Source organism: Vicia villosa, linkage group LG7 (genome assembly GCF_029867415.1).
Source record: "Vicia villosa cultivar HV-30 ecotype Madison, WI linkage group LG7, Vvil1.0, whole genome shotgun sequence".
Taxonomy (NCBI): domain Eukaryota; kingdom Viridiplantae; phylum Streptophyta; class Magnoliopsida; order Fabales; family Fabaceae; genus Vicia; species Vicia villosa.
The window spans coordinates 114,700,960-114,773,048 of NC_081186.1; the positions used below are offsets into that span (position 1 = coordinate 114,700,960).

General features: G+C 34.1%; 4 protein-coding genes across 5 annotated transcripts; 3 read left to right on the forward strand and 1 right to left on the reverse strand.

The window, feature by feature from the left end:
- Window positions 1-7,008: 7,008 nt before the first annotated feature.
- LOC131616645 (AT-hook motif nuclear-localized protein 9-like) lies at window positions 7,009-10,851 on the forward strand. 2 transcript variants are annotated; one of them, XM_058888024.1, is made up of 6 exons: window positions 7,009-7,324; window positions 8,365-8,875; window positions 9,320-9,387; window positions 9,521-9,652; window positions 10,026-10,187; window positions 10,365-10,851. In XM_058888024.1, exons 2-6 carry the CDS (start codon window positions 8,422-8,424, stop codon window positions 10,608-10,610), a joined length of 1,062 nt encoding a protein of 353 aa, XP_058744007.1. In that variant the 5' UTR covers window positions 7,009-7,324; window positions 8,365-8,421; the 3' UTR covers window positions 10,611-10,851. The 2 variants fall into 2 exon arrangements, with proteins under 2 accessions (XP_058744007.1, XP_058744008.1); XM_058888025.1 differs by lacking the exon at window positions 7,009-7,324 and adding an exon at window positions 7,374-7,522.
- Window positions 10,852-20,708: 9,857 nt separating this feature from the next.
- On the forward strand, window positions 20,709-21,248 carry LOC131618334 (kiwellin-1-like). The gene has a single exon (XM_058889577.1). The coding sequence runs from the start codon at window positions 20,709-20,711 to the stop codon at window positions 21,246-21,248; it is 540 nt and encodes a 179-aa protein (XP_058745560.1).
- A 21,007-nt stretch (window positions 21,249-42,255) lies between these two features.
- LOC131620025 (NDR1/HIN1-like protein 10) lies at window positions 42,256-42,735 on the forward strand. Its single transcript, XM_058891050.1, has one exon. It carries the CDS (start codon window positions 42,256-42,258, stop codon window positions 42,733-42,735), a length of 480 nt encoding a protein of 159 aa, XP_058747033.1.
- A 23,552-nt stretch (window positions 42,736-66,287) lies between these two features.
- Window positions 66,288-70,423, reverse strand: LOC131616646 (FT-interacting protein 3-like). The gene is made up of 2 exons (XM_058888026.1): window positions 70,249-70,423; window positions 66,288-69,653 (listed from the first exon to the last, which is right to left on the reverse strand). Exon 2 carries the CDS (start codon window positions 69,599-69,601, stop codon window positions 66,581-66,583), a length of 3,021 nt encoding a protein of 1,006 aa, XP_058744009.1. The 5' UTR covers window positions 69,602-69,653; window positions 70,249-70,423; the 3' UTR covers window positions 66,288-66,580.
- Window positions 70,424-72,089: the final 1,666 nt, after the last annotated feature.

Genomic DNA, 72,089 nt, shown 5'->3' on the forward strand with positions numbered 1-72,089 from the left:
AGGATGTTGCATTGGATATGTGGTAAGACTATACAAGATAAATTTAGAAATGAAAAAATTAGGGAGAGTGTTGGGGTAGCAGTGATAGTATAAAAAATGATGGAAAATAAACTTCGGTGGTTTGAGCATATAAAAAGGAGATATGTAAATTATGTGATAAGGAGACTAGATCATATTAAGATGATTCAAACAGTTAGAAGTATATGAAGACATAGAAAAACTATTAAAGAAGTTGAATCTTTCTATTAAATTAGTCGATCTCACTTAGTGAAATAAGACTTGGTTGTTGTTGTTGTAGTATAATTTGCTATAAAAATTGGATGTTTATTGTGTTTCCAAATATAGTTTATCATATTTATATATTATTGTAGTTTATAAACAATGAGTGGTTAAATTCCTTTGAGGGAGGGTTTGGCCTCCCATTGTTCTCCCTAACTCAAGAGATTAGTTTTTGAACTTGCACGCCGAGGATACTTAATTTCTACTAAAAATATTAAAGGATTTGAATCTTTTACGTAAGAGGTCAAGGGTTTTGATTCCTAACTTTTGTCTATAAATAAAACTTGGTTAGGAGAGAGAATCCACCTTATGTGTCCCATGTTTTTTTAAGGAGACTAGTTATTGTCAAACGATAATCGAAACTTTGTTTATATAACATAGCAATCCAATATTTTTTATCATGCTTGCTGTTATTGGCAAAATTTCAATTTATTTGAAGAGGATCATAAGTCAATATAAAATCAAAATTCTCAAAGAAACACAGAGGAATTCAACGATTATGGTGAAATCAACAAAGAAAATAACTTTCAAGACCCATTTGTGCAACATAACGAGTCTTAATCCAATTCTTATTAATATAAGTAGTGAAGATCATGGATCTTTCAAACACGTGTTATTTGAAGACTTAAACTCAACGAAATACCAGCTGATAAAGAACAAACTTTTAGCATGTGTCGGCTTTTAAAACACTGTCTGTTGGGGTTGATTGAAAATATACATGTTGAAGAAGTCTCATATTGCTTAGTTTTGTGAAGGAAGATGGAATGCTATATATAGGATTCAAGTTCTTCGAAGTCCCACATCACTTTATTTTGTGAATGAAAAGGGAGACTAAGGCTATATATAGGATTCAAGTTCTTCGTTACAAGATGTACCAGTCAAAAACACTTTAAGCTTGTATTTCACTTTTTAAATTTTCTCTTATACTCTTGTTTTAGAGTGTTGTGAGTCATAATTAAATATTTTCTTTGGAGAGTGTGAGTGTATTGGGGTCAAGGGGTGGTTGAGGGTAGTCTATGTGTTTTAACAATTTTCATATAGTGTTATTCTTTAGTTGTCATTTGACAACGGTCGTAGTTTTTTCTATGTGATATGTTTTTCCTAACACTATCGGTTGAGATTAGCTCAGCAAAATAATTGTCACAATCGTAGCATATCGCTAAAGTGGTAGTTACTTAGCTTCCTTCCTTTATAAATTAGAGTTCTTCAAAATAATAAATAGTTAGATATTTTATTTCTAAAGCATATTTCTAGTCAAAAATGAACTCAAATTCCACAACTTTAGTTATACATTTCATCTTCTTTTAAATTACTTTACATTTCTTGTAATTTTAATTCAATGTACTTTATATTTTATTCAAATATCTCTTTCAAAATATTGTTTTTTCAATTCCTTTACTTTTATCACACTTTACATTTCAAGACAATTATAACTTCTCACCATTTACGTTTTAGTCTTTCATTTTATACCTTTCTACTTTCATTATATTTTAATTTAAACTTTATTTTATTTAAAGCCATTTCATTTCTCGATAAATCAACCTTAAATTCTTTTTGGTCAATGTCGACCATAAAACTTGAATTCAACTCGAATATATTTTTAAAATCAACCAGCAAACTCGCGAGTCTACACATTAACATGTTTGTATTTTCACAATCGTAATGATTATAAACTTTTTTGTATTTTCGTTTTGATTGACTTTTTCAAATAAAAATACCCATAAACAGATTGACATGCTGAGTGGAAAGAGTTTCAAACAACTCATTTGTTTTCAAATTGTGCTTTTGGTAGTTATTATGAGTTTGCATGTTCTAAGAAGAGGAAAAAACTATCTAACTGAATCTCAACCTTGTAATAATTATGACCAATAATAATAATAATAATAAGTGAAATACTCCAAGGGCTAGAATTTCTATCACAATAATAGTTACATTTGCTAGAAATCTAATGTGACAATACAAATAACTTCTCCATTGTAGTTCATGGCCGGTAACAATCAGGTAATGGCGTAAGATAACTTCTCCTTTGTATTTGTGCTCTAGAACAAGGTAAAGTTTAATAATAGTAAATTTGTAACAAAATCCCAAGGATCGGTGAACCCAAACTCATTCATATTTTTTTGAGTAAAGGACGAATAAGGATCATGAAGGTTACAATTTTATTGTCTTGGCCTATAACCAATACAATGTCATCAAATTGTATGTGGCAATAATGTTAAACAATCGCCACCGTTTCGGTATGGAAATGTGTATACATTGCAGAGAAATGGACTAGATTTTTCAATCCTATCGAGCAACGAAATTCCATCAAAATAAAGAAACTAACAAAGTTCATCACAAATTCAAAAATTGATCGAACAATCCCTCAGTAAGTTTGATTTCAACGCGGGATACGCTAACCAACCATTTTTCACATCCATGCTTCCAAAATGAGTACAACAAATTGAGAGTCATAAGGGTTAAAATATCATAAATTATCGAAATTCACCGAATATATCATAGAATTAACCATTGAGCATATTTCTAGATACATCATCTAAATGGGCAATATCACAATAAGTGAATAGTTTAAGATGAGGCTTTTTCCAAATTCTATGAACAAAATGGATTCTCGTGGATTTTCATACTCCTATCTAATTTGATTCAAACTTGGATACAATTAGAAAAAAGATTCCACAATTATTTTCTCATAGGCGGTTTAAAAGTATGTTAGATGAAGTTATTTAATGTCAAATGACAAAACAATGAATTCGTCAATGACTACTTGGTCCAATTTTGATAATTAAAAAGAAAGTGTTTCATACCCATATCTGAGATGAAATTAGTGAAGATGATTACTTATGTCATAGACTTTTGAGCATTTGAATGGACAATGATTACGAAGATTCCAAGACATACATTTTTGACATCTGTTCAAAGGTCACAAAAACTTATGACGACTTCATTCATTAAAAATATAATAGGGATGTCCATCATGTAACAAGTACTTTAACTAAAGGTTTTTTCTTTACCCACCTCCCTATGGGGGTCACCCCCAGCGAAAACCCCACTTTACCCCTGCTTCGGAAATGCATTTCTGAAGTATTTTTTTTCTAAATTTTCCCAGACTTCGGAAGTGCACTTCCGAAAACACCAAATGGGGGGTGTTTTTGGAGATGCACTTCCGAAAACACCTTTTTTCAGATTTTAGTGTAATTCGGAAGTGCATTTCTGAATTATGCAGAAGTCTCTTTTTTTATGGTTTTCTAATAGTCCCGTACGAAAGATATATTGGACGTATAATATACACAAAACGGAAAAGCCGAACAAAACAAACGACATATCAACGTAAAATACAAATATAATAAATAAAATTCAAATAATATATATAGACCGAGTCGAGTCATAGTGGGCGAAATATATAATCCGAATACAAAAAGAAAATAAACCCGAACCCCTACTGGGTATGCCTAACCCTCTCTCCCTGGGACCTCCTCTGCCGCCTGTATGCCGCCGCACGACCCGCATCAGTGACGATCCTCTCCATCACGGCGACTGCCTCTGGACCGCCCAGATCAACGATACCTCGATCCAACGCGTCCCGCCCAAACATCTCTATCCGCTGGCAGATCGGCAGGAGATCAATAGCGTGGTCATCCTCGGCCTGCTGGTTCTCCAGGATCTCCTCGTGTGCTGGCCTAGGAGCGCTGGGAGCGTCGGGTCTCATCAGAGGATGTGACACCAGATAGAACCATGTGACATACCCTTCCACACTGTGCCAGTCTTGGGTGACCCGAATGCGATGATACTCCTCTAGGACCACATGACGCTTCCAATCTGCATATATGTCAGTGAGCTACACTCGGGTCACTGTGTCGGGAGCAGCCTCAAAAGGTGACTTGGGTATCAGCTGCACAAATCCAAACTGTCGCATGCACCGCTCAGGGAGATACTGCACCATGGTGTTGGTCCCGCATGCCAACCAGCTAGAATATAACGATATGCTGTCAAAGGGGACAACATCAGTGTAGTCGCTGAATGGCCTCCAACTGACGTCATCGTGCATCGTGCGGTCGAGGTACCCACGGTATGGTCCCACTGCATTGTTCCCCCTTTGGAGAACGTATCGGGCGGCCCTAGGCATCTCGTCCTCGTACTCAGGATCAACGCGGAAGCCGTGGATGCGGGGGAAGTAGGAGATGATCCAGCTCTGAAACACAAACACGATAATGTATTAAAATTAAATACGAAACATAAATAAATGTGAAACAATTAAAATGAAACGTACCGTCAGTAGTGTGCAGGATCCGGTCAACTGCCTGGTCCTCCAGTTGGAGGCCTCATTCAGCTTCTGGTATAGGTATACCGGAGTAGCTGACCCCCAGTTCCACTGGTGAACGGTAGTCACGTCCATGAAGTAGCGGAGGTAGGTCACGTCGACATATCTTGCACTCTTGTCCACAAAGATTGCGGCGCCTACCACAAACATGAACCAACACTGGAGAGCGCAGCCATGGTGATACGTCATAAATAGACCGTCATCCGCCTCCTCGGATTCGGCCGCCGCCACCAGGTGGTGCTCGAAATATGCTTTCAATGTGATGAACCGGATATGAGGCTCATTTGTCGTCTCGCACTCATAGTCAGCCATATCTGGCTCCATACCCAAATAGACCGCCATCCACTCACTGGCTTCGATCCTCTGGATTCGGGAATGGTCCAACAGCATCCCCCTAATCGGCAAGTGGAGAAGACACTGCACATCGTGCAAGGTGATCGTCATCTCCCCAACCGGTAAGTGGAAAGAAGACGTCTCCCTGTGCCACCTCTCCACAAAGGCCCCCTGCATGCCGTGGCTGATGGTGGCATACCCCGTCATGCACAGACCACTAAGCCCTGAAGCTCTCTCCGTGTCGTTAAACCACTGCGCCTATGGTTTAAAGAGACCGAAAACCTTCCGGGCGTGGTTCACTTGTTTCAAAGTCTGTCTCTCCTGTTACAACAAAAACAAATAAAAAACACTATTAATTAGACCGTTAAGAAAATGTTGAATAAACAGCTAATTTAAAAACGGTTAAATAATAAAGTCGGGCAAATTATAAAAAATACCTCTCCCCAGATACGCCGAGCGACGTGCTCGTGGTAGGTAATCAGCAAGGTCGTGTCACTGGGCCCTCCTGGGTAGCCCTCCTCCTGCTCCTCCTCCTCCCGGTGTGGAGGGTCAACATCCGGTATCTCCTCCGTCTCGTGGTATGTAACTGCCTCCTCCTCCTCCTCCTCTCGCTGGCGGGAAGAAGATACCTGAGCCAGACGACTCCTCGAACCAGATGCAGAAGTACCCTCGTCCATCTGCACGGGAACTCGCGCACGTCCCCGTCCCTGCATCGACGCCAGCTGCGCCGCCCGCTCGCGTCTAGCCGACGTATTCTGGGTCTCTCTACCCTGTCTGATGCGTGCTGAGTTTCCTGCCATGTTCCTGAAAAACAATTGAAATAAATAAGAATGCGAAACAATTGAAAAAAAAAATTCTAGACCACTTCGGAAGTTCATTTCCAAAACTGGGAATGGAGGTGTTTTCGGAAATGAACTTCCGAAACACCCCTACGAAGCAGTTTTCTGCAACTTCCATGGCAGACCCCAAAATCCAACTTCAAAACTAATTTTAATCTATCTAAACAACCTAAATAGCAGTACCAACCTACCCCAATATAATTTTCGCAAGTTCTAAACACCCTAATAGAGATATGAATCATGGATCTAAGAATTGAAAAAATTGATAAACTTACCACTAATAGAGATTGAGATGATTTAGGTTGAGATTGGGTCGCCTTTGGCAATCTCTGACTAGTTCACACACTTGCTTTTGCAGAAATTTTGAAGGGAGGAAGTTTGGAAGAAGATTTAGGGTGAAATGAATGGGGGAGGGGGGCTGTTTTGCTTAATCTGCAAACCGCGCAATATTTCAGAAACGCACTTCCGAAATGCTGTTTTCGGAAATGCATTTCCAAAATAAGACAAATTTTGAAAAAAAAAGGCGCTTTCGGAGATGCATCTCCGAAATCACCATTTTTTTGCATTTCGGAAATACATTTCCGAAATAAGGGATATTTTGGGTTTTTCACCAGAGGTGATCAAGAGAGTAAGGAGGTGGGTAAAGAAATAATCTTAACTAAAAAGTTTTCCAGAATAATTAACACCATTCAGAAAGATCAAATTTGAATCTTTTGTTCTAGTTATTTTTAAAGACTGGGAAAAAGACAAAGGTAGTCATTTGCGGCCGAAGAAAAGAAAAGCTTAGCGACTATATTGGTTAGGTATATAAGGTTAACCACTAGAGAAATTGTCAATAAATAGATAAAAAACTTATTAAAGAGCAAGTTGTCTAACACATGCAAGTACATGTATGTTAGAGAGATTTATCTATTGAAAAAAAAAATATTTTTCTTTATAAAATAATGTAATGTTGTAAATAGTTTTTTTTTCTTTCATTATTACTAAAATTTAGGATAATTCACATGTTTCTTAAAAAAATAGTGTGTACATGTTATCCAAAATCCCAGTTGAAAGTTGCAAACAAAAAAGAACAAATGCTTTTGTGATGAAACTTTTGTTTGTTTGTGAAATGCCATTGAGCAATCCAAGGCATCTTTTCATCATCACAATCATCATTCATAATTAATCAAACTAGGAGAGAGAAATCTCAATGAAAGAAAAAAAATAATTACTTATGCAATCTGAAAATGACTTATCCAACTGACACACACACTAAGAAAGAGAAAAACAGACACAAACATTGCATAGTTCAAACACTATTCAATACTCATGTTTTTTGTTTTTCCTTTTTTCACATTCTCTAGTTAATGTTGTTGTTCTCACTCACTCACCTTCTTCTCTTTCTCTCTCTATGCTCTTCTGTCACCCACCACTACTCTCTTTAATTCCCTTTGAAACCGTTGAACGTTTTTCAACTTTCACCACATCTTCATGAAAGATATACACCACTTGATCACAATCACAATTCACAATATACACTTTTGAGTTTTCATTCTCTCTCTTCATATATTATGTTAGTACTCTCTCTCTCTCTCTCTCTTTCTCTCTCTATGCTTTAATATGCTTTTAAGTTAAATTCATTCTTCAAAATTATAGCTTTTTGTATGATTTTTCTTAAAGTTGTTATTTTTAGTGACATTTGGTTATTTTTACTTGAATTACAACTGGGTTTCTTATATTGACTTCAAGTAGTTTAGATTTCTTCTAAAAGGTAAAAAAAAAAGTGCTTTTTTTTAGTGTTTGGCTTTTTGATTTTCTGGGTGTGTTTTTTGCATCAAAGGGTGTGCTTAAATTAGGTTACTTTAGAATTTGCTTAATGTTAAAGTTTTGTGATTGGTTGGTGTGACTATGAAAGTGGACCTTAGTCTTTATCTTCAATGTGAAGCTTTTTTTGATGTTCATGTTTGTTTATAGTTTGGTAAGATGTAATCTAGCTTCTATTTTTGTTCTTATTCTAATTGATCTTGTAGATATATCCATTGATCTAGCTTATGCTTTTTAGTTCTCTTCTGCATGTTTGGTTTGTTTTTGAGGTTTTGGTGTTTTTATTGTTCTTATTTTTCAATTTTGCTTGCTCTAGACTTTTAGGGTTATGTTTGTTAAACATTCATCTGCATAATTCAGTAGAGTATAACCAAGTGGTTGAATTCGCGTGGTTAATGAGTTTAAGATAAGGTCGGATCGACCGGAGTATCCGTGTTCGGTTCCTGACTGAAACGATTATCTGTTAGCAGCTTTATTTGTTGGAATGAATAATTTATGGTGATCTTATCTAATTCTTGCTTTTTATATGATTTAATTTTGACTGATGTTAACCGATGTTCTAAAAATGTTTTTAAATAATCGAAAAAAGTCGACTTTTATGGAAAATTGCGCGTTCAGTGCATTGGAAAATTGCGTGTTCGTTAGACATTGCACTTAGGACACTAGTTAGTTAGACTTTAATATTAAGCTTTTTTGACTTGTTAGTGAATGTACAATGTATTTCGTCGGTTACGCGTTTTTCTGACTCGTCATTGTCTTTTATTTGTTGTTGGTTTTATATGAGAACAGCTATAGGTGCTAAAGTTTTTCTGGTTAAAGATTCTGAAAAGACTTGAATTTAAATGCATGGATCGAGGCGACCAAATGGCGGCATTATCGGGTTCTGCGTCGTACTATATGCCGAGAGGAATACCTGGTTCTGGAAACCAGCACGAGTTGCTTAGTTCGGCCGGTATTCGTCAACTATCGAATGCCAACAATTCACCGTTTCAATCAAGTATTGGTGGTGGCGGTGGTGGTGGAGGTACTATTGGATCTACAATGCCGATGGATTCTTCTGGAATTTCATCCCAAAGTATCAATGTAGGCGGTCCTTCCGGGGGAGCAGCTTCAACTGGTGAGCCTGGCAAAAGGAAGCGGGGTAGACCGAGAAAATACGGGGCTGATGGAAGTGTTTCGTTGGCATTGACTCCAACAACACCAGCAAGTCAGCCTGGATCTGGATCTGGATCGCAAGGTCAGAAACGCGGTCGAGGCCGCCCGCCAGGGTCAGGAAAGAAACAACAGCTGGCTTCTGTTGGTAAGTTTCGATTCCACTTTTTAATATGTCAAGTTTGATATAATTAAACTTAACTTGAGATTTTTCTTGTTTCATAATTTCATATCCGTGTTTTTCGGATAGTATATGTATATTTTGAGTTATGGTTTGTCGATTCAAAATTTGACTGATCACAAGATAGATGGTTGGAATTCAAATTGCCTGCGGTCAGAACATCGATGACCGTTGGATCGAGATCTGATGATCTAGATTTCCGGCTCAATATCTTTGTTTTTTCTTCAAAATCAAAATAAATTGAGTTATCAATGAATTTTATATTCTTCCATGTATGTATGTTGATGCGAATCTTATAATTTTCTTTCCGTTATAAAGTTTTCTGATTACACGATATAATAAATTTTATCATTTAGACTATTGTTTCCGTCATTTTGAACATTGAAGTAAACTTTGTATGATTTTTGGCAGGAGGTTTGATCTCTAGTTCAGCTGGGAACGGATTCGCGCCTCATGTCATCAACATTGCGATCGGAGAAGTACGCCACATTTTTTATAGCAATCTGTATCAATCTCTCGGTTTTGCCATTATAAATGTCTAAAATTTATTTTTTGTTTCAAATGCTATATTTGAGCAATTCTTTTGAAAAATGACGATTTTCTTCTCTTTAGGACATCGCAACGAAAATTCTGGCATTTTCTCAGCAGGGACCTAGAGCAATATTTGTTATGTCTGCCAACGGTGCTGTCTCTACCGTGACGCTTTGCCAGCCTTCGACATCTGGGGGATCCGTCACATATGAGGTTCGGAACTTTCTCATTGTTACATACATCTATGTTTGATAAACTTATAGGTTCATAAAATTGAGTTTGACATGTTTGAGTTATGTCGTTTGAAATTGATTTTGCCTGAAGAATTGATTCTATCTCGAAGTTAGGATTTATAGCTTTTGACTGTCATTGTCAAAATGATTTTTACGCTCAAATATATATTTTAAACTCATTTATACATCAACGTATTCCGGCTTAATTCCCTTTTAACTAAAATCAATTCATTCAAAATTAGTTTTTGTCACCACTGAACCAAACACGCACAAACTCGTTTTAGCATGTTAATTTTTTTTTTTTTTTATGTTTATTCATGGATTATGATTAATAATTTGTGGAGCCTCAATAGGGGCGTTTTGAGATACTAAGCCTGACAGGCTCTTACTTGGTTGCTGATAACAACGGCTTGCGAAATCGAACTGGTTCATTAAGTGTTACTCTTGCAAGTCCTGACGGTCGTGTCATTGGTGGAGGCGTCGGTGGTCTTCTCATCGCCGCAAGTCCAGTTCAGGTACTTCCACTTTTACCGCTGTTAGTCCAACATTGAAAATCCTCTTCCACACATCAAAATCAACAACTTTAGTTTCTGTTTCTTCGCGAAGAAGTTTCATTTTTTCACTTATAATTACAATCTGTCACATTATTTCTGTCGACAGTATAAAACTAGTTTTGGTCATGATGACTACAGGTGATAGTCGGAAGCTTTATGTGGGGCGGACAAAAGCCAAAGAACAAGAAGAACGAAGATTCGGAAAATCAAGAAGTTGGCATCGAGCAAGACCATCATCACCATCACGGAGTTCATAATCCGGTTGCAGTGAACAGCATTTCACCAAACCAGAACCTGACTCCGAGTTCTCTGAATTCTTGGCCTGCATCGCGTCCATTGGATATGCGTAACTCCCATATGGACATTGATTTGATGCGCGGGTGATAATCTATTTTTATTAGCATACACACCAACCAGTGCTTGGTAAATATTTAAGATTTTCATGGTCACTCATCTAGTTTTCATGCAGTAGTGATGACAGTGGCAACTAGAGTAGAAAAAGCTTTCTGACTTATGGATTTTGATTATTGTGACCTGTGATCGATTGATTGACTTTAGGGGGGTGCATGCACTCATTTTTTTGTTGTGATGAATTTTAATTTGAAGATTTCGGTTTTCTTGATTATTGTTTATGTGAAGAAGATCGATAGCGAGTTAGTTAAGATGCTGTGGTTTAAGTGTGTATCATTAGTAATGTGATACGATGACGTGGCTTTAATCGATGGATTAGCGAAAGGGACTAATCGTCGTGCGGGTTTAATCAAAGGATTAATGGAAGGGACTAATCATCCGCAGTTAGTGTAGTTTTCTAACATACACCAATATTAAAAAAGTTAGTGTAGTTTTCTATTTGAACAAAACAAATAAAAGTATGATTGTGCACAGAACAAAACAATCACGAGTTTAGTTCATTTGTGGGATGAAACTTGAAAATCTTGGATAATACTTTGTGTATATGTTTTGAGAGAATATAATGGTGTTGGGAGAATTTGTAATGCAAATAACAAAAGAAATAAAGTAAATGCGTTTAATTTCACAAAAGCAAGTAATGAAGTAAACGATAAAAAGTAATCGAAATGCTTAAATTAAAAGAGGAACACAAGTTTATACATTTCTCACAAATCCGTTATTTCAATGAATCAGACGTATGAGTTCTAAAAAGAATAAAATGAAATGTGAACCCTGATTACAGAGTCAAAATCTACTTTGTTTCCACGTCTCTTTGGCTCTCAAACTGTTTCAAATTGCCACTTCTGTCGAAAAACGTCTTTAAGTTTTCCACTCGCATCTGTCAAAAATATGACTTTGTGACATGGTGTCGAAAATATGACTTGGTTACATGCATTCAACATTCCTATACACCTTATATCCCATATTTATGTAGAAATGTCAAGCAAAATATCTCAGACTAAAAAGGTTTGTGAATTGAAAAAATGCTATTAAGTCATACATATGTTAACTTAAACAATTTGCAAGCCTCATGGATGTAATTTTCTTGAAATATGTTTTGAAAGGTATAGAAATTTTGGGGACGAAGTGAACAATGTTTTAAAATCTCACACAACTATTGTTGTTTGACCGGATATAGTCGAACCTTAGTGTGTGGCTTTTGTTTTCTGTTTTGGTAGAAATTGAGTATCCTCTATGCGCAACTGAAGGGACTAATTCCTCGAGTCGGGTACGACCGCAATGGGTGGAAAAACTCTCCTTAAGGGAATTTGACATTGCTGTGTGTCCAAGACCAGAATTGAACCCAAGACCTCTAGTTAAGTTAGGCCGCGAGGCTTTTGTTAAATATAATTTTATTGGTATCTAAGATTTTACTTTAATTAAAGAAAATAAAATCAAATTTTTGACAAGCTATCAGTTTTGCTTGCTTAAGCGTGTAGACTATACCATCATCCATGTTCTTTCATCTACTCCTCTTACATGCTCATTTGGCGTTTGTTTTATAACAAGTTAATGATCCGAATAGTTTTTTCATAGGTTGCTTATGAATTTATCGTTATCAATAGAGAGGTTTCCTTAGTTTAATCACACAAAACTTTATGAGCACCTTTGACCTTTTCTGTGAAAGTTAAACTAAACCCCCCATTTAACAACTATAATTGCATTAATAGAAACAAGAATTACACAAATATACCATATATTTAGAGTGATTAAGCACCCCCAGAGTTAGATAGAAAATACACCTTCTCCCTGAGAATATACTTATCCCTCTTTGTCATTATAAAAAAGTTTGATATAATCAAAGCACATAGATCCCATGTAAAAAGAGCGAGTTACCTTATAGTTATGGACAGAAAAAGTCTAGAGTAAGAAGTATGAAATAGGATCTAAGATTTTATTTCTCTCTACGGAAGGTAGCATCTAATTTTGAAAACAAACGATATGTAAGCTTTAAAGAACTTCTCCCCTTTGATTCTTTCTTGAACAAACCTTAAAAGTCTTTGAAGATTTATACACTGAGAGAAAACTTTGTTGTCTATTTCTTTCTCAGATTTTCTTGTCTTAGAAAATCTTTTGGACAACTTATTTTTATTCTCATTGGGCCTTATATGAATTTTGAACTCTAGTCATGTTGTATTTGACACCCCTTTGCTCCAAAATAACTTGAAACTCAACAATAGGTTAGTAGAAATTTAAATTTAATTGACTAAACGATTAATAAATTAATACTAGAGAATCAATTAGAGTTTTCCGATTTTTCAATCTCTATTAAGTGTATTACCTCAAAATCTCAAGGTAACTTTATAAACTTTCTCTTTCGAGGAGACGAAAACCCATAGTTGATTTTCTTTCTCTACGAATCATTTGATAAGAGAGATGGTTCAACAATTTAGGACTGATAAATCCATTACAAATTTATCATCTTAACCTTTTAATAGGTTACGTGATCATAGCCATTGAATGATATCATCAAAGTCAACACTTTTATTACGTATGTTGAAGGGTATCATCAACATAAAGAGCATCCAGACAAACACAATATCAAAAGGTTTTCCTATCTTTTAATTTTGATAAGTATCATATCATAAACTTCCTTTAAAGGAGTGTTGAGATGTATTTCTCATATAAATATCTCCATTTAACATTTTGAATAAGATGATCCTTAAAGGTCATCCATTCTTTAGTTAGACAATGATTCTTTTAAGTTGATCTCTTTAACCAAAATCTCTTCATTTAGACTTTTAACATTCTTCTTTTCTTTGATTGTCATCTTTCAATGATGTTTTCTAAGGGATATTTGCAAAAGTAACAACCTGTACTTCTACCTACTAGGGATTAGTTCATCAAAGGTAATATGTATGTGTTCTTCCATAGTCATGGTAAAAAGGAGGTTTTAAAAAGATTTCATATTCAGATTTTTATTAACCATGCATATAGAGGAATTTAAACATATCATATATTTGATCATTAAATATACCATTTCTTTCAACAATATGCATAAAAACTAACGTCTTACAAAACTTTATTAAAATCGTTAATTTTGATTCTTCTCTTTAACATATTAAATAATTTTTTATTGATGTTAAATTTAATAGACTTGATCTATATGATAATATCTTTCAATCCAACGAAGAATTTTGTTATACGAATATGCAATAAAGAGTTATTGGATGTGTTAAGTTTTTGGAGACCATGTATAGGTTAGTCACAATTTAATCACGAAAAAAATAAATAGAGGCCCTACTTAATCACGATTTAATATGTCAAACATTTTATGAGGCCCTATTTACCTACAGTTTAACCGTGAGAAACTTGAGGCTCCGTGCGGTAGCCTGCCTTGCACGCCCTCAAAGAGGATCCTGATGTTATGTTATTAAGTTTGATACCTTGATGTCATTTGATCATATATATATATATATATATATATATATATATATATATATATATATATATATATATATATATATATATATGATCCATTGATACCGGGTGTAAGTCTAAAAGACTTACACCAAATCTTAACCGTTAATAGATTTCGATTAAACGGTCTTATAAATAGCCTATTCTTAAGGAGAAAGAATAGACTATATATATTTTTTATTTCATTTAAAATGACCGTTTGATGAATTCGGTTAACGGTTGAGATTTGGTGTAAGTCTTTTAGACTTATACCTGGTGTGAATCCTGCTATATATATATATACACACACACACATAGGGACATGACACCAAGGTGTCAAACTTAGTAACATTACACATTTGATAACTCTTTACCGCATATCCATATAACAAAATTCACTGTTAGATTGAAAGCTAACATCATATATATCATGTCCATAAAATTTAACATTAATCGAATATCATTTGATATGTTAAAAAGAATGATCACAATTAACGGTTTCGTCGAAGTTTTGTAAAAGGTTAGTTTTTATGCTTCTCGTTGACATATTAAATGATTTCCGATTGATGTTAAATTTTATAGTCATGATCTATATCGTAATAGCTTTAAATCCGACGGTAAATTTTGTTATATGAATATGTTGTAAAGAATTATCAAATATGTCATGTTAATAAATTTAATATCTTGGTGTCATTTGATGATTTTTTTAAAAATAATCAAGTTTTTCAAAAAAATTACATAAATAACCAATGTTTCAAATCAATTAAAAAAATGACCATTTTTTCAAAAAATTTACGGCGGTTTTGAACTGCCACAATTTACAAAAAATTAAATTTAAGTGTTGTCGCCATATGGGGTGGCGACTTAGTTTATTTTTTAGGTGTAGTTGCCACCTAGGATGACGAAAATGTGTAAAATGAGTAAAAAAATATAATTAATTTGAAACATTGCTTATTTATGTAATTTATATATATATATATATATATATATATATATATATATATATATATATATATATATATATATATATATATATATATATATATATATATATATATATATATATATATATATATATTATATTGTGCATCATATCATATTCCAAGTAAGTCAATTTTGTATTCGACATTGTTGAGAAAACCACTAAAGGTGATTATATATTAAATGAATATCAACTGATTGTTGTTTGACAATAACTAAAATTCGCAGTACAACCCACTAGCTTAGCGTGAAATATAGTAGATGCGTAAATGCATTGCTCAGTTAATTATTACTTGTGACTTTGTCATATTTATGGATAGTAACAAGTTGATCCTATGCACCATACAACGACAAATTTATTGATCTTTTACTTTTGAAAAATAACTTAAATGAGTTACAATGTCTATATTCACATACACACTATCGATGTTTACTATCTTAACACAACAATAAAAATGGTTGAATATATTTAGTTAAACTATTGGAATAATAAGAGAAACCGTGTGCCATAAGTTAATGCACTGTGATTCATGGGATCTAAGATCTATGTACAATATAGGAGTATTTTAATGTCTCTAATTTATTACAAACAAGAAGTGTTGATGAAAAGGGAGTAACTGTCTTCATATGATTAAAAAAACATATGTTTGTTGTCTGGCCGTCTTTCGATTGACATCTCAGTCTAGGGAATATCTCATTTGGTATCTATATTGTTTTCTAGAAAATCATTGTTCTGCAATCTGCATGTACATATGACAACATGACATCTCAATCTACATAGTAATATTATATAAACATGACATCATGGAAAGATATGATCGTTTGATTGTGAATATGTAGTTATTAAACTCATTATTCTATATTGGATTCTTTTCTTATTTTCAGAATCTACGACAAGCTTGGAATTATTTGCTGTCCATATGGAAATAACATTTCTACTCTAGTTAAATTATATTTACTTTACTGTGTAAAAAATGATATTAAGTTTTGACGTATTCATCTTTTTAAAATTTATTTTTAATAATGTTTTTTATTTATTTTAATTTTATAAATTATAATATTTGATAGTCTCTTAAAATAAGTGTCATATTTAAGAAAATAATGTGTTCTAAAATAATTGTCATATTTAGTTTTCAATTAATACTCTCAATAATTTTATCATTCAATACCTTTTAATTAATATTCTTAATTTATTATTTCTTTCACATTGCATTAATAATAATTATAAGGGTCATGCTAACATGTGCCCTTAGAGCACATGTTAATATACTATAATTAGAAAAATTTAAGTGTAATAAAATTATGTTTAAAGTTTAAAAATTGAATACACGCATTCCAAAAAAATATTTCTAATTAAAATATCATTAACGTGTTTCCTTGCCCTAAGGGCACATGTTAATATTTTCTTAATTATAATACATCAATAATCTATAAGAATAATTAGGTAAAATCATTATTATCAATCATTCATTTATTATTAACACAGTCGGAAGCCGCCCAAAAGAATAACAAGCGCTAAACCTTGAATGAAAACAGGGTTGCAAGCGCAAACCCTATAGATAAGCTCTGGAGTTCACCAGGAATAAAGAAAACTTTGGATTCTATTATAACAAAAGAGAATAATCCTTATGGCCATGCCAAAGGTCTTTAAATACAGAAAACAAATAAACCCTATTGGGCCTTATGGACCTTTAATCCAAAACAAAATTAAATAAAACAAATAAAATAGAAATTACTTAAATATTAAAACTAAAATTGCTTAAATATTGCTTAAATATTAAAATGCTTTCCGACGCGCGATTTCTTCTTTGATACGCATAATCCTCCTACATCAGTCTCCTTCACTTCTGAAGAACTCGACCCCGAGTTCTATTCTTGATAAAGAACTTCATCTGGCAGCTTGCTATAATTGTAAGTACCAACTGAAAAGCTCTCCTTACGCCTAAATGCCATCACATCTTCTCCCACATTGAAAACTTTAACTTCCATGTGTTTATCTCGCATAGGAGACAAATCGTTTGCCAGCTCATCTGCGGTCAACTCCTTGAAATCCTTTAGGATCCCTAGCAGTTCTTCTGGAATTGTTTCCTCCTTTACAACATTCATCAACCCTTTGATCACCACTGGACAGAAACATTCAGTTTCTTTTACAGCCTCATTAAGCTCCTTTTCACTCTGCGTCATCATCAAGAATCTAGGATTCTTTCCTCCTGGATTCTTATTAAAGTGCAAAACAGGAGCCATAGCAATTTTATGTGTGCCCCATGTAAACATCATCACGTTATCCCGTCCTCGATAAGTGATATCATTATCAAACTGCCACGGCCTACCAAGTAAAATATGACAAACATCCATATCAAGAACATCACAGAGTACCTCTTCTCTATAATTTTTTCCGATGGAGATAGGAACTCTGCAGGTTAGAGTTACTCGAACTTGGGAGCCCTTACTTACCCAACCGAGGTTGTACGGCTTCTCATGTGGTTTTGTGGACAACTTCAAATAATCTACCAATTTTTTCGACACCAGATTCTCCATGCTGCCACTATCCACAATTAGATTACACACCTTGTTCTTGATAGAACAATGTGTCTTGAACAAATTATTGCGCTGTCCTTCGTGTTTGGATGCTAGTAACATTCGCTGCAACACAAAATTTACCCTCTCATCAGATTCTTCCACCGCAAACTCAACATCGGCATACTCATCGTTCTTAACTGTAGAATCTTCTCTTTCCTCATCTTCCGCCCTTTCTTCCACAACAGCAGCGACTCTTCTTGTTGGACAAACATTTGATTTGTGGCCTCTTCCATTACAACGATAACATGTGTCTATAGCGGGTCTAGCATATGGATTATTTGGCCTCTGAATTGGTGCTTTACCATGCTGCACACTGCTAGAGCTGCTAACCCCCTTATTCTCAAGATTGGAATCCCGGGATGTTGCATTCTTTTCCTTGTCACCTACTGATTCACAGTTACTTTGGGGTGAATACCTTTCAATAGACGAGAAATTTCGAGGGGATTTCTCCATCAATTCTGCCTTCAAAGCCAAACTGGATGCTTCAGCTACGGTCCATACAGTCTGTAAACCCATCTTCTCCTGAAAGGATCCCTTTAGGCCACTGATGTATCGAGCCACTTTTTGGCTTTCTGATTCTCCCAATTCATTGTGCTCAGAAAACCGCAGGAACTCAGCTGTGTATTCAGTCACGGTTCTCTTGCCCTGAACACACTCGATGTACATCTTATAAAGAATCTGCTCATAATCCTCCGGTAAAAATCGCTCCAGCATCAATTGTTTCATTCTTCTCCAAGTTCTGACCGACCCCTTTCTTTGTATCTACCTTTGAACAACAAGTTTATCCCACCAGACAGCTGCAGTACTTTTAAGCCTGATCGCAACCATCTTGACTTGCTTGTTCTCAGGGACACCCATAACGTCGAAGAACCTGTCGACGTCGATCTGCCAATCAAGAAACTCCTCTACTCCCATAGTTCCGTAGAACAATGGAATATCAGCCTTCACTCGATAGTCATGGTTGTTCCGTAGATTCCCACGATTATCCTCTTCATCGTGAGGTTCTTCTTCATCAGAACTCGAATCTTCGACACAGTTTCCACCCCGTAGAACCCTAATCGGTTCCCCTCTCCTGTCTCTTCGCCGATTCCCATTGTTGGCGTTGTTCGCCTGATTTGCTAAATTCGCCATCTGTTCAGTCAAAGCAGTTAGGGCCGCGGTAAAGGCCGTGGTAATTCCCTCAAGATCTGCTTTGGTCACCGGTTGGTCCGCCATAGTTGTCAAGCTACGAAAAGAATAGGAGAAAACCTGCTTTGATACCAACTGACACAGTCGGAAGCCGCCCAAAAGAATAGCAAGCGCTAAACCTTGAATGAAAACAGGGTTGCAAGCGCAAACCCTATAGATAAGCTCTGGAGTCCACCAGGAATAAAGAAAACTTTGGATTCTATTATAACAAAAGAGAATAATCCTTATGGCCATGCCAAAGGTCTTGAAATACAGAAAACAAATAAACCCTATTGGGCCTTATGGACCTTTAATCCAAAACAAAATTAAATAAAACAAATAAAATAGAAATTACTTAAATATTAAAACTAAAATTGCTTAAATATTGCTTAAATATTAAAATGCTTTCCGACGCGTGATTTCTTCTTTGATACGCACAATCCTCCTACATCAATTATGAATACTTTTGGTAAACTCACTTTTTATTTTTTTGCTATTCGTACCGGTTTCGACCCACCACAGGTGGGCCACTAATCCGGCTCGTGCATATAGGCATGCGCACTGGCCAAGCAAAATTGTTCCGTCTGGGAATTGGTAGACTCACTTTTGTGAGCATGGAAGTGAGGTTGCTTTGTTTGGAGATTTATACATGCCACCCCCTAAAGGTATGCTTTTATCATTATACTCTTGTCTAAAGTTACTAATTTAAATATATATATATATATAGGGAAAAAAGGAAATGCACTGACAATGTAAAGTATTTTTACACTGTCAACCAATGAGAGACATGCATCAGAATAAAATCCATTTTTAATTTTAAAAAACTGTAATTACATGGCAAATTAAAGTATTTTGATCGGTTGTATGTGTAAAACTGATTTACACTGACAGTGCACTATCTTTAAACTTATATATATATATATATATATATATATATATATATATATATATATATATATATATATATATATATATATATATATATATATATATATATATATATATATATATATATATATATATATATATATATATGTATGTGTGTGTGTGTGTGTGTGTTTTTGTTAGAAATTTCGAAAAAAATATCGGATTTTTAGAAATTTCTATGAGGTTTTACTTGAAATTTAAAAAAAAATACAGGAAATTTTGAAAAAATTATCGGATTTTTTAAATTTTCCGTTAATTTTTGCAAAAAAAAAAGTGTACTACCATAAATTTGAAATTTCCGATATATATCAGAAATTTGAAATTTATGGTAGCACAATTTTTTTTTGCAAAAGATACCAAAAATTTTAAAATTCTATCAAGAAAATTCATTCTTCACCCCACTAACTTGTTCAAAAATAATTTTGAAATAACAAAATGTAAGATATGACTTATCTAATTTGGGGTGTGGCATGTTAATTTTTTTTTTTTTTCAAAATTTCATGCATAGATTCGGCCCTAATTGTTTTATTCATCACTAATTTGAGTTAGTTTGAAATTAACCGAAAAAATAACGATTTTTAACCCATTTCAACTCAATATAATTTAACTAGGTTGGGTTTTTGACAGATGTTCATTTTTAATTTTCAACAATACTTTTTTCCGGTGGTAATGTCAAGATTTTAACATATGCTTTTGTTAAACTTAAGTTAATTTTATTTAATCTGCCACACAATGTTTTTAACTCATTCTTAAAAAGTTAATATTTTCCACCAAACTAAGTAACATTGGACTTAATGAAAAATACAAACATATTATATGTCTTATTTGTAACAACAAATGTAATTTTGAACCTCATGTCTCTATAAATACCATGATGTCTGAACTCTACTTCACATCATCATTTTAAGAAGAAAAAAAAGAGAAATATAAAATAAAATGAAGGGTGTCAAAATCTGTTCAAACTCTATTCAAACCATCATGATCTTTCTTCTAATTATTATATCAACTTTTTTCCTAAGCATTGAAGCTTCCACATGCAAACCAAGTGGAAGAATAACAGGAAAAAAGCTCAACTCAGGACACTGCAATAGAGGCCAAGATTCCAGCTGCTGCAAACCAGGAAAACCCTACACAACCTTCCAGTGTTCACCACAAGTTACACACCACACAAAAGCAACCCTAACACTGAACAGCTTTGAGAGAGGTGGAAGTGGAGGATCAGCATCGGCATGCGACAGCAAGTTTCACTCCGACAGCACGCCTGTTGTGGCATTATCAACCGGTTGGTTGAACAATCACAAGAGGTGTTTGAAGAAGATTGTTATATTTGGGAATGGGAAAAGAGTGAAGGCTTTGGTTGTTGATGAGTGTGATTCTACTAAAGGGTGTGATGCTACGCATGATTTTCAGCCTCCTTGTTTGAATAATATTGTGGATGGTTCTGCTGCTGTTTGGAAGGGGTTGGGTGTGCCTGAGAAAGATTGGGGGGAGATGGAAGTTTTTTGGTCAGATGCTTGATAAAATCATATGAGAATTCGTGTATACTACTACCTATCTATATTTGTGTGTATTTATCAGTTATCACCATACATATGTATACATATAATATATATTATAAAGAATAAAAGCCACAATTTTCTCATAAAAATGGACAAACGAATACACATGTTCTTCATATATAACATTATTATATTAAAACTAAAGCATGAATATATTATATGTTCTAATAGCCATGTTCTTCAAAAATGGTTTAAGTAAGTATTAGTGTAAAGTGTAAACAATTATTTTGGCTTTGGCTAATGAATATGTGAGAAACTGTAATTGTTGTTGCATTTTGTGATGTGTTTGAGTTTAGGAGATCCTAGATGATATTAGCAAGTCTTAAAATCCTCAGTCGTTGGTGGTTGTCGTAAGTTTCAGACTTTAGAGTTTTGAGTAGGCTCCTCATAAAATTTCAAATTCGAATTTTGTTAGATGTTAACATTTTATATTGGGTTTGCTTTAGTTTTTTTAAAGACAAATAATAATAAATATATTAAAAAGAGGATTTAGAGTGTCTCTGATAGAATACAAAAACACGAAATTGACACGAGAAGTATTAAAAACTACACTTGAAAAAGAAAGTAGAAGCAAAATAAAAATACAAAAAATACAAGGGTAAAAAACAATAAAACCCCCTCCAATTTAAACTCCAAACAAACCGCCCTCAATATTATACCACAATGAAGAACAAGTTTGGTCTCAAGAGAGTAAGACTTCCATTACTGGAACAAAGTCTACCAGAAAAAGAAAAGGAAACCCACACTCACAATCTGACCATAAATCTCAATCAACTATTGGTTAATTCAGAGAATAGGGTTCTGAAGCTTCGCTTTAGTGGATGGTGGGATCGGTCCTAAGGGCTGGATACCAAGTTTTCAAAATACAAATAACTTAAGATCGCAGTACTTGCAATATAGTTCATCTGTGTTGTGAAAACTCTAACAATTCTAATGAATTTATTGATCGGTTATAACATATCAAGCTCTTATTGAAATCAACTTTAATATTATTTTAATCAAGAGTAAAGAAATGTTGGACAAAACTCTATGACAATCAAAATAAATTGTCCCAAGCAAACGCCGTGTTAAGAGTGAAAGCGAGTCCGCAACAGGAAAGTAGAGAAGATGAAAAACAATAACACAAAGAAACTTTTTTACTACATAGAGCAAACTGATCTACTTTAGGATAGAAAGAACTCTCTGATTCACTATACTTTCAAAAATTATTACAAAAGATTACAAAAGAATTACAAACATTAGTCACTCAAGTTCCCAAGAATAAACTTTATTTTCTACTCAATTGTTTCTCAATATCTCCAACATTTTTCATTTATGAATCACCAAAGTTGAATGTGTTTAAAATTGTTTTCCATTCCCTTTAGATACATCCACATGTTTTCCAACTTCTAAGAAAACAATCATAAGAATTTCTATCACTGTCTCTCTAAGTTTCCCTTAAGATTTCCACCTTCTTCCTTTGTCTCGCATAATATATTCTGAAGGTTGTTTTTGAAAGAATGATAGGGATCGCTATTTATAAGTATTGATATCCAACTGATCTATTATCGTACAAAACACGATCCATCAATAAACAAATCCACGAACCGAAATGGCAAATCGATACCTACCAATGGCTCAAAATGAACACCATGCCCAAGGACTTCTCATCGAACGAATCTTATTTGACCGATTCTTCCGTAGTAAGGAACACCAATACCGCATGTTCAATTTTCCGACATGCTTTTGACTTTAAATAGTGGTGATATAAATTTACCCATCAATCACCTTGCTGATATCTACAATATTGAAATAAATATTCAACAATATTGATCAAGTTCCATCCATAAATGTACCTTGATCTTGTCACTTGCATCCCCTTGCTTCAAATCACTTTTTTTGCTCCTTAGTCTAGCAAGCTCACAAGTATGATTTTTCTACTATCTTTGACTCCATTTAATTTCGAATGCCCCCGTGAAGGGCTTTGTTAATTTTTTAATTTTGCAACCATTTACCAACATTCAAAGCATAAATGGCCAACATAATTGTATCTTTGAAATGTTACAATCTCTCTCCTTATTTTATCACAACTCAAATACAATCAAATGCCTTTGTAATTGTTCTTTCATTACTACTAGTAATGTATGGACCTCCACCTCATACTGAGTCTTTTCCGTCATAATTTCTAAAATATTCATCCCTAGGTTTTTACTCTCCCTCCCCTTCCAAGTCTCATTGAATGTAACACATTCACAAATGGTAAAGTTTAATCCTCTAGATTCCATTTCCTGTATCTCATAACCCTCTGGTCTATTGGATAACCATTGAAGACACAATTCATAACTTTGTCATCAAGTTGAATTAGCTTGACTTTATCAATAAGCAATTTTTTGACGACCTTCAAAACAAATAAGTCTACAAGTTTCCTATATTGAACAAGTGACTCCAAACACAAGTACGAGGATGAGTGAATTATGTTATTTAGAAATTGAGTTTTTTAAAATCCTTTTTAAAAACGGTGTATGGTAGTTCAACGGAGATAACAAAATGGAGAAGAAGAATATGACATAAGTAAATGAAATAAATTAATGAGATAGAGTTAGAGAAAGTGCACCAAAGATTTATACAGGTCCGGCCTATCACTAGGACTACTCATGTCCCGAAGAATTGCTTCATGAGAGTTTCAATGATAAAATTTATTAAGTTTTAAAGGATATAAAGACAAAACTTCTTACATCAAAGAAGAGATTTTACATAGGCTTATCCGCCAAATAAATGAAGCTTTTAACTAGATGAGCTTAAAAACCAAATAAAGATTTTAATCGGCTAATCTCTAGAACCAGCCAGATAATTTAATAGGATAATCTTAATAACCAAATAATGAAATCAATCAAAAGATTCAAAATCTTGATTTAGAACAATTGAAGCATAAACATCAGTACAATTGGTCTCTCATAAGTGCTTTTCACTCACAACGCACTAGGGCAACTTTAGTAAAATAATAGGAAAAGAATAGAATGTGAGAAAGATGATATTCAAAACGAATTTTGGTGTACTATTGGAATAAATATAATTCCTAAATTTATAGGATAAAATATTTATCAACAAGGAAAATGATCCATGATATTTTTAATACTTCTAATTGATTAAGTCCTAGGGTTATTCGATTAGATAATGTCAAATATGAAAGATTTTCAAATATGTCGTCTCAAATCAATTAGAAGTTTCTTTAAAATATTTGTAGGCATTACAAAGAGTTAATCTATTAACTCTAATGTACTAATTGATTATCTAATTCAAACATCACTCCTAAAGGTTTAAACAAACTACTAATCACCAGAGTACATGCAAAAAAAACATTTTTCTGGTGATTTTATAAGATGAGAAAGGCCCTAAAAAATATTTTAGTATGTGTAAGTGAGAGTTTCCTTGGTATTTTGGGAGTTTCTTTATACCTTTACAATACACTAATTACTCAAACACAGGACCAGACAAGTTTTCATACTTCCTCTCTTTCATAATCATGAAGTTTCAACTCCCTCTACTTGATTCATAATTTATTTGATACTTCATCTCGAACTTGACTCTTCTAATTACGAGGCTTAATATAATTTCTTTGATACTCACCATAGTCAGAGATTGCTTCATTAGAGATCATCAAGGACTCCTCTGAACATTGTTTGACATTAGGTGTTGACATCATCAAAACCACCGTGAACATCCACATATAGTTATACCTACAAGCCCATAGATACATATCCTACTCAAAGCTCCATAAGTTTTCAGAAATTTATTTTTGTGTATGGACATTTTCTGACCAAGTAAGTTGCTTTGGCCCCAACCTTACCCCAAAAACTCAACGAAAATTCAGTGGTTAAATGAGTTTTTATCACATGTCTCCTACAAAAATCATTAAATGATCTAAAACAACCTATGGAAATCTACCACGCCTTGTCCTCAAATTCCATAGCTTGTTCTTGTCATAAAAGTCTTCATTAACTGATGATGAATAAAAAATAATATTTGAGCCATCTAAAATATATAACCCACATACTTTAGACTTTTATCCATGATCACTTCAACATGAAAAATCTTTAACACCTCATGTTCAACTTTAGTGCAATAGCCTATATCACCAAACATATATATGGATAACAAGTTTCACAGTAGCTCTGAAACATGCCTCCTATTGTGTAGAAGGAACTCACAATAATCGAACATTTTAAATCTAACCGTACAAGCACCATGAACCTTGCATGCCTTGTTTTCACCAAGGCGAACTATTCCATCTTCCTCTAGCTTGAAAGTCTCAAAGTATTCTTTTCTTGAATACATGTGATAAAATAAAAATGAGTCCATGACCAAACTATATTCAACATCCAAACTCGACACCACTAGTACATTAACACTATCATAACTTTTATCTAAAGCAACATTAATCTAAACAACATCTTCATTATTCTTCCTCTTAGTATAATCCTTCATGAGTTCACCGATTTTTTGACAAATAAATCATTTTATCCTTGACTTGAAAAACCTCTAAAAAAAACTCTTTCTTTCCATTTATTATCTAAAAATATCCTTAATAAATTTAAAGTAAACTGTGCAACAACTATAAATGAGTTAATATAAATGGCATTTGTTTAGAAAAATTTTGCTCCTATATTAATTGATCAAAATTTATTGTGTTCATTGACCATAATGATTTAAATTATATGATAACTTTAGATAGATTTTACTTTGGTTATTTGAATTAGATATTTGGGACAAGAAAGGTGTGGAAAACGTGGTGGTTAACCACTTGTCAATGTTGGACAACTCCATTGTAATAGCATCTTCAATGGTGGTATTTTCTTTTGAGTTCTCCACCTAGACATGCCACATCATAGTACTATTGCATTGCAATGCAACTATGAAAAAATTGTGGTACCCAATCAAATTAGTTTATGAGGTAAAGTTGTGGGCCCAATAATAACTTTTTAGAATTATACAATTAAAATAAAAATTATAAAAATTATTTTAAGATGATGTGGCTAGTGGGACCCATAAAGAACCCAAAAATGAGTTACACCATTGGAGATGCTCTAACTTCAAAAGATAATAAGCATTGTGGAGGAGTTTCGAGATAAACATCGGGTTGGAGTGACTATAAGACCATAGTGTATAGATATGAAAAATATAAAATCTATATACATTGTCCTTGAAGAGTTGACATGGTAGCAAAAGAAGAATTGCCAACAATTATCTCTAGGATTACTCGTATTTGAGCCTTTAGAATTGATACACTTTGATAAATGTGAAATTAATAAAACTTTAACTAGAAATATAATACACACTTTATCACTTTTATTGATTAGTGTTATGACTATACATATGTATATCTTATGAAAAATAAAAATGAATTGTAAAAAATAAGAGGTAGAAAAATAAGAGGTTTCACAATAATATAGGCACAAAGTATGAATTCAATGTGTTTAACAAATTTAATAAATTTCAAGGAATTACACATGAAATTATTGCACCATATTCTCCTAAAATGTATGAATTTAATGTGTTTAACAAATTTAATAAATTGCATGGAATTACAGATGAAATTATTGCATCATATTCTCCTAAAATGAATGATAAAGCTGGAAAAATGAATAGGAAAAGGAAATATGATTGATTGTTTTCTATATCATAAATACAATTAAGTGTTTCTATTATGGTGAATTTGTGTGCTAGTTCTCATAGGTAGAGGAAATATTATTGATTTTTGTTTTCTATGTCATGAATAAAGTTTCTAAATATAAGAGAAATGTCCATTTCTTATGAATTTCTAAAGAATAGACAACCAAACTTGTCTTATCTTTGAACATGAGTATGCTTGGCTTATTTAAGGATACATGACTCAAAGTGAGTTAAATTTTCCGTTAGAGCTCATAAATGTGTATTTATTGGGTATGCAGTAAACAACATAGTGTATAAGTTTAATGCACTAAATGCTAAAGCGACTATAGAGTCAAACAATGTTGACTTTCATGAAACCAAATTCCTCGTTAAATAAATAAATAATAGAGGCACCATAATAAGTCATGTTTCTATGATCATGAGAAATGGAAGAAACTAAGAAAAGAAGCAAAGCAAAACCCACAAGTAGTAGGACGACAAGAGGTTCTAAAGATTATAAATCCAACAACGCAGTCTATACCTTAAAGAAGGATCAGACAAAACTTCAAGATGGAACCATTGAAAAATGCAAGCCTTGTCTTGTAGCTTTTTGTGGGAAACGAAAAGCTTTGGGGAGACAGGTGTTTTACTGTTGTGGAATGAATTTTAGGGTGGTTAATTGGGATGAATTTTAGGGACGGTTGGTATAAGCCGTCATGACAACCGTCTCTATAGGAGAGTTACGACAGTTATAAGTGACAGTTGCGATTTTTGTGTCGTAATACGCTAATTTTCTTGTAGTGTTTAGATGCAAACTTATGACAATAGGTCATATATGATGAGATGGATTCTCTAAAGTCTAACAAGATCCCAAATTTAGTTGACTTGTTCTTAGATGAAAACCTATAGTTTGTAAATGAATTTTGAAAAAGAAACTAAAACATGATGGAACCATTGAGAAATGCAAGCCTTGTCTTGTAGCTTAATAGATAGAATATAGATTTCTTCTACACATTTTCACCAATTACAAGGACAACATCCATTCGAGTACTAATTTCACTTGCTAATATTCATGATTTAGGTCAAACTAATTCATGTGAAACTGTTTTTCTGAATTGAGACTTGGAAGAAGAAATATATTTTGAGCAACCTAAGAATTTTTTGTTCATGGACAAGAAACTAACGCTTGTCTGTTAGAAAATTCTTTGTATGTTATTAAATAAACTCCTAAACATTGATACAAAAAGTTTGACAATATGATTATCTCAAATGAGTTTAAAGTGAATTAAAGTGAAAAACACATGTACAACATATTTGAAAATGACATATGTATGATCATATGACTCAATGTACATAAATTTATCACATTTAATTCAAATATTCATGTTATAAATAACATGAAATTGTTGTTGTGTAACAACTTTGATTTGAAAGATCTTGGAGAAGCGAGTGTAACCAAGATTACTAGGTTTTAAAAGGTTTTTTATAAGTCTCAATGCGATGAATATATCTTAAAGAAATCACTTAGTTTACGGAAAACCTACTCGCACCTTATATGATTCAAGTATTAAAAACTTCAAGACATTGATGATATTAAAAAACAATCTAAATATGCGAACATCATTGATAACCTTAGTTATGCTATTGATTGTACTAGACCAGTAAATCTAGTATAAAGTATTGACACACCATTGTGTAGCAACCTGCCCTAAAAATTAAAGATTTTGAGTCGCCACCTATTCTACCAAGGCGATTAGGAAACCTCGCGCAGTTAAGAGATCAGGGTAAGATACTATATTCAGGTCGAGGGAAGGTGTTAGGCACCCTCAACCCTTTCCCATGGTTTACATTATAGGGTTAATATAAAGAAAGATGACAGACAGTTAACAGGGTTAAGGCAAATAATTAAGATTAAAGGTTTATGATTAAAGAAACAAAATCGGGAGAAAATGAGATTTATGGGGGAGGGGACTCGCCTTGTTACCAAGTGCCTACGTACCTCCTTATGGAGGATCAGAGTCTACGTAGTTCGGGGAAGGGTTGTACGCCTTAGGATTTGAATTTGATCTGAGATGGTTGAAAGTTTGCTTCAAGGATTTTGAAATAGCCTATGATAAGTTAGGAATTTGAAAAGGTTTGTTTTGGAAGTGTTTTTTAGGCTTTGGGCGTACAACCCTGATTTTAATTTGTACTATTAACCGCAATAATCGATTGATTCAATTACCATAGTTAAAAGATTAATAGCTGTATCATTACCAATTTTAATCGATTGATTCAATTATCACTAATAATGAATTATAGTATTTTTTTAATAATTTTTATGAATTAATTTGTATCGTTACCCCTCGTAATCGATTGATTCGATTAAAAAGAACAACATATTGAAATGGGAAAAATAGAAAAAAAAGTTAATCATCGCGACTAATAAAATAGTCGAAACCATTTAACCAAATAGAAATTAATTATATTTTAATTAAATAACATTTTAATTAAACTTATTATTGACCATAGCGATTAATTGATTTAATCGGAACGAACAACAAATTATGATTTTTAATATTAATATCATATATTAATTTTATTTATAAAAAATAATTATTATATATATAACTAATTATATTGAAAAAAGATTTAATTAAAATAAATATATTAATTAAAATAATTTTAGTTATTAGGGATTATGATTCTGTGTGGTTAGGTTAGGGGTACATGTTATGGGGACAAGCTCTGGGCCATTGGATCTGGTTGGGTGGAGAAACAAGGGTCAGGTCTCAAAGGTATATGGTGCGCCCCATGATGATGTATGCATAGGATCAGAAGTTAGAATTTTCAGAAAAATAATAGCAAGGGCCAGGGATCGAACCCTGGACCCTTGGGTAACCACACACGCGTGCTCACCACCCCAACCAATAGACAATCGTGTTAAATGGATGCATACATAATATAATATGTAAAGCAAAGAAACCTGGATTGACTTGCGCGCGAAATTTAAACCAGCCACTGGCGTAACGCCACGCCATCGTCTTCCCCAACAGACCATGCCAAATCCCTGTATTTTTAGCTACGATTTAGCTACCAGCACGCTCGTGGCCTTTTGACCCTGCAACACCAAAATCATGCATATGCAATATAAATGTTTCGCGACCCTTCTCCTCTCTTCGTCCAAGATCCCTGGTCCTAATTATGCCCTCTATTTGTCTCAATTTAACCTAGAACGCAAACCCCCAATTTCAACCCTAGAAAACCTTACTCGGTCGTTAATGGCAACACACAACCAGACCACGCAAACTTCAATTCAATCATCCAGCAATGTTCACAAACATCATATGAATTATAATATACAAGCAAAATAACATGAGAATGCACGAATTATGCTAATCGACCCAAAGTTCAAAGACACATACCTCGACAAATTGGAGGAAATTCTGGGGTTGTTGTTGCAGCGTAGTGATCCCAATCGATTCAGAAACCTCCAAGGAACCTTTTGCAATCCTTAAAAGCTCTCGAGAGTCCCCAATTCTTCAAATCCGAATCTTGATTTTGAGTGAATTTTTAAATTCTTGAGCTTGTGCCTCTGATCCGGATTTTCAACCCTTATTTGTGTGGTATGCTTTAGATACTTATAGGCAATGGATTAGGTCAATAAAATTGTCCAAAACCTCACTTGAATCCAATCTTGCAACTTTGAGAAATTTGATTTAAAAATTTGATTGGAAGCTTTCTAATTTTGTCAAATTTTGTATCAATATCTTCTCAATCAATGTACCACAAAATTATATTGCTAATATGTCATAAATGTGATTGGAATTGGCTCATGTGAATATTTTAACACAATATTTGATTTTTTCTTCAACTATATTATTTTAAATCATTTTTAAATGAAATAAAAGTCATATAAAATCAAATAAAAAGGTAAAATTCGTGGCACTTGGTTTGGGTAACATAAGTGGCTTGTGGACCAAGGTTGAATCATAAAAATATAGGCCCATTTGCAAAACAATCCAATTTGAACCTCTTTTATTTCATTTTTTGCCTCCAAAATCACCCAACTTTAACAAGACATATCTCACTCAATTTTTTAGCTATGAATGAGTTCTAGGACTTTTTGGAAACCTCAAGATGTCCTCTATAAGCCAATTTGGAGCATATTTTTCATTTGGAGCTTTTATCTTGATCATATCCTCTCTGACAAAAAACTGCTTTTGAAGAATGCTTGAAAAGGACCTATAATCTTTTGCATTCTACCTCTCAAATGAAGCATTTCTAGTCTTGGCTTGTGAGAGGCAAAGTTGTAGAGAATCCAATTTCCTTCCAAATAGGCTTTGAGTGGGGAATTTTTGACTTTCTATGTGAGAGTTATGGTCAGTCAAAGTTGAGTTGACTTTCTCTTAGAGAAACCCTAATTTGAACCTTTTTGTATTTGTTCATCTCTGAGTTTCTACTGATAAATCATGATCAAATTTTGATCAAATGATGGATATACACTTCTATACTTGATGTTTAATCAATGATCAAAGGTTTGGACCATGCTTGGATTGTGATTGACTTTTAGGTTTAATCCAATTGACTGTGGATCTTGGAGTTGCTTGAGCAAGTAACCTTTGGAGTTGAGCCTTGACTTTTGCCATAGAGTTATCTTAGGCCATTATGAACCATGGAATCTTTGATTGAGAACCTTACCTTATTGATCTTTTTAGGAGAACCTCAAACCCTAACCTCAGGAGACTCTTGACTTTATGGAATGTTGTTTGGATAGAACCCTAATTGTAGATGGGATGAAGAAGGCAAATTTTGGGGTATGACACATTGAAAGAGTCATTGGGTACCTAAAATGACCATGAGTCTCTTACTACATTATCAAAAAAATTCTGTTATTCTAGAGGGGGACATCGATCTTGATTGGAACAGTTGTCAACTAATTCTAAAGAAACTACAAGTTATATCTTTATCGTAATTGGATGATGAAAACTACAAGAAAATTTTTGTTCAACTTGGGGGTTAAACCCTCACAAATGCAAAAAGTATCCCTCACAAAACAAAAATTTGCGAGGGGACAACTCCCCAATCTAAATAGGAGGTCACAAATTTTAAGTGAGGGGCTAGCCACCTCACTAACTAGATTGGGGTTAAACCCCTCGCAAATCATATACCCAAGAGTAAGTTATTAAAACTTACTCCACATCATGACCATTCATTCTTTTCAATCTAATGATTAAAAATAATAAATAATTAAATATGGAGAGAGAAAACTATTACTCATTACTTTCAACCATTAGATTGAGAAGAATTAATAGTCAAGATGTGAAGTAAGTTATAATAAATTACTCTTGGAGTAAGATGTGACGACCAATAGGCATCTACTCACTCAATCATTAATAAATATATTTTGATAGATTTATAGTAAATATTTAAATATTATGGAAGTCTATTAAAATTAGAATTCAATTTAACACAAATATTACAAATATTTAATATAGATGTATTTTACCATGTACCACTTGGAAGCAACTCCAGTTAAATTGTCCTGGAAATAATGAATCAACAGACGTTGATCATCAGTGAGGGTTGACATCTTTCTCACATACATCACCAAATGATCCTGAGGACAGGAACTCCCTTTGTACTTTTCAAATTATGGTATCTTTAACTTGGCTGGTACTTTCACATTCGGAACGAGACATAGGTCATGAATATCTTTCCCAAACAACTCTTTCCCACGAAGGGCTTTCATCTCTTTCTATAACTCTTCAAACAGGTCTTGGAATCCATCCATTCCGGCGTAGATACCCAAACCGTCACTTGGTGCAACATCAAAAATGGGCTCTGGAACAAAAGGACCAGTATACATGATAGGAGGTGTAGTGACCATGATGGGTGTCCAGGACGAGTTACTTCAGGAGCAGACAAATAACCTTCAGGCATACCCCAAAGATACCCATTAGACATACGTTTGAGTGGCATGGACAGTTGGAATTGCAGGAATTATCGTAGAAACAATCTATGAGATCAAAGTAGTTTGTGCTTGCGGATGATTCTGAGTTTGAGCATTAAATGAAGGAGGAACCTGACTCTGGACTTGAGCTTGAGCTTGAGTCTGATCTTGATAAGTAGCCAAAGTTTCCACTAACGCGTTGAGGAACTCCAATCCTGATCTCATAGTAGTAACCTCTTCCCGCAACTCTTTGTTCAAGATTTCATTTTACAAGTATTTGATACCTTGGATGTTTTGTTTAAGACATGCTTGACCGCACTCCTCTGTACTCTATTTATGATAAGATGTCTCTCGTGATCATTTTGGAAATATATACATTATGACATACATAAAAAATAGTCATGCATTCATTATGCATTAATGTGTTAGCAGAAAGTTTATTCTCACCAGAGCCCCATTTCATTTAGAGAACCTATAGGCAGAAAAGCGTCCACTTTCTTTAATTCTCCATTGAATTTGTTCCTCGTGGATGATTTTTTTTTCAGTACTTGTGTTCGACTTATATCAAATAGGGAAAAACTAGTGAGTTATACCCTCACTTGATTCAGTCTTGTTTGACAGTTTCTTTCTATTTGTTTATGGATTTAATTTCGGTCGTTGGATGATTCTTGTTGAGATTGTGCACTTTGTCTGCACCTATATTTTTGAAAAACAAAGTTTTGTTGATATACCTTTGTTTGCTAGTTCACCTTCAGTAAAAGTTGGTAGTTCATCTTCAGTAAAAGTCGGTGTATCCTTTGTATCTACATCTTCAGTAAAAGTCGATGTTTAGATTTTTTCCTACCTTCAGTAAAAGTTGGTAGTTCACCTAGTCGGTGTATCCTTTGTATCTACATCTTTAGTAAAAGTGGATGTTTAGATCTTTTCCTACCTTCAGTAAAAGTTGGTAGTTCACCTAGTCGGTGTATCCTTTGTATCTACATCTTCAATAAAAGTGGATGTTTAGATCTTTTCCTACCTTCAGTAAAAGTTGGTAGTTCAGCTTCAGTAAAAGTCGGGGTATCCTTTGTATCTACATCTTCAGTAAAATTCGATGTTTAGATCTTTTCCTACCTTCAGTAAAAGTTGGTAGTTCACCTTCAATAAAAGTCGGTGTATCCTTTGTATCTACATCTCCAGGAAAAGTCGACATATAGATCTTTTCTTACCATTCGGTAGTTTGCATCGATTATGCCTCGGTGACTATTGTCTTGGTTTCCATACATGGATTACTACTCGGTGCAGCTTATGGTTTTATGCCTTGATGACATTTGTCCTTGACCTTTCTGGTGCGAAGTATTTTCCCCAGTAAAGTTTATTTTCCGGCAAAGTCCTGTTTCCCCAGTGAGTCGCCACTTTTCTGTAGCGGGAAAAATTTGAGATTAAAGCCATTGGATTGACTTGACTCATTATTTCAGTGAAAGTCGTCACCGCGCTTTATTGTTTCCAAAAGAAATGGGAAAAGAGCGAAATAAACCCAAAAATCTCTTCTTTTTTTGTTTTTTTAAAAGAACTTCTCTGGGTTTATTTCGCTCTTTTCACATTTCCTTTGAAAACAATAAAGCGTGGTGGCGATTTTTACTGAAATAATGAGTCGAGTTAATCCCGCTACATAAAAGTTGATTAAGATTTTGGGATTAGAATAGCTATCAAAATATTTGCTATAAATTTATCAAATATTTATAGATTTTTAAGTAATTTATCCTAGAAAATTGTGTTAGGTATTATCATTTATAAATCCAATTCAATTAAAAACTGTACAATTAGTAGGAAAATTTTAAATTATTTAAAGGAAAATGCTTATTAGTAAGAAAGTGGAAAAACAAGAAATGCAAGAATAAATCTCAACCATCTATTATCACCACAACCCCCATGATCCCTATTAAAAAGGAAGTTAAATTTAAAATTAATTTAAAATTTACCACTAAAATAGTGACACATACTTATTCTTGCATTTCTTCTTCGAATTGCTTCGTACTAAATAGCACTACTCTTATTTAAAATAGATGGATTTTATATTGATTAGAAAATATTTTGATATTATAAAAATTTATTGAAATCAAAATTCAATTGAAAACTGTTGTGAAGATCAATAGGCATCCAATCACTTAATCATTAATAAAAATATTTTGAAAGATTAAAAAAATTGATATGAAAGAAATTTATTGAAAATAGAATTCAATTTAAAAATGCATAATTAACAAGAAATGTTAAAATCATTTAATATAAATGTATTTTATTTTGATTTTAGTTTTTGGATTACAAATAGCTAGATTATTATTATAATTTATAATAGAGCCTAAAAAAAATTTAAAAAAAACTGAAAAAAATACTTTCATAGATTAATAGCAAATATTTTGAAATTTATAACAAATATATCTCAGAAAATTTAGATTATGTATTGTTTGTTTCAAAAACCAATTCAACTTAAAACTGCATAATTAATAAAAGAAATATTAAAATTATTTATAATACATATATTTAATAATGATTAGCAAATATTTTGATATTAAATGAGAATTTTAACAAATATTTAATTAAAATAATTTTGTTGAAAATAATAATGCAATTTTATATTTGCATGGGTATTATTTTGATGTCACTCAAAATTGTATGTGGACTCTAAATAACGGTGAATGTGTTAAAACGGGAAAAACAAAAACTAACAAATCAAATTAGAGCATGAATGTGTAGGAGTTGATAGATAGATATTATGCATGTTTTTCGTGAGGCGAATCGGTGTGCGGATGCGTTAGCTAATTTAAGGACCATATTGGAAGTCTCGATTACTTTGTTTGAAGACTGTCCGTTAAAGATTAAAAAAGTTTATGATGGAGATATCGTGGGTTTTGTAATTCCTAGACCTATTGTAGTGTAATCTTGCTTTTTTTGGAATAATGCCCTCTCTATTGTAAAAATAAAATAAAATTGTATGACTTCACTTTGCACCAAAGAAGGTTACACCCACCAACTCTCTTTCCCCAAAAACTGGTGCATCAACTTTGCATTCTATAATACATAATAAAATATAATTGTGGCAAGGTTTAGTAAATTAAACCCATCCATATTCATTCCCCAAAATCATAACCGATTGTCAAAAGTAAGCTACTTAGCTACATGGTTTCCCACCAAATATTGCGTTATATATCAAATTAAAAATAAAAAATAAAAACTTATAGATTTGATTCAAATTTAAAATTATAAAATATTCTATTAATTAGGATTCGCTTACTTATAGATTTGATATCAAATTTAAATTAAAAATTAATTTGATAGATTCAAATTTAAAATAAAAAATCCTATTATTTAGGATTCAGTTACTTATAGATTGTTTTTCATATGTTATATATATACAGGAGCTTATTGCACCATAACTCCTCAATATCCAATTGTGTTGTCGTTTTTTTACCTCCCCGTTTCATTTGGGAGGACGGCACGTTAGACCCTTCACGCGGAATTTGAAAGGAGAATGCGCCCGTGGCGGGATGGATTTTGTTTCAGTTCTTCCTACGATATCACACGAACTTTTTAATTGTCCTAACGAGTAGGAGAGAGGAAAAAGATCTCAAATAAACCCTAGGAGTTTGCTAAGTGTGGGGGTTCACCTAGACTAGAAATTCTAGAGTCCGGGGGGTCGGTTATACATAGGGAAGAGTTTAAGCACCCTACATATCCGTAGTACTCTACGGGAACCTTCTCTGTGTCATTGTGATTGTGTTTGTTGCTTGTTATTGGGAAAGTTTCTCCTCTGTGTTAGGAGAGAGAATTAAATTGATTTGAAAAGACAGACTGACTGACTGACTATTTTTGGTATTTTATTAGCTCGCTGAGATTTCTTGTGAACCTCATGCCTACATATCCCTAATGGAAGTCAGAGCTTAATGTAGTTCGGGGAACTAATTAGGGAAATTAAAAATATTTTTTGGTGCCTTGCTTGAAGCTCAAAGTTGAAGCTTGAATTAAATCTCTGTTTACAGTAAAGAGACATGAAGTCATCTTTATAGAGAGGTATTTCTACTATTCCACCACAAACATTTTAAAGTGACAGAAAAGCTGAATTCATTTCATTAAGATAGGGACCTTACTTGTATGTTTGCAAGTATGCCAGTCGCGTTCTCTTAAATGAAAGAAGGATTCTCGTCCAAATTAGGGAAAGTGTACAAGTCTGGGTTTGTTTGCCTCAGAGCATGCCTTTTAGAGTCCTAAATGGGAGAATGATTGAAATTGAAATTGAAATTGAAATTGAAATGTTTGTTTGTTTGAATGTGGTGAGATAGGAGAAAGATCTCTCTATAGAGATAAGTTATATCTATCTACTGTATAAAAGATTTGATTTTTTAGCTGGCTTGTATGAGGCCCAAGCTTGAGGCTTTTTGATTGATTTATTTTATTGACTCTGGGAGATGACTCCACTGGGGATTAATTATAGGGAATTTGTGTTCTGTACAAAGCCCATAATTGAGGCTGACTCTAGTTGGAGAGTATTTATTTGGTGGATTTTATTTGGTGTTCTGTACAAAGCCCAGAATTGTGCCTGACTCTACTTAGGGAGACTCTATTTTGTGCCTTGTATGAAGCCCAAGGTTGTGGCTAACTACTGAGGGAACTGAATTTTTGAAGACTATGGATGACTCTATTTGTGCCTTGTACAAAGCCCAAGGTTGTGGCTACTCTGGCTAGGGAAAACATTATTTTATGCCTTGTATAAAGCCCGAGGTTGTGGCGGACTCTTAAAGAAACTGAGTATGGAGGACTCTATGGGGAAAAGATCCTTGAGATTAGGAATCTTTGACACAGGAAATGTGGTTTATCTGCCTTGTACAAAGCCAAAGGTTGTGGCTATTTACTGATGAAGGACTCACTGGGGGAGTTTTATTATGCTGAAGGATTCATATATTAAAAGACTGATTTTTTGGGAGCTAACCCTTTCCAGGGATTTTTGACTTAGCTGGGGAAATTATCTTTTGAAAGAATGAATTTTTGGAGGCTGACCCTTTCCAGGGGTTTTTGTTAAAATGAAGAAATGTGTGGAGGCTAACCCTTTCCAGGGGTTTTTGTTAAAATGAAGGAATGTGTGGAGGCTAACCCTTTCCAAGGGTTTTTGTTAAAATGAAGGAATGATTGGAGGCTGACCCTTTCCAGGGGTTTTTATTAATGGCAGAAAGATTATCTAATTGAGACTTTTTGTTTAAAGCCCAAGATTAAGGCTGACTCTAGTTGAGGATAAGCAAATATGGATACTAGACTCTGCTAAGGAAGATTTATGAAGATAAGGGTGACAGAGACTGTCCATGTCTCTCATTCCAAAAGGTGTGCTCAATATGAGATTGAGACATTCTTAGCTTGTTTAAAGTCTGGTTTAAAGTGGAAGAAACTCACTAGGATAGGCTAAAAGGTAACTAAAGCCCTGTTCCTATGTTTATAAGAAACCTGATGGGTCCTTGTATACAAGCTCAAGAGGAAGCTGGAAATGCTTTTAAGAAGCCTGTGGGTCCTTGTACAAATCCCAGGAGGAGGCTCATCGAGGGTCCTTGTTATAGCACAAGAGGAAGCTATGTAGTTTTGAACTTATTTTGGCTCTAAGCAAATGGGTAAGAGGTTTCACCGGGAATAATTCCTCTTTGGGTGGATGTGTCCTATTTTGGGTTCTAAGGCTTTTTTCAAGATGTTTCACCGGGAATAATTCATCTTGAGGGTTTGAACTAAAGATCTCTAATTAGGAAAGAGCCTTCACCGGGAAGACATTCTCAATCCTAGGCCATATTCCTATAATATATATATAGTTTAATTGTCCTAAGGTTTTACTCAGACCTAGTTCTAATATATATAAACAGTTTTATATTTGACAGTAATTTAAATAAAGACTATAAATTGAAAGCTTGTAAAGTCTAACCTGGATGGAGTGGAGGCCTTTGAAGAAGTATGTACAAAGCCTCACCAGCAATTTTATTGATAACAGTTGAATATTTATTATAAACAGTTAAGGTTTTTTTTGAAAACAGAAGAAGTGAAGATGGACAAAGGTCACATAGGTATCTGAAGAGTTTCACCGGGAATAATGCCCTTCAAATACCAGAAGAATGTTTTGAAAACAGAAAGAAGATTTTGAAAATACAGTTTTGAAAACAAACCATGAAAAGAAAAAGGTGTTGGGACTTACACTCTATTAGAGGCCCATTGAAATGATTTACTGTTTATGAGAAAAAGTTGAGAAGATGCGAGGTTCTGTTGTTTGAAAACCTCGATCGTCTGTTTATTTTGAAGTTTGAAAACAGTTTGAATTTTGATAAAAGTCAACTTAATTGGAGTAAAGATAATATCTATACTTAATTAAGACCTAAATGATTAGGACTTTATTACTAAAATATTTATGAGATATTAGGTTTTGAAAATTCAATGAAAACATGTATTAAAATATATTTAAAAATACTTAAAATAACACCATTTTTAACCTAATAAAAATATATAAAATAAATAATATTTTTGTGATTTTTTTGATTATTCATAAAATATATATATTGATTAACAAGTGTGTGAAAAATGAAGTGAAAATGAATTAATTTGATAGGTTAAATAATTGTGTGAAGTTGGTAAAAAAATGGAAGAAAAATAGTCGTAAAAAATATGGTTTGGTCTCACCAAGGGTTGAACTCACGCCCTCTTGGTTATCCAACAAAACAATTACCAACTGAGCCACGCGCGTGGACTGATTACTAGAGGTGCCCATGTGATTATATGTGAAAGCAAAGCATGAAAAAGATTTGAAAAAAATAAAATGGACAAAAGGTCTGAGGGGGGGATCGAACCCCAGACCTAAGGCATGGCAAGAGTTTGGACGCGCGCTGTAACCATTGGGACACTACGATGACTTCGTAAGTGACACACCTATCATTCAAAATAAAATAAACTCGTTTCTGGGAAATTCAAAAAATGGCGCCACCATCTTCATCTTCAACCTCAAGCTTTTGAATTTCTGAAAATCGTATCTCTCTCAATTCTCAACCAAATCCAAAGATGTAAAGATGGATTTTGCTCGTTTTTGGACGAGGATCATAATGGTATCCTTTAATTTCATTTATTCTGAGTGTAACTTAAAATTCGCAAGCATGAACACTAAGAACTCTAAAACTGAAATTAAACATGAAATACTCTATATGCATGATTTGGTGCAATTGATTGAGGGTTAATGATCTATGAAGGTGCAGAAACCAACTGGTAACTTCATTTTAGATTTATCATGCGTAAATTATAGAGTTTGAAGCTTTTGAAACTTACCTTAAAAATGGAGATCTGGCTCTGATCAAAGTGTGTTACAGAGTTGTTGCAACGATCCAGATAGCTTCAGTGATCCTCCTGGAAGGTGTTGAGATGCTTAACTTGGATTGAAAGTGCCCAGAACCTCTTGCTCGACCCCAACTGCAAAAGCTCCAAATGAGAGGTGAAGATGATGATTCTCCATGTACAGAAGTGTTTCAGAGGTTTGGATCACCTCTAAATACCTCCCCTAATGTGTTTGAATACTTAATTCCAAAGGAAGAGCTTTGGTTTGAAGAATCCCAGTCTTCTTGCCAAAGAACCTTTGAAAAACTTAAGTATGAAGAAAGAAGAGAGAAAGCAAGAATTCTGTTGCTTTGGTGTGTTTAATTCTAAGGAAATGCACTTGTATTGATAGGCAAATGATGCAGAGCAATTGGAGATAGTAAGCTTGCTTAGTGAAGTGAGTTTGGTTTCCTTGGCTATGAAGAAATGTGACAAAGATCCATTATGCAATGATGAGTTCTTTGATACCACTCCCCTAGCCATCGGTTTTGCTTGATCTTAGGGGATAAATTTGCTGCAGAAATGAGCTCCAATTGGTTGGGAGAAGATTCCTTTGATGAATCACCACTTGGCCATAAATTCTCAAAATGCAATCATTACATAATCACATGTTTTGGTTTTGGAATATTCTCTTCAAAATTTTGTGAAATAATGCAAATGATTCTCTCCTATCCTTGCAATGTTTCTGAAGTTTAGAGGCATCATTTAGTGTAAGCATTTGTACAAAATTGCAGATTTCATACTTAGGCATGACCTATAATTTCACTTCAAATGCCTAACTTTGATCAATCATATCTCTTAGCTTAAAATGAATTTGGAGGAGGTTGAGCACAATTTGGAAAGCCCTTAACATGTACTTCAATTCATTAGTTTGGTGTTTGCCCAAAATATTTAGGGAAATTAGTGAAAAAGTCCCATAAAGTTTGAAGAAAACTAGGGTTTTCTTGCAAATTTTGTGAAGGCAGTCACTTTGAAGCTCCATATCTCTTCAATGGTTGATTTTTAGCCAAAACATTATATGTGACAAAATTGTTCATTGGATCAAAATCTACAACTTTCATGTTGGAAGTTTTTTTCAGTTTGTAGGTGAAATTTTGAGATATTCTCTTCCAAAGTTTGGTAAAAACCACTTGAAAATTTTCTAAGTATGAAAAGTCAAATTTTGACTTTTTGATTCTTGATTGATTTTCTTGATTTTTCTTGATCAAATGACTTTAAATATCACATATTGATGATTTAAAACTTCAAAAAGTCATGGTTGACCAAAATTTCCAAAAAGTCAAAGGTGATCTTGTACAGTTGACTTTTTCAGGTGAATCGCGTTTCGGGAGATTTCAAGTGAAGTGAGCTATCCTCATCAAATGAATGATATGAATGGATCATATTGAGTTGTTGGAGGATATTGAGCTATGCTTTGAGTTGTGGTACCATGTCCTGATTAAAAGTCAACTATATTGGTGAATTAGGTTAAAAACCCTAATTGTCGACCAGATGAAATTGATGGCTGTAGATCTTGAATTGAAGTGTAATGCCTTATGGATATTGTCACATGAGATATTTGAAGATGATTGATCCCTTTGAGTGATGCCCTGGAGCTTTCTAGAGTTTCCCAAATGTGATCCCTGATTTTAGTCCTTGATGGGGCTCAAAACCCTAGACCGGTGAAGTAAGCAAAACTTGGGTCCAGGTGATGGGTGTCTAATCAATCATAGGTGAATATAATTAAGTCTTTGGATCCTATGTTTGTGTTGGAGACCATCTCTGTTATTGATTGATCCTCTGCATGAGCTCTTTTGTTTCTGAACACCCTTGATTAAGCACCAGATGAATAAGTGATTGTTCTGAGTATCTGTTTTGATCCTGATGAAAAACCTGAAAGTATGACATCTCAGGGGGGTCAAAAATTAGGGTATGACACCAATCAATTTGAATCAAAAACCCTATTAATTCTTCAATGTCTCATACACCTTTGTCGTCCAAATTCTCACAAATCATAGACAAGTATCCCAAAATCATGTTTCTTTTCCTTATTTTATTAGTCTTGTTAATGGGTTCTTTGCTGATAGTTTTTATGTTGCTAGTTGAAAATTTTTCGTCCTCCGACATCGACCTCGAGTTTAACATAACAGATGCCTCAATCAAGCAGTTTACTCTTACAAGCGACAACACCTTATATTATAATCTTAAGCTCAACGTTAAAGCAAGAAATTTGAAAGAAAAAATTTTGTATTCTGAAATGATCACTGCTATTTCTTCTTATAAAGATAATGAGTTTGCTGTGGTGGTTATGGCACCCTTTGTCATAGCTCCTAAGAATACCATTATGCTTAAGCAAGTCGTGTTTGAAGGGAACAGTTTGATCAAGCTCAAGCCGCAACAAGTTGTTGAGTATAACAATGAGACACAATTGGGGTTTTATAATGTAAATTTGAGATTAGAACCATATGCTCATTGTTTAGGTTTAAGAGTTCCTATGATTTCCAATGGTAAACTAGAACCTACTTTTAATGTTACCAAATGCGCCTAAAAATTTTAAGCTAGTTTAATGTATTAAGTTGTCTATCTTTGGAAAGAATAATTTTAATCTGCCTTTAGATTCTCTTCTTATTGAGAAGATTTTGGTTTGGTTCCCTCCCTTATTCAGTTCTTTTGTAATTCAATTTTTTTGAAAAAAAAAATTATTAAATCGTCCAAATTCTCACAAATCATGGACAAGTACCACAAACTCATGTTTCTTTTCCTTATTCGGATAATTATGATATTTTGGATATTTTGATATTTAGGATATTTTGATATTTAGGATATTTTGATATATCATATAGATAAAATATTTAATATAATATTATAGATTTCATATGTTAGGAAGCTTTTTTGAATTCTATAAATATTTGGTATTAAAAGATACAAGAATCATATAATATTTTAAATGACAAATTCTTAATACTTTATGAACTTAAATTTTTTTTTAATAAAATGTTATTCCGAAGAAGAATACAGCTTTAAATTATTTTTCGATTAAATGTGATTATTGTGAAATTAATTTCGAATCAATTTTGTAGAATATTATACTAAATATTAAGCTCTAAAATTGTGATCATTTGTAAAATATTATAAAATTATTATTTTATGCCATTCTTAAGATTATATAAAATAAAAAAATTATTTATACCAATATCATAATTAATATTTATATATTTAAGTATCATTATTATGTTTATTTATGTTATTTAACATAGTTTAGATAAATAATAGTTTTAGATGTTCACCATAGACTATATTATTTGTTTTTTTTAACTATTCAATCTCTTTAATTTTTTGGCTTATCACTACCGGTTTAGTCCGGTTCGGGGGTCAGTTTTAACATCAAGTGGTTTTAGCCCTCTCCCGATTGCAGCTGCGGAGGATCGAATCGTGGTTCTCCCTATCAAATCTAGCCCAATCACCACTAGACCAACAATGATTGGTCAATCTCTTTAATTAATATCATGATCTTCGCAATATATTAAATTTAAAAGTGAATCACTAACACCTAATTTTATTTTATACTTCCTCTTCTTTTGTTTTTTACATTATATTCGTATACCTTTATTTCATACTAACAAAAGATTAAATTGAAATCCAAATAAAATGAGATAGCAGAGAGGTATGTATTTGTCAAAAGGAACTTAATCAACGTGGACCTTACTTTTATAGAAATTTCAAACCCTGTCTCCACCGACCGCATAGAGTTACCATCGAGCTGGACGAATTCAAACTCTCCTTCTGGAGTAGGTCTAAGTTCCTCCTCGCACGCATCCAGTTTGGAGGTAACCATATTCTCATGCTCTTTTTCTGCCTCTGGTATCGACGCGAGAAAGTTCCACTGGATAGGCGTTAGGATTCGCCTAGCTTCCTATAAATCGAGACTTATAATGGTCGGGCTTCCATCCACGTTGTGACAGGTTATTTCAAGTGGATGGGCGACACCATTGCGTCTAACTTTTCTAAGAAGGATCTTCCCAAGATACTTTTGAAAATACTTTTGCAGAGACTACAAGGAAGTTGAGGATTACCTTTCTTTCACGCACCATTGTTTCATTCAGGAACCAAAACTAGATACGATTGAGGAACTGATGATCTAGAACCGACAACTCCGATACTTTTGAAAATATTTTTGAAAATACTTTTGCACGAGACTACAAGGAAGTTGAGGATTACCTTTGTTTCACACGCCATTGTTTCGTTCAGGAACCAAAATTAGATACAATTGAGGAACTGGTGATCTAGAACCGACAGCTCCGATCTTCGATGTGGTGGCACAGGATGGACCAGGAAGGTTAGATCTCTAACATCTAAGTCGGTTATAGATTCAAGATGAATATAATGAAAAATGGGGGTAAGAGAGTGTAATTTGTTTTCCATGTGAGCTGACTTTTACATTTTGAGTCAAGTGGAGTGGATTTCAAATGAATTCGACTTTATCTATCTCGGCCTTTGACCGGCCCATAACATGTGTCATTTTAGTTTTTATACGATAATACATATTTTTGGTTCATAATAATTATCAATTTGATTTTGATTCACCAATGTATTATAGTTGTGTTTTATATATGTTTTGATTCACAAAACATAGATTATAATAATGAGATTTTTTTGAAATAAAAATATATGTTAAAAAAAGTAACATATTTCACCACTGTTGGTTCTTTTAACCGCGATGATAAGTAATGTGCTATCCGATAATATTCTAACTATAGTAAAAAGTAGCACACTTTCTAGTTTATAGCCACGACTAATAACATATGGTGATAAGTATCTCACTTTCTATCACACATTTCGTTAGCACATACCATAGCCTGTGATTAAGTTTATATTCCAACCGTGATGAAAGATATTTTTTTTAGTAGTGCACTAAAATTGTTTTATTAATATTTAAAAATAACAATTTTTGTTGTCTCAAATATATTTATGATAAGTGCCAAAATGTACTTATTTTGTGTATGTAAATAGTGGCACTTATCGATACTTTTGTTAATACCGGTTTGAATAATTCACCGTTTTGTGTATAAATACATACACTTTGTGAATAGTTGTATTTTCATATACTTTTATACCATTTGATAGTTTTTCCTTTGTTTTTATAGGTATTCATGCTTATTGGAGCCTTGAGGAATAAAGTGTCAAAGGCACGGCTTCGATTTCGCAGTTTTGGTGCAAGCCCGCTTAGCCACCGTCAAGCGGACTTCCAAAGACTCAAAATAAGGATGACAAAAATCATCATTTTAGTTTCCATTCATTCATTATTGGATAGAGCATTGAATAAGCTTTCCAACGCTTCGAACCAGGCGCAATTCGGAGTTACGGTTCTCGAGTTATGGCGAAAACAAAATCTGATTTTTAGCAGACTCCGCTGAGCGGAGGGGGTCCGCTGAGCGGAGCTCCAGCGGAGCAAATCAGCGTCTGGAAGCAATTTTGAGTCCGCCGAGCGGAGGGGGTCCGCTAAGCGGACCTGCTAAGACAGCAGCTCATTAAAAGGGGCCAAAATCACATTTTTAGGTCATGGGTTGGGTATTTTTGAGTCCCAACACCATCAACTTCATTCTTAGATCAAAATTAGCTTAGAAAACAACTTCGAAGGTTGCATAAGGATGATCGGGGGTGGATTGAGCGTCGAACGGAGCTGACAAACCGGGAGATTTTCGGTTCATTTCTCTTCTTCTTTGTGTATTTCTCTTTGGTTGGGTTTTGTTTGTATATTTACTTGAATCTTATGTATATTTACCGATTATAATATTATGTTTAACTTGCTTTACAAATCTGTGTTGATATTATCCTGGATTTTTGCTCTATGCTGGGGATTTGGGGTGCTTTAGAGATAAACTTCTTGAATCCTTATCTAGGATGATTATCTGTTGGTTCTGAACTCTAGAGATAGATTTAGAGCTAGCATTCACCGATTGTATCTGTACTTAATGCTTTCGTGTTTGAGCGGCGCGCGAGAGATCGCCGACGCGAGAATACGGATGTTCTCGTGACTTCGCGTTAGAGATAACCTTAGTTGTGAGATGATCTCGTTTGTGCTCCAGAGATGGACGCTTATGTGAGAGATACGTGATGACATAGATGAGTATCGTAGGTTGAGTATAACGGGTTGGTAAGTGTATGTTTGTGAAGAGTGAATATATTTACATTCCTGATAAGTTATTTCTCTTCTAAGAATGTGTTTATTCTTTTCCTGTCTATATCTTTGTTTACTTTTTGCTCATTCAAACCCGAGTTCGAAACCGTAGAAACTGTTGAATGGCATCTCTCCATCTCTGAGGACGATAATTCCCGGATCAATATTTCCAAATCTTGTTTGTTGCTTGCCCTATACTGCATTCAACAATTTACGATAAAAAAAATATTAACCTATTATCGTAAATTTAAAATTTAATATATTTACTTGGATATGAAATAGTATCTCAATTTCTCCCATGCATTTTATTTTTGTATTTGTTTCAATTACACAATATAATGGATGAATACAATTATTTTAAAATAACTTATTATATTTCAATGTTGCTTCTAATTATAGTTAATATATTATATAATTTTTTAAAAAAGATGATCACAAATATATAAAATTTATGAATACAACAATTCTATATAATTTTCTTTTTACATTTTTTTAATGAGAACAAAAGTTAGGGTGCTTTTTAGCTAGAATTACCCATCTAAAAATCAGAAAAATAAAATTAAACAGATTAATTTTGATGGTTTATTATCATTCACAACACATACTCAAATTCAAAGCTACTTATGACATTGTAATATGTTCCTACATGCAACTTTAAGCCGAAAAAATGAGAGACTAAAGTATCTTAGTGTTAGCCCGTGATTTTCGATTGAAGTTGTACCAAAACCCGTTAAGCCTGGTTTAGAAGAATCTAAAAAACAAATCCACAATATTATGATCACTTTCTCTTCAAAACAAGTTCAAAATATCAAAAAGGTTGTAGTTGGCACATTCGATACAAATAGGGGTATGAAATAACTACACAGACTAAAACACAAGAAGTTCAATCATGTTTCAACCCCAAAATCACAAGTTTTCGACAGGAAACAAATTCATTATCGACAAGGGCATGTAGAAGATTTGAAGCTGGTTAGCGAAAGAAGCAATCAGGAGATTTAAGGGCAGTTGTCGACATTGGTAGCAGTTTGCAGTAGTTCAAGAACTGAAGACACATGGAAACACATCAAAAAACAAAATCTTATGTAGTAAGATACGTGTCAGGTCCTGGAGAAGTAACTACTGCATTCTTCATATTGAAATTTCTGTCTAATTTATCTATGTTCAAACATCAAATAACCAAGCGCAAACATATTTTATAAAACTGCTTTGCATAAATTACCTTTAGGATTTTTTTTACTTTAATCCCTTAAGTGAACAAAACTTATGATTTCATTTACTGAAAATACCAGTAAACAAATTGGCATGCCCAATGGAATCCTTATGTGCAAGAAATGTAAACTTTTGCAGAGAAGTGTTATGGGCTTTTTATTGTTTATTTTGTTCTTCATAAATACAATGTTTTTAATTTCTAGGTGTTTATGCATCTGAGGGGGGATAAAATTATTAAAATGGAACGCTAAAAAAAATAATTCCCTTTCCCATAATGGTGTTCCAGACATAAAAGAACAACCAATCGAAGCGACATTTGGTGGTGCAGGAACTTCACCGTCCGTTGGAGTAATCGCTCCTTTTGTAAGTCAAATGTAGGTTTTGACAACATTACCCGAAGTGGTAGTTTCCGCACCACAAGTAACTAGTATTTCAGCTACTACCATGGTTACCCAAACTATTACATGAGACCCTATGCCTCCCTTACTCACAAGCCTTATGCCACCCCATGGTATTAGGGAATATTTATATGTCATGCCAACTGTAATGATCGTTGGCCTACAAACTAATGCATCTATGTATGCAGATAATTCAATAAATATTGCAGCTCATCTTAATTAATATTTAGCATCAGGGTCTGCTATAAGCAATCCTAGTCGAGTGGCACAACCTCAAGAAGGGTTAGGATATATGCCTTAAGTGATAACAGCCTTAACTACTAGTATAGCTGCATATCCCTAAGGGAGTTGGTTACATGTCCTTATCATATGCAGGAGGAGTACCCTTGATATGTTTATTTTGTTGCTTGTCTTATCGCTTTTGTTCATTATGTTTTATTGAGTTTCCCTCGTTAATTGCACATCGTGAATCAAGACTGAAATTGATTCGTAAATCTTTTAGCATGCATAAATCTTTGGTTATGTTTGAATTTTCTCAAGATGTATTTAGTCAAATGCATGAGTTTGTGGAATAAAACCTATGCGTGTTCAGTTGAAGTCAGGAGCAAAGTAAGCCTTTTTAAAACATGAAAAATTGAGTTTTAGTGTAGTTGATTCTAATCAAATTATTGCACACTCAATCTGATTCGAATCAAAACCAACAAAGGCAAACAATTTTTTTTATAACTACTTGATTCGAATCATATATTATACATGATTCAAATTAGACTCTTTTTTGGATCGTCTGGTCAATTTGATTCGAAATATACTTTGCACATGATTCAGGTCATACATTTTTTCAGCATTTTCCAAAGTTCTTGGAGAATTGATTCAATTCAAATATTGTACATGATTCGAATCACACGTTGCACTTGATTCGAATCAACTGCAAAAAGGGTCAAAATATGAATCTATTTTATGACATTCACTTGCTCACTTGATTCATTACATGCATTGACTTTGATTTGAATCTAACCAACTTTTTAATTGTCTTTTTGTGCTTACTATCAAGCACATATATAAGCTTTTGCCAACACTTTTTCACATCAAGAATTCAAGTAGATTTACATATTCGTGTGAATTTTCTGTGAAAAATCAACCACCTCTTTTGAATATCTTGAATTATAAATTTTTCATATTCAACCTCATTTAAATTTCATATTTTGATAATGAGTGATATTGATTGGGGGAGACTTTGTCTTGAAACTAAGTGTTCTTGAAGATTGGTTCAGAGATTTTTTAGGTTCTTGCAAGATTGGGGTTGTTGTTATTGGTACTGGAAAATTCCTGTGAAAAAAAGGACGTTCTTCTCTCCATCTTGCTTTGGTAGAAACTGTGTGGAAGGCTACAGAACAGGGCGGAGTTCTTCTTAAATCTTCAGACAATTCACCACTCAAGGAATCGGTATGATCAAAGGGTTGATTACTAAAACGAAGGCTTAAAGCACAATTGGTGATATTGGATTATTTGAAGCATTAAACGAGTAAAGATTGAATAGAAGAGTTTGGCATTTGGCCATATACAAGTCAAGATCCACATTGAATATTTTAACTATTATTTTTTATTAAGCATTATTGTGGATTGGGGATTCTATATACTCTCAAGATATTTGGAAAACTTAAAGGAAAAACTATTAAAGTTGACATCGACTCAGGCGAGGACGACAAAGTCGAACCACTATAAATCCCGGTGTCATCTCTCAATCCCTTACTCTTGAATTTAAGTTTCGTAGAACATGCATTCTTAGGTTTAAATTTTTTCATAGCGATTTTTTTATAAGCTTATGTTTTGTTAAAATTGGGAACCTAATAGAGCTTACTGGGGATTAAAATCTGAGAAACATCGTGCTTTTAGAATTCGCCTTGTTGATTAATTGCTTAACCACATCTCGTGACTTATCCAATGAATTCAATTGCATACATTGTATTTCTTCGTCTAAGACATTACTATATTTGTAAAGTGATTTGAGTTGTTACGAAATAATTGCTAAGCAAGTATAATTTCATATTTTCCCTCTACAAACTTCCGCGCGCAAACTCCGAATAACCTCTGATTATTCTTATTTGAAAAATGGTTAATTGCGTTTTTAAAAATTTTATTCACCCCCCTCTAGACTAGTTTATAAGCCATGTTCTCACCCAACAACAATTGGTATCAAGAGATGATCTTTTGATAAAGTCTAATGGACTCCAAAAATTTTAAGGATATGGCATACGATAACGATCTAAAGGGAGCGTACAATAGAACATCGATTTTCAAAGGTGAAAATTATACTTACTAAAAATTAATTATACACTTACACTTACTATCAGTTGAAAAAAAATTATGGTGTGTCGTCACTGAAGGACCTTTTATTCCTACGAGTGATAGTGGTGTTGTCAAACATCCTAAGGATTGGACGGATGATGAAACCAAAAAGGCTTCATCTGATTTTAAAGAGAGAAACATGCTTATATCCTCTTTAAGCGTGAAAGTATTCTACTCAATTTCACATCATACGAGTGCTAAAGGTATGTGGGGCGCTCTCCGAACTCTCTATGAGGGAAAGAAATACGCCATGGGTTCTAAAATCAATATGTTTGCAAAGGAGTTTGAATATTTCATATGGAACCCGTAGAATCTGTGGAATCCATGCAAACTAGATTCCTCCACTTAATCAACAAATTAATTAAGCAACTTGGATAAGACATATTCCGACAAAAATTATGCTAACAAAATATTAATATCTATGTGCAAGGAATGGCAACCAAAGGTTACCGCATTAAAGGGATCAAATAATCTTAGTACTTTGGATATTACAAAGCTATTTGGAAAGTTAATCGAGCATGAAAATGAACTGAAACGACTCACCGAAAGAAAAGTAAATTCGTAAAAGAAAGAGAAAGGAAGGGAAGATAAACACGATTTTCTTTGAAAGCTTCATCATCTAAAGCTAGTAAATCAAAGTAAGAAAGTGATGATTCTGACGAAGAAAGAAAGAGTAGATGTGCTTATTTGTCAAACTCTACAATCGATACTTGAAACAAAACGGGTTCAAGCATTCAGACAAAGGTTTAATAAACTTAAAAAATACTCACCCGCCTAACAAGGAACATAAGAAAAATGATGATGATATTATGTGTTACAAGTGCGGAAAATCGGGTCACTATAGAAAAACTTGTCCAAGTCTCACCAAACATCATCCGTGGAGCCTATATTGTGTGGGAAGAAGAGGATGAGAGCTTATCCTCGGATTCTTTCTCAATCTCAGATGATGAATGTGCCAATTTATATTTGACGACATGTAAGAAGATTGAAACGTCAAAGGTATATAATTCTCACTCCGATAATGAATATTTAAATAGTGAGTAGTTTAACGCTTTTAATGACATGTATTCTGATTTTATAAATTCGTTAAAGAAAATTGCACTCCAAAAAGAAATGATTTCAACTTCTGAATAGGAGATCAATAATCTCAATCATGCTTTATATTGTGTTAAATACGCGCATACATATCTAGTTGATGAGCCTTATAATTTTTCTAATACTTTAGTTGTAAATATGGAAAAGGTAGAATGTTGTGAATGTCCAATTTTAAAATTGAAATTGAAAATCTCAAAGGACAATTAACTCATTTAAAGAACATTTCATTTAAATCTACTTGCCATTATTTGTTAGAACAAGATTTGGTTCTGCACTATATCTCTAAGTTTTGATGATAACAACACATATATTTTATGTGTAAACAATTTTATTTCTAACGGTTTCTTGAGTGTGCAGATTAGAAATGCTTATTGATTTAGAACTGTTGTCTAAAGAATCATCACATATGCATGGCACGTCGGAAAGACTATTCTCTTCCACTCTTAAAGAAACATCAGCAGTTCTGAAGAATGCTGAATGTCAACTAGAAAGAGGATCTCCTGTGTAATTCTCAATAAGTTGCTGCTTCAGAAGTCTCAAGTGTCTCCAGAAGAAATAAGTCTATATGAAGTTGTTGCTTCAAGATTAGAAAACAAGTCTACATCAGATACAAGCTTTTGCTTCAAAAGATCTGATGTCAAGATATGTTCGTCAGAAGAGATGTTGCTTTTAAACTCTGATGACATAGTCAAGACCAGCTGATAAAGGTCAAAATCAGAAATACGGATTAGTTATCATGACTTAAAGTTCATATATTATGACTTGTCTTCAGAAAAGTTATTACTTTAGATATCTGAAAATATTGTTATATTTTTTAAAGACTCTGAAACTATTGCACGTAACGTTATATGGATTCTTTCTCACTCCTCAAATCAATTATCTTATATTTCAGATATAGATTTGATCTAGGAAGTCTTGCATCGTATTTTAGAAAAGTTATTACTATCATTTCTGAAAGACAAAGTTCTGTTCCTAATGGCTCTGATGTTTTCATGCTATCACAACAAAGTAGTTTCTGAACTACTCATCAGAAAAACACATCAAAACAATGAAGATAAAGAAGTTGATCTCTTCCAAGCTTATTACTTCAGATCAGAAATATGTCATTTGAAGATAAGATCAAGAAACTTTCTCAAGAAGATTTTAGTACAACGGTATGCTTAAAGAAATACACTTTTATAAAGACGTTTGTACTATTTAGAAGTTGTCTTCCATGTTTTCATGATAAAGCTGCAAGCTACAGAAAAAGGAAGTAATGTGATGTACTATACAAGAACTACTCTTGATATTATCTGTTGGAAAGTAACTGTTGGCTTTGGAAATGACTCTTTTATCCTCATAGTGTCTCTTTTAAAAAGGCTATGAAAGAAGATCAAGATTTCAAAAGAAAAGGTTGCTCAATGCCAAAAACGTTGCTGAAGTGAAATGCTCGTTGTCAAGGCTGCAATATCCAATGTTTAGCTACCAATTTTGCTCATGCTGATGAAGCCAAAATATTCAAACAAAACTGAAAGCTGAAGCTAAACAAAAAAAAGGATAAAGAATGAAGAGAAAGAAAATAAAGAAGATTACTACAAGATGCTACCCAAATACTTATCAAATACATCTTTGTAGAATCATGTATAAGCAAGGAGTAGTTCCTCATAACTTGCTTAACACTTTTGTGTTGTTATCTATGTACTTAAAAAGTTGTGTAATCAGCTTGATAGAAGCAATAATGTAAAAATCAACATTAAACAATTGTAAGTTGTTTATTCCTTAAGTGACTAGTCTTAGTCTATATACTCAAGAAGACTTTGACAATTTGTCATCGTGGAGAAGTCTCCTTTAAGGGACCAGTTGGGTCAGAATTCTTAAGGAGTCGTTGATCGTTATATCTCTTAGGAGATTAGGTGGGTCATAATTCTTAAGAAATCACTAACAGTTGATCAATGCTTTGGTTGTTAGTCACCAGCAGTTGTCCCATGCAATTGTAATCATTTTGATGATTAGTGGATTAAGTCATTTTCTAAGGCAAAATCATCTTAGCAGGTGGACATGACTAATCTTTTCTAAGGGGAACCTGGATAACATGAATGTTTCATTTTTATATTCATCACATTCATTATTGTTAAATTTGTATGAACAACTTCTATAAAGGGAAAAGTTTTGAAAACCCAATTCAAACCCCCCCTTTCTTGTATTTTTCTCTACCTTTATTATTATGAAGAAAAGGGACACATTAGGCCTCTTTGTCATGTGAGGAACTTTCAAGTTCCAAATGGCAAGATGACATGGATTCCTAAGTGTAACTTAACTAACCCAAAGGACCCATTGCTTGGGGACCTAAAATTTCCTAATTGATTTTCTACAGGAAATTCTTGTTTCTGCAAAAACAATGTGGTTTCTAGATAGCGGATGTTCAAGACACGTGACGGAAGATGCTTCCATTTTCATTAAGTTTTATGAGAAGGAAAAAGGCCACATCACCTATGGAGACAACACAAGAGGTAAAATACTTGGTGAAGGTATTATGGAAAATACCTCCACAATTACTATTGATAATGTTCTTGTAGTTAAAGGGCTTAAACACAACGTTCTTAGATTTAGCCAATTATGCGACAAAGAGTGCACCATTATTTTTTATACTCTTGGTTGTTTAATTGAGCATAAGGCAAATAAGGATCTTGTGTTTAAGGTTTTTAGGATTTATAACATTTATCTGCTTGATCTAGATGATGTGCCAATGCATGGAACTAAGTATTTAATAGTCAAGGGTGGAGATTCTTGGTTATGGCATAAACGCTGAAGTTGCGTGCATAAATGGGTCTCTGAATAGAGTCCTAATTTATGGTGGAGCCTTGGGTGAAGATAGTAAAGCAGTAATAGAAGGATATGTCGACTCTGATTATGCAGGTTGTATGGATTCCAGAAAATCTATTTCTGGATATGTTTTCACTATGTTTGGCACTGCAATTAGTTGGAAAGCAACACTTCAGAAGGTTGTTGCTCTATCAACCACTGAAGCGGAGTATATTGCCCTAACTGAAGCTGTGAAAGAAGCATTGTGGCTTGAAGGTTTTGCGAAGGAGCTGAAACTTCAAGGTCGAGGTATCACTGTTAAATGTGATAGTCAAAGTGCAATACACCTATCGAAGAATTCAGCCTATCATGAGCGAACTAAGCACATTGATGTGAGGCTGCATTTCGTCAGAGGAGTAATCGAGCGTGGAGAAGTCCAAGTGCTGAAGGTTTCGACTGAAGACAATGCTGCTGATATGATCACCAAGACATTGCCGAGTTGCAAGTTTTTCCACTGTATGCAGTTGATAAAGCTGCATGAAGAAAGCTAGTCTGTTCCTTGACGCTGTAGAGTTAGGTCCAAGGTGGAGATTTGTGAGATATTGGATCGAACTCTAGTATTGTCGAAGGGTAGCTTCTTGGTTCGACAGTTCGACAGAGTTAAGCATGAAGTCGAAGGATTGTTCACATGCTGGTGTCGAAGTGTGCATGCTATAGTCGAAGATGGGTCTAGCATGCAGATGTCGAAGATGCTAGGGTTGTTAGCATGTTAAATTAGGTTTTAGTGTTTAAACCCTAATTTGTTAAGTTAGCTTGTTTATTAAGTTGGCTTGTGTAATGGGCCTTGCTGAAAAAGCCCATTAGTTAGTATGTTAGGTTTTATTATAAATAGCATACTAGTCTCTCATCATTGCTAAGCTGCAAATCCTAATTTAGGGTGAGAGAGGTTATTTGTTATTCTTGTAAACTTGTAATCTTGTTTTAAGAGAAAGTAAAAGAATAGCAGTTATAACCAATTCTTGTGTTCTTCTTCTCCTCTCTAATTCCCTATTATACTTTGTTATTGGTATCGTTTTTCACAACAAATTGGTGCGGTGAGCGTGGAGAAGATGCCTTCAACAAAGTATGAGATTGAAAAGTTCACCGGAGTGAATGATTTCGGTCTGTGGCGCTTGAAGATGAAAGCCCTACTGGTTCAGCAGGGTTGTTTGGAAGCGTTGAAGGGAGAGGCAGCCATGAATGCAGAATTAACGGCAGCGGAGAAGACAAATATGATCGAGAAAGCACACAGCGCAATTTTGTTGAGCCTTGGTGATAAGGTTCTCCGACAGGTATCAAAGGAGACGACGGCATCAGGGTTATGGGTGAAACTTGAAAGTTTGTATATGACCAAATCGCTGGTAAATCGACTCTACCTGAAGCAAGCTTTGTATTCATTCAAGATGATTGAAGACAAAGTATTGGCTGAGCAGTTGGATATGTTCAACAAGCTGATTCTTGATCTTGAAAATATTGATGTGAAGATCGATGATGAAGATCAAACGCTGTTACTATTGTGTTCTTTGCCTTGATCACATGCTCACTTCAAAGAAACTCTCTTGTATGGAAGGGAGTCCCTGACGTTTGAAGAAGTTCAATCAGCCTTGTACTCTAAGGACTTGAATGAACGAAAGGAGCATAAACCTTCGACTGTTGGCGAAGGTTTGGCCGTTAAAGGAAAACTCTTACGAAAGGATGGTAAGTTCGACAAGAAGAAATGCAAAAGCCAGTCGAAGACTTACAGTGGCGAAGCATCTGGCATTCGATGCTACCATTGTAAGAAGGAGGGTCACACAAGAAAGGTGTGCCCTGAACGCTTGAAATGTCATGGAGGTAAGGATAATGGCAACGCTGCCATTGTTCAAGATGATTTCGAATCATCTGATGTTCTTGTGGTTTCAAGCAGTGACTCTAAGAAGGAGTGGATTATGGATTCAGGTTGCACTTGGCACATGACTCCAAACAAAGACTTGTTCGAGGAATTATGTGATCAAGATGGTGGATCAGTATTGCTGGGAAACAACAAGGCTTGCAAGATTGCAGGTGTTGGATCTGTGAGATTCAAGCTCCATGATGAGTCAATAAGGTTGTTGACTGAAGTCAGGTATGTTCCTGATTTGAAGAGAAATCTGCTTTCTCTTGGTGAATTCGACAAGAAAGGATATGTTTTCCAAGGAGAGAAAAGTATCCTAAGAGTCATGAAGGGTTCGAAGGAAGTCTTGAGAGGCGTGAAGAAACAAGGCTTGTATACCCTTGAGGCTGAAGTTGTAAGTGGTTCGACAAATGTTGTATCCACGAAACCTTTGTCGAAGACAGAAATCTGGCACATGAGATTGGGCCATGTCAGTGAAAGGGGTCTGGCCGAATTAGGGAAACAAAATCTGCTTGGTGGAGACAAAGTCGAAAAGCTGAAGTTTTGTGAACCCTGTGTACTTGGAAAATCTTGCAGAGTGAAGTTCAACAAAGGCAAACAAAGAACACATGGATCCCTTGATTACATCCATGCTGATCTTTGGGGGGCTGCAAGGTGTGCATCACATTCAGGAGCAAGGTATTTTCTATCCATAGTAGATGATTATTCCAGAAAATTATGGGTATTCATCCAGAAGACTAAGGATGAAACTTTTGAGAATTTCAAAAGTTGGGAGACTCTGGTTGAAAATCAGACTGGCAGGAAGGTCAAGAGGTTGAGAACCGACAATGGCCTTGAATTTTGCAATGAGGCATTCGACAGTTTTTGTGCTGCCTCTGGTATTGCAAGGCATAGAACTACTGCAGGTACTCCACAGCAAAATGGTTTGGCTGAAAGGTTTAATCGAACTATTTTGGAGAGAGTCAGATGCATGTTGACTAGTGCGGGGTTAACAAAGGTGTTCTGGGCTGAGGCTGTTTCGACAGCAACATATCTGATAAACAGATGTCCTTCGACAGCGTTAGATATGAAGACACCTGAAGAAGTTTGGTCGGGACATCCACCAGATCTCGACAAACTGAGTATTTGGCTGCGTAGCCTATGCTCACATTAGGCAAGACAAGGTCGAACCTAGAGCTCTGAAATGCATGTTCATGGGATACCCTGAAGGAGTCAAAGCTTATAGGCTATGGTGCCTAGAGCCAGGTCACAGGAGGTGTATCACAAGTCGAGATGTAGTTTTCAATGAAGCTGAAATGGCTTTTAAGAAAACTAATGATGTTGGTCGAAGTACAGAAACATCTGACGAAGAGCTGGAACAGGTAGAGATTCCTGTTGAGGTGGAGCATGTTGATGCTGAATTGCATATCCCAGATGAAGTCGAAGAAGAAGCAGAAGATGCTGAAGTTGAGGAAACTGACGATGACTACCTATTGTCGAGAGATAGGTCGAGAAGAGTCATCAAGCCACCTCAGAGACTTGGATATGCAGATCTTATAGCTTATGCCTTAATCTCTGCAAGTGAGGTTCTAGACGAAGAACCTAGAGACTATAAGGAAGTTATGAGGAGTCGAAATAAGACTGAATGGCTGAAGGCCATGGATGATGAGATAAAATCTCTTCATGATAATCATACTTGGGAACTGATTAAGAAACCTGCTGGGGAAAGGTTAGTCAGCTGTAAATGGATTTTCAAAGTTAAGGAAGGAATTGAAGGAGTGACGTCGAAAAGATACAAGGCAAGGTTAGTTGCAAGGGGTTTCACTCAGAAAGAAGGTGTCGACTTCAATGATGTGTTTTCTCCTGTTGTGAAGCATAGGTCCATTCGAATGTTGCTTGCCATGGTGGCACAGTTCGATCTTGAACTGGAACAGATGGATGTGAAGACTGCGTTCTTGTATGGTGATCTAGATGAAACGATCCTGATGAGGCAACCTGAAGGGTATGTCGAAAAGGGGAAGGAAGATTATGTGTGCAAGTTAAAGAGCTGAAACAATCTCCTCGACAGTGGAATAGGAGATTCGACAAGTTCATGGCACACATAAGTTTCATTAGAAGTCAGTTCGACCACTGCGTTTACTTCAGATTTCGACCTGGTAATTCATTTGTTATTTTGTTGCTTTATGTGGATGATATTCTCATAGCAAGTAACAGTGTCGAAGATGTGATGAGGGTGAAGGCTGAACTCAATAAGGAGTTCGATATGAAGGATCTGGGAGCTGCTTCCAGGATTCTTGGAATTGACATTCGAAGAGATAGAAAGAAGTCGAAGTTATGCATATCTCAAGAGGCATATCTACGGAAGATTCTTGAAAAGTTTGGTATGTCGAATTCGAAGCCAGTTGTGACTCCAACAAACCCTCAATTCAAGCTGAGTATTGATCAGTGTCCCAGTACTGATGTCGAAAGAGCCTATATGAATAGCATCCCATATGCTAATATAGTTGGTTCTTTGATGTATGCTATGGTCTGTACTAGACCCGACATAGCATAGGCAGTAAGTCTTGTAAGCAGGTACATGGCGAATCCTGGAAAGGCTCACTGGCAAGCATTGAAGTGGATTTTAAGGTACATAAATGGGTCTCTGAATAGAGTCCTAATTTATGGTGGAGCCTTGGGTGAAGATAGTAAAGCAGTAATAGAAGGATATGTCGACTCTGATTATGCAGGTTGTATGGATTCCAGAAAATCTATTTCTGGATATGTTTTCACTATGTTTGGCACTGCAATTAGATGGAAAGCAACACTTCAGAAGGTTGTTGCTCTATCAACCACTGAAGCGGAGTATATTGCCCTAACTGAAGCTGTGAAAGAAGCATTGTGGCTTGAAGGTTTTGCGAAGGAGCTGAAACTTCAAGGTCGAGGTATCACTGTTAAATGTGATAGTCAAAGTGCAATACACCTATCGAAGAATTCAGCCTATCATGAGCGAACTAAGCACATTGATGTGAGGCTGCATTTCGTCAGAGGAGTAATCGAGCGTGGAGAAGTCCAAGTGCTGAAGGTTTCGACTGAAGACAATGCTGCTGATATGATCACCAAGACATTGCCGAGTTGCAAGTTTTTCCACTGTATGCAGTTGATAAAGCTGCATGAAGAAAGCTAGTTTATTCCTTGACGCTGTAGAGTTAGGTCCAAGGTGGAGATTTGTGAGATATTGGATCGAACTCTAGTATTGTCGAAGGGTAGTTTCTTGGTTCTACAGTTCGACAGAGTTAAGCATGAAGTCGAAGGATTGTTCACATGCTGGTGTCGAAGTGTGCATGCTGTAGTCGAAGATGGGTCTAGCATGCAGATGTCGAAGATGCTAGGGTTGTTAGCATGTTAAATTAGGTTTTAGTGTTTAAACCCTAATTTGTTAAGTTAGCTTGTTTATTAAGTTGGCTTGTGTAATGGGCCTTGCTGAAAAAGCCCATTAGTTAGTATGTTAGGTTTTATTATAAATAGCATACTAGTCTCTCATCATTGCTAAGCTGCAAATCCTAATTTAGGGTGAGAGAGGTTATTTGTTATTCTTGTAAACTTGTAATCTTGTTTTAAGAGAAAGTAAAAGAATAGCAGTTATAACCAATTCTTGTGTTCTTCTTCTCCTCTCTAATTCCCTATTATACTTTGTTATTGGTATCGTTTTTCACAACAATAAAATATCTATTTAAATTTATTTTTAGCATTTTTTTTAAACTTTTTAATATACTATTATACATAATTTTTAACTTAAAACCTTTTTTATCTACATTCATAATCAAAATCCAAATTAATTCAAAATTGCAAAACTCATTAAAAAATAACAAATTAGTCAAATTTTACAATATTTAAGGTTGTTTGAATAAACAACTTATAGCACAAGTGCTTATAAAAATAAGCACTTATGAATAAGCTTGTATAAGCCATTTTAAAGCAAAAAATAAAATAAATTTAAATGGTTTTTATATGTGTTATAAGTTGTTCTCATAAAATATCTTGAATAACTAATAAAAATAAGTTTAAAAAATTATCACAAGTTGATTTCCCTAAGATTTCCACAGAACCATGTACATGTCATTTGTTTCTACAAAGAAAAATATATTAAAAGTTGTTAATCAACTAGATTTAACATGAGTTTAACCATTTTTATATCTTGAAGAAAGTACACAAAGTTAAAAGAAGTTAACAATGTCACACAAAAACATGAATGTTATGTTTACTTAAATTTTGATTTTGTTTCTTTTGTCTATCTGGTTCAACAAGTCAGCAGTTCATGATTGTTTTGCTGTTGGTGTTTATCTATAAAGCTATATTTAGGAAGGACAATAAAACTGACTACCCCTAGACTTTACCAATTACATAGTAATATACTATTTCATGACTCAATCAATGGCAACCAGAAGATCAAAAAATTGTATCATCCCAATTCTAGGTTTGACGATTTGGAATCTTCACCAATTTGGAGGTTTAGGGTTCTTCACCAATTTGAGAGGTTAGGGTTCTTCACCATTTTTCAGTTGTTCTTCAAAGTTTCCATGTTCAGAAGCTTGAGAGTTTGAAGTTATTAGAAGTTAGAATTTTGAAACTAAAGTTTTAACGGTTTGGTTCGGAATTAAATTCAAAGTGGTTAATTGCTTATCGGTTCGGTTCTAGAACCATTAATAAAATATAAGTTCGGTTCACTAACCATTAATAATGGTTCAGTTAATTTAACTCCAGTTCGGTTCGATTGTTCGATTCGGTTCGACGTTTTTTTTTTAATAGCCCTAATTTTGACTTGCTAAATAAAATAGCATCCAAGAATCTAGTAATTGATCTTCCAAAAATAAAATTTTTAAAAGAAGTTTAGGAAGTAACTATTACAGATTTGTGATTGTTGATGACTATTAAAATTTCAATTGGATGTTACTTTTGGCCCATAAGGATGAAACTTTTGAAACTTTCGTTAATTTTGCTAAGCTTGTCAAAAAAAATTAGTTTGAAAATTATTACACTCCGTAGTGATCATGGTGGTGAATTTGTTAACCATCAATTTCAAAAATTATCACATAATATCATTTGGCATATGGTGATGTCATCATCAAAACCATCATGATTATCTACCGCTTGCTGACAATTGTACTTGCAAGAACATAAATCTACATTTCCCCCATTTTCAATGATGATAACAGATCTCTTAGGAGGGTGGTAAAAATAGAAAAGCATGGGTAAAATATTGGAACGGTTAAACTCCCCTATTAAATATAGATTATACCGTACTCCTCTCAAAGTATATTTTCCCCTCTCTAGTGTTATCAAAAAGGAGGGGAAAATAGACAAACAGATAAACAACGAAAAACTATGCAAGCACATAGATCACAAGTAATCAATTTAAGAAACAACGGGAACTTAATATTAAATTTGAATGTGAAAGATTTGAATACATGGAAATATTTTCACGAAAAATTAAACAGAATAAAAATAGGGAACACATGGAGCAAGAAAAATATTCTTTGTCACTGTCATCATCATTTGATATTCCTTTTCCTATTGCATGCTTCTTAAGAAAGGCAATCTCCTTTGATATCCTTTGAAGAGCTACGGAGTTATGTTGAGATATATAGATAAGTATTGAGATCATTCCTTCAGTATATAACTCTTGAGGAGCTTCAACATCATTTGCTTCTATATATGTGGGAATATACTTCAATTCTCTATCATCAACTTGAATCTTTATCTCTTATAGATACTTCGGCCCAAAGAGAACAGACAAAAAATTCGATGGTTCGTATTTCACATTAATTAAAATTTTATCCAATATCTTGGAGATCAAATTTCCATAGGATAACCACGTTGAGTTGCTCTTCTTGTAGTTAAGCATGTGACGCATCACTCCATATGCCCAATTGGTTGAATAATTATGAGTAAGCATCCATATGGTTAAAATGTATTTGTTTATAAGTTCTTTCCGGTGATATTTCCTAAGAAAAAACACGTGACTCATTATGTGGTGCGTAACACATCAATTTGCCTGTAAAATTATCACTTTGATATGAAGCCTGCGATCTTCCGTTGAGCTGATTAGGAGACTTGAAATAGTAACAGAGAGATTGAAATTTTGAGAGGCATAATGAGAATTAATAATATAAGTTATTCCATATGCAGGTAAATTCAACAATTTTCCCAGGTCCTCTTTGGTAATAAAAATATTTTTCTTGCAACTTCAAATGTGAGAGACCAATTTTTGAACTTGAGATTAACATAGAATATTTTGAGAAGTCTTTGATAAGGGGATTCTAGTTTCTTGGATAAGAATTTTTTTAGAAGTTTTTAACAAGCAACATCGTATAAAATGATCCCTTTAAAATACTTTTAATCAAAATAAATGGGCTTGAGAACCTTGCATTTGAGGAGGTTCTTTTTGAAGCTTTATTCTAAAGATTTAGCGAAGAAATCCCTTGAAAAATAGACATTTGATGACAAATTTCCAACAATAAGAAGTTTTGATGAAGCCATGATGATGATAATGATGATGATGATGATGATGATGATGATGATGATGATGATGATGATGATGATGATGAAAAACTCTTACACGAGAAAAGAAGAAATTTAGAATGGATAAGAAGAGGAGAGAGTGTACCTTTATATAACTTTGTCCAAAGTTGTTTTAAATCCTTGTTGATTATATAAATTTGGTCCAAAAGTATTTGATTTGAAAATCTTGTCCGAACTAAACTTCATAATCAATTAAATATTTGTTTAGTTGGTTAAATTTTCATGGATATTGATATCTTCCTTTGAGCTTGATCAAATAACAATTTCACAAAGATTTCCTGAAGATATAAAGTCCTAATCGAAAGATATCGTCTTTAAGGCGCTGGATTTGGAGTGAGATTTAGTCCTTAATCGATTAACCTCAATGGTGTAATCGATTAAAAATTCCTTTTCAACTTCCTTGATCCACTTGAGCTTTGGATGGTTTTGGGTTTTGAATTGGTTCTTGCACCTCTTTACTTACATGGAGAATTGAGGAACGATCTCATTGAATAAGATAAAGCTTAGCAGATCTCAACAAATGATGAAGTAATCAACATCATTCTTGTAGTGACTCAATAACACACTTTCGCCATTCAGAAGTTAGCCAAGGATGTTGTCATCATCAAAAGGAACACATCGGGAGAAGCCATAATCAAGGATGATAACAATGATTAGTTGTCTCACTTTTTCGTTCCCTTTAAAAGTTTTTTTTAAAAAAAACTTCTTGATCAAGTCATGAGACCTATCATGATTACAATATAATAAATTATTTGAACCATTTATATTGATTTTGTTTGAGGACAAATAAAAAGATAAGTTGGAGAAAGTTGATAAGTGCTAAAAATTACATAAAATACAATAAGCACTTATTAACTTATTTTACAAGTAATGAATGAAAAAACCCCTAACTTATCAAAAAATATAATAAAAACGCCTATGGGAACTTTTTAATCGTGTATTTATCAAGTACAAGCAAAAAAAGGCAAAGAAAGCACCAAAAACAGACAAAACACGTCATTCAGGAACCAAAGTTCATTTAGTCAAGGACCATACCTCGCTAAGTTAAAAATTGGCACCAAAACACAAAGAAAAAATCTGTCAAGCACCAAAACTTGCTAGCAAGCGCGCTAAGGGAGGTATGGTGTGTCCAAAAGCTTGAAGGTTAAGTAACTTCAAAGAAAATCAAGGGGCTAGTTTGCTAAGCGAGCTAAAGACACGCTGAGAGAGATTAAGGCAGCCAAGACCACTTGCAGATATGATGGTATTTCTTAATGGGGAAGTTTGTAGGCATTCTAAGTGAGGTTTATAGCCTGCTTAGCGAGAATGGCATCACAAACCTTTATAAACAGGGGTTCAGGTTGTTCGATTTGAAATATCTTGGATATATATGGGAGATCGTGTGAAAACTTGTTGTAATTAAGTAATAAGGAGTGAGAAACAAAAGCATGAGAGAAAAAGAGAGGGAGATTGTTGGCATAAGCGATGTCCAAGGAATCGTCAAAAGATGCTTCTCAACAGCTTTCTTCCGGGGCTTAATTGTAAAGCTATGGCGTAGCTAATTTTTCCCTTTTTTTTTGGAGTTATATGTAGTTGTCCTAATACTCGTGTTTTGATCTTGATTATAACGCTCTATATAATTCTTTTTAAACTTTAATATTGATGAATCATTTGTTATTAGTAATTAATTTGGATTAGCTACCTGAAACATATTTTCATGTTATGACTTGATATACGAAAGGTATTGATCATTACTATATCTATGTTTTTTATTTATTTGATATGTTAAAGTCTTGACATAAAATTAGATTCACTATCCATATAAACAGTTAAAATTTAATGTTGTTGTATTGGTTAATAGGTTGAAAGATTCTTTATTAGATAATATAACTGATATGACACCATTGACTATGTGTTATGATGAGAGCTTTGGATAGTAATTATAATAGCTTATTAAAATTGCATATTATTGATCAATGATGCTAGATAGGAATAGCTCAATAAAATCTAATTCCAACAATAAAAATTGCATTTGCTTAGACATAGTTGATAGGAAAACAAACACATTTTCATTAAGCTGAGTTATTAACATAAATAAAATTTAAATGAAAAGTTAATAAACATTCAGTAATTTTAACAAGGAGAACAACAGCAGATGCAACCGATTTGGCAATCAATATGACTATTGGTGTTGGTAGTAATGCTTCTGATATTTACATAACAAAGTGACAACATACCCCGATATGAAGAAAAAAAGTGTGGTTGTCCGCTAAAAGTATGTTTCATTTGCTTTGATGATGGTTCGCTTGTTCTCTGCGACCACGGGTGTTTTTATACAAATGGTCATGCTAACGAGTGTCCTCGGAATACTCTTTAAGTATGCTAAATAAAAAAATATTTTTTATAAAAATTAATATTTCAATTTCTAATATATTTTCAATACATTGAATATAGGTATTTTTTTTAAAAAAATTATCATTTTAATCACTTAAAAAATACCCCGAGGACACTTGTTAATATTTCTCTTATTTAAACTATTTCAATTGTCTTAGAAATAACTATCTTTATTTTTCTAATATAATTTATCTATTTTGTTCTTATGATATGTTGAAGATTAATGGTTGTTTAATGTAGTCATTTGAAGTTTATTTATAAATTGGATAATGCTATCATATATGTTTGACTATATGATAGGAGAGAAGTTTGTGTGTTCATGAGAATAAGATAGGTTTTATCATTGAAAAGAAATCTAATCATAATTTTTAAGGAGTGTAAAGTAGGATCATTGTTAAAAATGAATTTTGAACTCTCTTGTCTTGAAACTATAATAATTACCATGTTAAATGTTTTTTTTTTCAAAAATTTATATCTAGATTAAATATAATTATGAAGAATAATTTAACAAGATAGTAAAAAAAAAATTACAAAATTTACAATATCAAATCTACTATTTTAATTTGAAAGTTATATTTATATTAAATATGATTATGAAGATGGGTTGCTGAGTTGTCAACCTTTAACCCCAACTTTTTTTTTATAATTATAAATCAACAATTTTCAACATAAAAATGTAATTATAAAAACTATTTTAGCATTTTCCATCATAGCATTTTTTTTATTGTAAAATCACTAACTCAACTTTAATACCATGTTATCTTAAATAAGTTTTGATAGTTACTTAAAAATTAGTTTAAAAGTTGAAATTGTTCAAATATATTTATACATTATATAATCAAGAATTTAAGAATTCCAAATAAAATTACAAAAAACTTTAATAGTATTAACTATATGATAATATTTTTCAATAAAAAATTATAAACATATTTTTATGGTAATATGATAACATACAAATGTATAATTTTTGTAAAGAAAAAACACAATATAATGTATCTGACACATTTTTCTTTTGGTAATGAGAATACTTTGCAAATATTGAAAATATTATTGTTGTTTATGTACATTACTCATAACAATAATGTGACTGTTCTGAAATTCACATGATCAATATGAACTCCCAAAAAAAATGTAGGACTAACCAAATTTTTTCATTATTTCTTTGTGATTTAATTTTCTCAATAATAAAAATTGATAATTAAAGACAAGTACTAAAAAACAGTGACAACATTGGTGTTAATCAACATTCATTGGTCCAACATGAAAACTTATTTGAAAGGGTCATTTCATTATCCTTCTCATTTCCTTACCAAAAACCTGCAACTTTTACATGAAAGAAAGTTCAGCTAAATTTCTTACACCAGTCATCATCAAACTAGTTTCATTGTGCATGGTTACATACATCTCCACCAACTCAATACTAAAATAAAAACACAGACATGATTAGATAAGATGGCAGCTCCAAGGATTTTACAATAACTGCCGAAAACTCGATGCTAGATTCAAACACTTCACTTTCAGCAGGTAAATAAATTTCAGAAACTCGCGCAACAGAAACCATTTACAGCATGCTATCAGTGAGAGCGGGTAGCCTGCGGTAGAAGTTAACCGGTCCAGGTGGTACCTTACTCCGGAACATTGGGTGTCTCAAAAAGTAAAATCCGCCTATAAGAATAGGAATCTGGAAGGGTGTCATGTACAGCACAACAGCAGACACGAGGCAAAAAGCCATGAACATGGAGCTGGCGCGAGGATCACGCCAGCTCACAAGTGCTTGGACTCTCTCTCCTTGAGTAGCTAAATCTCCAACGACACTCTGAACCCTTCCAGCCACACTTCTTAAACGATCGTACCTCCATCGCACAATATCAGGGCTCTTTGTGGAAGGAAATGTGTCGAATTCCTCGTCGAGTTCATCTGTGGTCACTCCTTCTGTGTAAGAGAGTTTCGGGTTCATGTGAGGAGGGTGTCTCGGGCGGAATCTCCAGTTCCACATGCCGATAACGAACACGTAGAGAAACATGGTTGGCATGATAAGTTCAGGGAAACACACAAGCATCAGAAAAAGAATGTGCACCAGCACCGTTGTCATAGGATTATTCCAGGTGGAAACTTCCCCTAGCCATCGTCCTACAGAAAGAAATCCTGAAAACACCGTCATCAGACGGTAGAAATTTGCTTTGCTGCGTCTCATGCTCCAAAGATGAGATTTTGTGTCAGACATGTACTCAACAACCTCCTTTCTGAGAGGTGGTTCCGCCCTACTAAGGCGAGCAGCAACAACATTTACAGCCTGCTGTCGCAGCATTTCCTGTTCCATAACGTTAAGCGGCCTTTTGTAGTGCATTTTTGGCAAGTGAGGCTTAAAATACTGCTGCATCAAATCAACCATTGAGTAACAAGAAAATCTAATAGCCAGGTTCAGTTCACCCATCTTTTTAACACCTGAAGGATGAAGCATCACTAAAGGATAAGAGTTTGAGTATACACGGCCGGTTTCAAGGGTTGAGATTCTAATCCGAACTTTACCAATCAGCAAATCTTTGTTATCTGGACCATTAACTTGACAATTGTCAAACACCCCCACAGTGAGAACTGTCGCTGGATCAAAAACTTCCCATGTGTACTGCTCGTGGTATTTCGGGTCTAGACTATTAATAATTGTTCGAGTACGAACCCATTTTCGTCCATATTTTGCCACACAGTATGCATCTGATGTCCCTCTTCCATCCCTGGCTTTCATCGGATGAAGTCCATCAACTTTTAGAATGCCGAGTTCTAAAACGCCGATTGGCTTCTTCCAGAGCTGCTTCGAGGTGGGTGTAAGATCACTAGTATGATAAATTGACTCATCAAAAACATGGTACCCACCATCAAGACAGACACTAAGGTGAATCCTACTAGAAAATACATCATTTGTCTTCTCATGTTCCCCATCCATCGCAGACGACATGGACTCTTGAAGGTTATACCACCTAGTTCGGATAATTCTATCATCAGCACGCTTATCAACTTTGGTCAAAGGAATAACAGCCACGCCAATTGTCTCGTCCTTGTTGGGACCAACACGGTTTTCAACAGAAAGGATCAAAGGTTCATCGAAGGGTTCGGCAGCAACAAACATCAGCTCCTGATCCCATCGCATATTTTTTGTCCTTGACTGAACCAATTTTGTCTTTAAGATCTGGTGACCAGTCTGTACCTTAACATAGGCATCTGAGAACTGAGATTTATCCGACAGAATTAAGTCTTGTGCCTCAATCACTCTGACCCGCACATACCATAATCTAGGTGAATGGTAAACTTTTGATCGCATTTGATGATGAGAAACTGGAGAGTTTTCTCCGGGAAAGAGTGTATCAGAATGCCAAGCATCAGGAAAAGCTTCATCAGCTTGTGTGCCAAACCATACGGCAAGCATCAACTCCCCTTTTTTCTTTTTCCCCTTCTTGTCAATCTGATACCATTCCGGAGCCAACGGACTATCAGGTGGAACACGTGTAGGAACATCACTGAGAACAAATCTAACAGTACCAACTATTTCATCCAGTACTGTGCTTTTGTCTTTGAGCTCAACTTCAAGCGTAGTTGACTGTAGATTGTCCCTTGCAAACGCAAACACCTCATTCCATTCAGGTTCCTGATTTTTCTCAAAATGTTTTGTTGTTCCTTTGAAATTTCCAGCTTTTACCTCCACGTATGGATTAAGGCTCCCAGTCACACCCTTTGCCGGAAGGTCACGGCCTCTTGCAACTCGTACAAAAAGGTAACGCATTGGTTCAACAAGGTCATAGGTGTTGGATGATCTGTTCCCACGAATAACTCGACCGCCAATTACTTGTCCCCCTCCAAGAGAAGGGCTTGTCTCTTTGAGAGCATAATCCATCGGAGACAAAGAATCCGCATATGTATGCATGATTTTTGGAGTTAGTGCAGATTTCATCTCAGACGTTCCATGGTCCGTATTCATCTTTGCAGCAGCTGGAGGAGAAGACCGATGTTCTTCTTTATTAGAACCAGGAATGGTATGAAATGAGTGCCTCGGCGCAGCATTCTTCTTACGAGAAAACATGTTCATGAATGAATCTGTCAATGATACTGGTGGTTGATCTTTGTTCAAGTGCTGATCTGAATCCACAGAGGGTTTCTCATCAAGAACCAGATTGGGAGACTTCACAGAAGGGTCGTCGGTAACAAATACCTTCAAACCAAGCTCTCCTTTTACGCGTGAAAAGGTGTATTTCTTTTCCAGAGGATAGTGCAATACAACAGCGTCAGGATACGGGACAAACGAAGTTTCCGTGAGACGAACCTTACCAAGAAACACTTTGTTGTTATTTCCTTTGTTATTGTTGTGGTAGACACACGCTTCAAGGGTGAGGCTCGGTAATTTACTTGGATCAGCAATGGTGAAGTAAAATTTCTCATTCCAAACAGGATTCAGATCTTTTTCTTTAATACTTGTCCGAAACTTCTGCTCATCAAAATGAAGCTCAACAAAAGCACTAGCCGAGCCCTCACCATCTTTCGGCATGAGGTCATGAGCCCCGATAACTTCCACACCTAGCTTGAGACTGCTCATCGCAAATAACCAGCTTCAAGAAAAACTTGGATCGAGAGACGTTATATTATACCTGAAACGAAATAAATATATCGGATTCACGATCACTAGTCTGGCTAGTCTCAGATACAAACATAAATCAGCTTCAATTCTGCGTAAAGTTATCCAAACAAAAATCACTTTACATGATTCAACTCGCTTTTAACCAGATTCAATTCACTCAAATAAGATAAAAAGTATTGAACTAAAGAGTACAAAATCACAAAAGCATAAAATGAATGAGCTATTGTCGTAAAGTACATGAAGTCATGTGATAAGGATCTTCAGAAACTAAGCATAAAAGAAAAATCTTTGACACAGAAAAAATGATTCTTTATTCCAAAAATATTTATATAAAAAAAAATTCAGCTAAAAAAAAACATTCATATGAGATTATTGAAAATTAAGTGAAAAAAAATGAAAAACTGAGTTTTGACCCAGAGAAAAAAAAAACAACTTTTCTGCTAAAATCCAATCCCAGGAACAGATTTAGACCAAAAAAATCATTTTTTTTCAATTAAAAATAGTTACCAACATCAAATTAAAAAACCCACAAAACCTAACCCTTATCATACAAAAGGAAAAAATAATCAAAAAAGGGAGAACAAGAAGGAGAAGGAGAAACAAACCTGAGATTTTGAGCTATGAGGAATGAAACTTTGTGAAACTGAAATGAAACAAATGTTAGAAATAATGAAAAGAGAAAGAGAAGAGAAAGTACGAAGAAAAGCAACAATGTAATGTCTTGTAACAGTTTGGTACCACTAAGAACAACACAACAAAATAGTACTACTGTGTTTATTGTGGTGACATGTTATCAATTAGGTTGTTTAAAATATGATAATTAATTTGTTCAACGTGTTTTATCAACCAAATGGATGAGTTTGACTGGGAAATTGAATTTGTTGATTAAATAAATCTAACTTAAGTCATATAAAACTTTGACTAGGTTGTTTGTTTACATGTATTTATGTATGTGTTTGGAATGTTTTTTATTGTAATTTAATATTTTCTTTTTTGATAAATAAAAAATCAAAGATTTAAAAGTATTGTTTTATTTTTTAAAAATAAATTTACTTTTAAATTATGTCATTCAGATATACGAGTTGAACCAAACAAATTGAATCAAATTTTTTAAATAGAAAATAATATATTAATATAAAATGTGAGAGACATCGAAATACAAATAATTGTAAGCCCAAAATGTTTAGAAGATTACATAGGATACAAATAATTTAAAAAACATCAATAAAAAGAAAACTTCTCAACCATCCAAATAGGAAATAAAAAAAACAAAACCTCCAAACAACTACAAATCAACCTTTTAGGATTTAGGTTAAAGCTCTTACTGTGAGAACCAACATCAACAGATCATAATCCATCATGAGAACAGCAATAGGCACAAACCAAAACTTACATCATAACTAAGATGAAGACTCGATTTGCTATTAGTTAAAGAAGATGATAGAATTCTGAAGACATTCAGAATACATGAATGAGTTCATCCCTAGTCTACCTAGAAATCAATTACAAGCTAAAGTAATATGCTTCGCATTCACCATTTTGCAGTTTTTGTAACACCATTAAAGATAACATCTTTAAAGACTCTCCAAATGATCCAAACTATAGTGAGTCATATTATAACATAATCACCCCTAGTCTTGGCCTTATCACCTAAAGAAAGGAAAGACTCAAAAAGAAGCTTATGGTCACTTTGAAGAACCCCTTGCCATCCCAACCACTAGAAGGTTCTATACCACAAATTTATTGTTAACTCACAAGTGGCAAAGAAATATTGAAAAGCAGCTCAATCGAATCCCCACAAAAAGATAAACCCACTAGGATCACTAATCATCCCCTTTTAGTCAAGTTCTCTCTAAAAGAGAGTATATCTGGTATAAGTTATCAGGAGAAGACCACCACTTTAGAGGGATCCCAACTTTTACAAATGAGGGGGAAATCAAGTTCTCAGAGATAGAAGATGACAAGGAACCACCAAAGTGAACCAGATAGGTAAATACTACAAAGAAATAACTTTCTGTTGTATGTTTTCCAATCCACTTATCTCTATCTTGAGAGAAAATAATATCTCAGAGCAGAGTGAGTAAATTTTTAAACACAAGTAATTCTATAAGAAAGAAAGGTCTCATCCATCTAAGATTCCAAATTAGGTCCATGTTTTTCGCCCAGCCAATCTCTCCACGACTACAAATAATACATTTCATGACGAAGCTTTCATCTCAACCAGAAAAAAATGAGGTAGTATGCCTAGGTCTGTCATGTTTTATTTTTTTATAATAATAAAAATAAAATATTCCCTCGGGTTTTAAGAAAACCGAGGGGAAAAACAAACCAGGACACGCTTTGAATCCCAACTTTTGCAGTTTATGTTTTTATTTGTTAATAAGTGTAAACTAAATGAACTAATCCTTCAGCTTTTCGATATAACTAAGGGATCAAATAATGAGAT

Excerpts from the sequence above, each read along its gene's own strand:
- LOC131620025 (XM_058891050.1), top strand. The coding sequence starts at position 42,256 with ATGGGTTCTTTGCTGATAGTTTTTATGTTGCTAGTTGAAAATTTTTCG.
- LOC131616646 (XM_058888026.1), bottom strand. The coding sequence starts at position 69,601 with ATGAGCAGTCTCAAGCTAGGTGTGGAAGTTATCGGGGCTCATGACCTC.
- LOC131618334 (XM_058889577.1), top strand. The coding sequence starts at position 20,709 with ATGATCTTTCTTCTAATTATTATATCAACTTTTTTCCTAAGCATTGAA.
- LOC131616645 (XM_058888024.1), top strand. The coding sequence starts at position 8,422 with ATGGATCGAGGCGACCAAATGGCGGCATTATCGGGTTCTGCGTCGTAC. Across the intron at positions 9,653-10,025 it reads GGGGATCCGTCACATATGAG|GGGCGTTTTGAGATACTAAG; the intron begins GTTCGGAACTTT and ends GAGCCTCAATAG. Across the intron at positions 10,188-10,364 it reads TCGCCGCAAGTCCAGTTCAG|GTGATAGTCGGAAGCTTTAT; the intron begins GTACTTCCACTT and ends TGATGACTACAG.